The sequence below is a fragment of the Lathyrus oleraceus genome, chromosome 3, assembly GCF_024323335.1.
Source record: "Lathyrus oleraceus cultivar Zhongwan6 chromosome 3, CAAS_Psat_ZW6_1.0, whole genome shotgun sequence".
In the NCBI taxonomy this organism is placed as follows: Eukaryota; Viridiplantae; Streptophyta; class Magnoliopsida; order Fabales; family Fabaceae; genus Lathyrus; species Lathyrus oleraceus.
In genome coordinates, this window is record NC_066581.1 from 51,499,004 (window position 1) to 51,571,092 (window position 72,089).

The following is a 72,089-nucleotide window of genomic DNA, read 5'->3' on the forward strand; positions in this document are numbered from 1 at the left end:
AAATATGGAATGTTATTCTCAATGGTCCAATTCAAATAACCATGACCAATGAGAACAACGAAGTTGTGCCTAAGCCCGAAGCACAATGGACCGATGATGATGAAAAGAAATACAATTATGATTGGAAAGCCAAAAACATCCTAATCTCCTCATTAGGTGTAGATGAATACTATCGTGTATCCCATTGTCCTACTGCTAAGGCCATGTGGGATTCACTACAAATTGCCCATGAGGGGACAAATGATGTTAAATTAGCTAGAATCAATACACTAACACAAGAGTTTGATCTCTTTTTCATGGAGCAAGGGGAAACCATTGCCGACATGCAAAAGAGATTCACTCATCTCATCAATCGATTACATTCACTTGGTAGGCCTGTTTCCAATGATATTGCTACTAATAAGATCTTAAGATGTCTTAACAGGAATGGCAGCCGAAAGTGACCGCCATAAAAGAGGCAAATGATCTTACCACATTGGACTTGACAACATTGTTCGGTAAACTACAAGAGCACGAACAAGTTCTCTTAAGCCTGGAACAACACGAAAAGAAAGACAAGAAAGACAAAGCAAAGGTGAGTGAAAAGAAATCAATAGCTCTAAAGACTTCCTCCTCAAAGTCTCAAGCAAAAGAGCAAAATGATTATTCATCGAGTGACGAAGAAGAAGAGGACAAGAGTGAAGATATGGGGCTGTTCGTCAAACGCTACAACCGTTACGTGAGAAAGAACGGCATCCAACATTCCGAGAAGAACTTGGTAAACTTCCGGAAGCAATCTAGGTTCTCTAAAAATGATGACTCAAAAGGAAAAACAACTAGAGGGTCGTGCTATAAGTGTGGAAAGCCCGGTCACTACAAACCGGACTGTCCGATGAACAAAAAGACAAAAGAAAAAGATTCATACAAATCACACAAGAAACCATCAAAGCCAAGGAGAGCATACATAGCTTGGGAAAGCGATAGCGACTCCTCCGATGATGAAAGCTCTAGTGATGAAGATGAAAATGCAAATCTATGTCTCTCTGCTCATCAAAAGAACAAAAAGAAACAGGTACGACATGCTAAATATGAAAAATCCTCTAGTATGTCTCATCATGAATTGCAAACTGTTTTGAAACTTTACACTGTGAAGCGAAAGAGGCCTTAAAAGGCTTGCCTCAAATAAGAATTTTTTTCTCATTTAGAACAAAAAATTCAAGAATCCGAAAGGAAACTTGAGGCACTTAAGGCTTCTATAGTGGAAAGCACAAAAACAAGTTATGAGGACCTTAAAAGTAGAATGATGAACTTTGGGTGTGATACTTGTTACATTTGGCAAAGTGAAGTAAGAAACCTAAAAGCCAAACTCGACAAGGCTCTTGAGCCCAAGATTACTTTTGCTATCGACAAATCAAATTTTCGAAAAAGTATGGTTAATCCATATCAAAAATATAAATATGTTATAAAAGATGAAGATAGCAAAAACAATCCAAATGCAACTTTCTCTTGTCTCTATTGTTGCAAGAAAGGTCATTCCATTGCCAAATGTAGATTTAGGAGGTTTTTAGTTCCTAAAGGCATTTATCAATGGATGCCCAAATGCAACCATTTTTTTCCTCACCACTCAGGACCCAATAAGCAATTGGGTACCTTCTCTTGTTAATTATCTTGTCACAGGTACAATGCCTCGAGACTACCGAGAGAAGATGGTTTCTCGACAGTGGATGCTCAAGGCACATGTCAGGTGACATATCTCTCTTCATTGACTTTGTGGCTAAGAAGAAGGGATATGTAACTTATGGTGATAACAACCGTGGAGCAATACTTGGTAAAGGTAGTGTAGGTAATCCCTCCTCTACTACTATTTCTGATGTGCTGCTTGTCGAAGGTCTTAAACACAATCTACTTAGCATCAGTCAATTATGTGACAAAGGATACAATGTATCGTTTTCAAAAGATTGTTGCAAAATTGTACATAATGATGATAAGAAGAGTATGTTTAATGGTCTTCGTGTGAACAATGTCTATATGCTTGACTTAAATGAAGTATCGTTAACAAGTGACAAATGCCTCGTAACAATGAGTGAAGATTCATGGTTATGGCATAGGCGTTTAGCACATGTTAACTTTGACTTACTCAACAAAGTAGTCTCAAAAGATCTAGTCCTAGGTCTCCCAAAATTAAGTTCACCAAGGATCACCTTTGTGATGCTTGTCAAAAGGGAAGCAAACGAGGATCTCATTTAAATCCAAAAATATCGTTTCAACAACGAGACCTCTCGAGCTTCTCCATATGGATTTATTTGGGCCATCTAGGATTAAAAGTCTAGGAGGAAACTATTACGGTTTCGTAATAGTGGACGACTTTTCTCGATTTTGTTGGACTATATTCTTAGTAAGTAAGAGTGACACATTCGCCGCCTTTGAACGATTTGCTAAGCTTTCCCAAAATAAACTAAATACAAACATTGTTGCAATTAGAAGCGATCATGGAGGTGAATTTGAAAATCACTTATTTGAAGAATATTGCGGTAACCATGGTATTGATCATAACTTCTCCGCTCCACGTACTCCTCAACAAAATGGGGTGGTGGAGCGTAAAAATCGAATTTTTGAAGAATTGGGAAGAACAATGATCAATGAAAGTGGCTTACCAAAATATTTTTGGGCTGACGCCATTAGTACGGCTTGTTACGTTTTGAATAGGGTGCTCATTCGCCCCATTCTAAACAAAACACCGTATGAAATTTTAAAAGGGCGAAAGCCAAATGTTTCTCACTTACATGTCTTTGGTTGCAAATGTTTTGTATTGAACAATGGAAAGGAAAACTTAGGGAAATTCGATTCCAAGGCCGACGAAGGTATCTTCCTCGGATACTCTCAATCTAGCAAAGCATATAGAATATACAACAAGCGATTACTTACTGTAGAAGAGTCTGTACATGTCACTTTTGATGAATCCAATCCGAGAAATGTCGGAAAGGGTAGTGTTTTACATGGTGCAGGTACATCTACTGAAGACATACTCAAAGGTGGCGAGCCGGGGATTGATCAACCCGACATAGTCAAAATTAAGGAGGACAAAGATGTACACCATGAGGAAACCGAGGTAGTTCATCCGCCTTCAAACGATGATATTCCTCAAGCTTGGAAGTCTTCCAAAGACCATCCAATTGACAACATTCTCGGAGATATCTCAAAGGGTGTAACAACTCGATCTAAGCTAAGTAACTTCTGTTATCACTTCGCTTTCGTTTCGCAAATGGAACCTAAAAACCCTAAAGAAGCCCTACTCGATGAACACTGGTTTTTATCAATGCAGGAGGAACTTAATCAGTTCACCAGAAATGAGGTTTGGGACCTCGTCCCTCCTCCGCGAGATCATCGAGTAATCGGCACCCGATGGGTGTTTAGGAATAAGCTGGACGAAAACGGGGTAATAACCCGTAATAAGGCGCGTTTAGTCGCGCAAGGGTATAACCAAGAGGAAGGCATCGACTATGAGGAAACTTATGCGCCGGTTTCCTGACTCGAGGCTATACGCCTTCTCCTTGCTTTCGCTTGTGCGAAAGACTTTAAGTTATTCCAAATGGATGTCAAGAGTGCATTCCTTAACGGTCACATAAATGAAGAGGTTTATGTCGCACAACCTCCGGGTTTCGAATCCCATGAGTATCCTGATCATGTTTATAAACTAAAAAGGCTTTGTATGGCCTCAAACAAGCTCCTAGAGCTTGGTATGAGCGACTAAGCAAATTTCTACTCGATCAAAGTTACTCAAGAGGAAAGGTTGACACAACCCTCTTCATTAAACGTCAAGGAAAGCACTTGATATTAGTGCAAATTTATGTAGATGATATCATATTTGGATCTACTAACATGAATCTTGTGAGAGAGTTTTCTGACCTTATGCAGGGCGAATTCGAGATGAGTATGATGGGGGAGCTCACATACTTTCTCGGTCTGCAAATCAAACAGCTCAAAGAAGGAACTTTCGTGAGCCAGACAAAGTACTGTTTGGACCTTATCAAGAGATTTGACATGGCAAAAGCTAAGGCCATAGACACCCCCATGCCTACGTGTACAAACTTGAACAAAGATGAAGACGGTAAGGAAGTAGATGTAAAACGGTATAGAGGTATGATTGGTTCACTCCTTTATCTTACTGCTTCTCGTCCCGATATTATGTTTAGCGTATGCATGTGCGCAAGATATCAATCATGTCCCAAGGAATCCCATTTAAAAGCCGTCAAACGAATACTTCGATACCTATCCGGTACTCCGAAGTATGGACTATGGTATTCCAAAGGTAATGATTGTTCATTGGTAGGTTTTTCCGATTCCGACTTTGCCGGTTGCAAATCGGATAGGAAGAGCACCAGTGGCACTTGTCACTTATTTTCAAACTCTTTGGTCAGTTGGCATAGCAAGAAACAGGTTTCTGTTGCTTTGTCAACCGCCGAAGCGGAATACGTTGCCGCCGGTGGTTGTTGTGCCCAAATCCTATGGATTAAGCAACAACTATTGGATTTTAACCTCAAACTTGATCGTATTCCCATTTTTTGTGACAATACAAGTGCCATTAACCTAACCAAGAATCTTGTGCTACATTCTCGCACCAAACATATCGAAATACGACACCACTTTCTTCGGGATCATGTAGAGAAAGGTGACATTGTGTTTGAACATGTCAATACTGAAAATCAACTAGCGGACATTTTCACAAAGCCGCTAGCCACTGAACCTTTCTTTCATATCCGCCGAGAACTTGGCATTCTCGATATTTCGGAACGGGGACTATAATCTGCTGCTTTACCTTATTCCATATAAGACTTTAATCTTGTACCTCTAACCAATCTATGTTGTTGTAAGCACAAGTCTACCGTTCACTAAGTCACTCCGGCATTGAGGTGATACTGTTCCTCTCTCTCTCTCTCTACAAAATCCCATGACTACAATAGCTATATTTCATAATGATGTTGTTTATATATATATATTTATGATCTCTCCCTTTGGATGTTTATTGCTGTATGGTGTGTTAATTATGCATCAAACCTGTCATCGCATGTGGAAAATAGTGAAAAATTGAAATTTGGACTGTATGAGTCGACCGCAGCAGGGCTATGGTCGACGCAAGAAAATAAATTTCTGCATTTTCTCAAAAACCAAACAGTATGCGTCGACGCATACAGGGCTATGGTCGACGCATCGCTCGAAAATTTCGTTTTTCTGCAGAAAAATTCAAATCGTTGTTTTTCATACATTCCCATCCAAAAATCATCATTAATTGTGCATTTACATTCCATCACCTTTCAAACTACCCACTACTTTGTAACTTGCATCTCCTAGTGGCTATTGTTCTTTGATCTTCCATCTTCCCAAAACCCTAACCTTTCCACTATAAATTGGGAGAACCCTCTATCTAGCAGAATCACTCTCAAAACCCTTCTTAAACCTTCTCTCTATACCCAAACACTCCGTTTCAAACTTGCTCAAATGGCTACCACATCACGCAGACCTTCCGGCAAGAGATCCCGAGAATCATCCGCCGCATCTCTACCCATATCTGTTGTATCACTCTTTCCACCCGCTCGCGTCGAAGTCTTCAACAGAGACATCAGCAAAAGAGGCGTTGTGCAACAACATGCGTTCTACAAACTTACCGCTGAACGCATGCATCTTCCTGAAGTCCTGGCTCTGCTGCAGCATCAGGGCTTTATCAACTTCTTGGAATGTAATTCCAAATACAGTGAAGACCTTGTTCGCGTGTTCTATGCCGGCCTTCATGACAACTTTCACGGGCACAAGTTTCACTCTAGAATTGGTCCGACAAAGGTACCGCTTAAATCAAATATCTGGAACCAATATTTTGATATGTCTGTTGATGATGATGGAAACCCTCTACCTGAGGTCACTGACACTCACCACGTTGCTGGCTATGAGTTTAAAAATGCATTGAATGACATGCTGAGACGACCCTATACTGATCAGTTTGTGAACAGTGACGCGTTCCCACGAACTGTCACTGCCGGCAAGCTGAAAGCCGGAGAAAGGATCCTTCAGTGGGTTGTCTCACGAATCCTGCGCCCAAAGAAGGGAGGCCTCTCCAGAGTCGAACCGGCCGAGGTTCATCTGATTTACATTCTGAAAAATAAGATAAAAATCAACTGGCCATACTACATTGCCAGTAGAATGTTTGGGCTACGTGACTCCGGACGAGGAACGGCGCTTGCCTACGGATCTTTCATTCAAGATGTCTTGACTGCAGCTAACGTTCATCATCCGTCTTTCAAGTACACTTCCATCTCATCTGACAAAGAGTTAAGTACAAAAACCATGTCTATGATGGGATATCTCTGGTGCAATGAGCGGAGGATGTATAAGTTTATTCGGAGAGCAAATATTCCTGCAGATGATGATAGTGACGAAAGCGAAGACCAAGAAGATGAAGAAGAAAATGAAGAAGAAGAAGTCAGGCACGATGTAGATCACAATGGTGGAGATGATGATCCTCCACCCGTTGACACTCAAGACTACTCGGACTCCGCTTGGGCTCAGCAGTCGCATTCAAATGAAGAAGATGCTCCACGCTGGGGTGGCTGGGGTGAATGGCAACACAAGGGCTGGTCAACTCAGCGTCAATTTTACCAGCCATATTACCAAGATGAGGAAGAATCTCCTCCGTCCCCTCAACAACAAGCTGATTCTTCAGAACTGTTGGATATGATGCATAATATGCAGATAGCTCAACAGTCCTTCATGCAAGCTCAAGATGAGCGCTATGCTCATATCAACGAGCAAATTCAAGCCCAAAATGCGCGTCTCGACTCCTTCTCTACAAGCATGAATGACCGGTTTGCAACCTTTTCGGCTTCATTTGAACTTCAAGAAAAGTCAATCGACGAGAGTCTCAAGCATCTGAACGGTGTCACCGAATACCTATCATCTCTGGCTGACCCTTACAAAAACCCGGGAATTTGTTATCATCCAGGACACCGCCACTAGGACATAGACATTCACATGCATTATGTAGTTTGACTGTCATTTTGAATGTATCTCTATGTTTTACTTGTTTGCCTTATAAATGACTATTGCTCAGAAATGACATTGGTGTGTTACTATTATCTGTTTATGTTATTTCCTGTGAAATTTCCTTGATATCATGAAAAATCACTCTGTCTCTCTTTTTGATGTTGTCAAAGGGGGAGAAAGGTGCACAAAGCAGGCAGACAAAAATGCCCACAACTAACAGTAGCTTTCTGCAGATAGCCTTAGATTACAAAAGAAAGGGGGAGTGTGGAAAATGTGTCAATATCACATGTTGTTCGTCATGCTGAATTATACAGGTTGTCATCATCAAAAAGGGGGAGTATGTAAAGACAAAGAGTCAGACAACATACGATCGCAAGTTTCGATGATGACAAAAGACCATCATGCACGTCTACAAACAAATGAAACACATCATCCACCATATCCTTTTCTACGTTTGTCTAAATCTATTAAAATGATCAAAAACATATGTGGACAAAGTGTAATCATGACGAAATGCATGAAAATCACAAAACACAGTCTTATGCAGTTTTGAAGGCTTTGAGTCGACCATAGGGGTCAGCTCAAAGCTCACGGGTCAGCGCGAAGCTCAGCCCAACTGAAGATGGTCAGCGCATGATGCCTTGCATCGACCATAAGGGTCGGCGCATACCTCACGGGTCAGCGCAAAACTCCTTTGAGTCGACCATAAGTCAGCGCTTAGCATAATGATGCTATCCTGGCTCAGCGCATGGAACAATGGGTCGACCATAGGGGTCGGCGCATCACTCACGGCTCAGCGCACGCCGACCTATGGTCGACCGTTCGCGCGTAAACTCAGTTTTCTGAGTTATTTTCCATGTTTGAAATTCTGTTATTTTTAATTGGTTTTGTCTGTTACTATATATAGAAGTTAAAACACTTTTATTAACTAACATTTGCTAATTTGAATTCAAGTGTTCAAGGAAACAAGAAAGTGTGAAAAAGGTGTCCAAGACTCATCATCTTCATCTTCAACATTTCACAACTCATCATCTGCAAACAATTACTTTTGATGTGGTTCGTGATCGAGCAAAGGTGATAAGGTTCGAAGCTGTGATCGAAGAATCCAGTTCGGGTTGATTCTTGTGGCAGGTTCTTTCTTGAATAAAACCGTTAGGGTTTTGTCCTCCAATACGGGTTTGTGTTTGGGGGTTTTTGGACGAATCGTTCTTCAATATTCAGCCGAGCGAAGGTGATTGAGAAGAGGAAAGTCTTCATCAGTCTAGTAGCGGATTCGGTGGCATTGAAGTGAAGGATTCTGGTTCGACTCGTTGTGTTTGAGATCAGCCGGGCCGAGGGCTTGAAGAACGGAAGATTCTTCAACAAAGGGGCTGGAATCGGAGGTCTAGCATCAACGATTGAAGGTCTTGATTCATCTTGAATCAAGGAGCAAGGATAGGAAGCATCGTTCAACACATTGGAAGTTTTGTTGTTTACATGCTTTGCAATCCTTGTATAAACGATTAAATTTCACAGGTGATATCTAATTAATCATCTCAATTCTAGTTTTAGAATTGAGGGCAGACGTACCCCGAAGCGAGGACGGCGGGGGAACTGCCTCATCAAATCTCTGTCTTCTTTAATTTTCTGCATAATCTGTTTTTCAGCTTAAAAATTAAGTGATTTTAGTTTAAGCAATTTTACCAAACTTTGATATAAGTTGAGTAAGAAACTAAAACTGCTGTTTGAATACAAAGTACAATAGTTTATTATACTAGATAAAATCGAACTACTTACTCAACTCAAATATCTCTTGGAGTGTATGCACACCAAGTGTTTGTGAATTTGCTTAAGCCAAAGTTGTCTTAAGTTTACATTCTGTTTAATTTGGTATTTTGGATCATTGGAACTAGGCTTGCTAGTTAGTGAAATACATCAATTGAGTGTGCAAATAGTGTAGTGATTTGTATTTCATTTTATCTCTAATCCATTAGCTTAACGCATATCCGGTTTTCCAATAACGGTTCGTTTTAGACTAAAATTTTCCTCGGCCGCTTCCGCACTTAAAACAATTTTTAAAACCAACTTTCTTTTAAATTGATAGCGCCGACTCAAGTTTTTAATTGGGATCTATTCAACCCCCCCCCCCCCCTTCTAGATCCGTGCCATAGTCTAACACTATTGATCAGTGGGGGCGCGTGATAGAGGTCTCGGTCAACAAAGGAAGAACTGGTTTGGGGTTCCAGAAGGGCTCATCAACCGTTAGATCTGAAGAGATGCAACTTAGCCGTAGCGGAGGGTTCATGCATGGGAATGAACAACACTTAGCTGCCGTGCTAGAGGACAATGAAGAGGAAGACTGCACCAACTTTGTGACGTATGGACAGACATGCAACAATTGGATTGTTGTTGATATTCCTATTATTTTGCATCGATCTAAGTAATTCCTTTTTATATTTTTAAAATCCTTCTCCTATGCCTAAGGGAGAAGTGAACATTGTTTGGGAATTTCAAATTGATCATCAATAAAATTAATTATATTCATCCACATCTTTGATGTTTATTTTTTACTTTTTGCCTATTTCTGAAAATGGTAATCATAAAAAAACATAAATAAACAATATAATTATCCATCTGCATAATATTTGGTCACAAATTCACTTCTCTAGAATCAAAATATCAAATCATTATGCAAGTTGGTTCCTAACGCCATTGAATACAATGATCCTTCTCCTTCTCCAAATTTTGAATTCCCTGTGTTTGAGGCCGAGGAGGAGAGTGATGTAGAAGTGAGTGATGTATTGTCTCGTATTCTTGAGCAAGATGAGAAGATTATTCAGCCATTTGAAGAGAAGATTGAGCTAGTCAACTTGGGTTCCGAAGATGATGTGAAGGAAGTCAAGATTTGGTCTCGTTTGTGTCCAGATGCTAAGAAGGGGTTGATTGATCTTCTTCGAGAGTATTCAGATGTGTTTGCTTGGTCCTATCTGTAGCGGGGTATTCGTTACCATTAGAGATATTGACTAAATCCAAGGTAAATCATACAAGTTGAGTCGCTACCGCACTTCTATTTATCCAAAGGAATGGTTAGAAAGCGAACAAAAACCTAAAAGTTTTAACAAAAACTAGTAAAAGAGAAACAGAGATCTGGGCAAGGGGGTTGCTTATGCAATGGGAAGGTGTTAGGCACCCAAAACATCCTAGGTACTCCTAGGGAGCCCTTTTCACACTTGTTGTAAAGGTTGTTGTTTTTGTGAAAAATTTGTTTGTGCAAACATGATTGAAGAGATGAGAAAAGAATATACAAGTTTATTTACATTTTGTGTTTGGATGGATAAACCCATTGCCTACGTACCATCTTAAAAAAGATTAGGATCAAAACCTCGTAGTTCGGGGTAAAAATTTCAAAATGAGTTGGTGAATTGATTGGTCCAAAAGCCTTAAGGTCTTTTGTTATCCAAGGGAGAAAACTCAACCTAAAACCACAAATCCACCATGTGAGGATAGCTTCAACATGCTAGTGAGGGGTTAACCCTATAATAAGCATGGAAGACTCATTGTCCATCACTAAGGATATAGGTGAGTATTACATCTACCTCAAGGATAACTCAAACCTAATAGCTAAAGATTATGGAAAATTTGATTAAGGAAGTGGCCATTGGAACCACAAAAAGACATTTGAATGGGTTATATTTACCAATTAGAAGTATATACAAAATGGTCAAAGTGGACTTAAGGATTCAATTCAAAATAAGTGTTATGAAAAGAAGGTTAAAATCAAAAGCATAAGGCTTAGGTTTCTAATGTTTGAAAAGAAATGTTAAATGTTTGCACAAAAGTTTTGGCTTGGGTTAGAGTAGAGGGAAGAAGAAGAAGGGCTAAGTCCTAAGTAAAGCAAAAAGGTGAGAGATAAGAACAAAACCACAATGGAGTTCCTCTCTTGAGATCATATGGATGATCCAAGTAGCTCCCATCCTTTGGAATAAGCAATCACAATAATAGTAAGCTCAAGCAATCAAACAAGTCTCTTAAGAGGTCCTCAATGTATCTTGTGTCTTTCACTTTGGATGAACATGGCAATGGTCCTTCAAAGAGTTCCATGAAGTAAATCAAGAATGGACAAGAGTGAGTTTAGAGATTTGGTCCTTCTAATCCATCTTCATCATTAAGGTCCTTTTACTCCAATTTTGCATAGGGATTGTCCTAGAAACTAAGTCCATTTGTCCATTTTTGCATTTTTGGTTCACAACAATCAAAACAAAACACAAGCACAATAGTATATACACAATTATGTGCTCAAGTGAGCAAAAGGCAAATGGCATTAACATAAACATGTGCTCAAGTGAGCAAAGAGAAAAGCAAATGGATATATGTGCAAGAATAGTAAATTGCATAAAAGTAAAGAGCAAAAAGTAAATGTTAATGGTTAATGGTTAGTGTTAGTAGTTAGTGTGCCATAAGGAAAATTTAGCGCTATGTTAAGCAATCGTGATTGGACTTATGTAGAAGTCACAACTATCTGAGCCCGGTCAATAATAATGTAGGCAACAACACAAGTTAGAAGTCTTGATTAGTGAACCAAGTTCCAACAACTTTCCATGCCAAAAAGAAAAAGAGAATTGATCTTGTATTGGTTTAAGCCTTTTGCATGATTTAGAAAACAAATTATCCTTAATGCAAAGCCATTCACTTGATCAATTGATCAAGATGAATTAGATTTGAATTAAGGAAGATTAAGTCTTCCTAATCAATGTTAACTTATCAACCTTCAACTCATTGATCAAAAGAAAGAAGAAGAAGAAGAAGAAGATGAAGAAAGGATAAGGAAAATGGAAAGATCAAAAAATGCATAAGGTCAAATAAAATGTACCAATCCATGTGTATTGACCAAATGACAATGAAGGTCAAAGTCAAACAATGAGAAATCAGAAATGAGATGAAGATTGGAGATCAAACAATAAGCAAAATATTTTTGGCATTTTTAATATCAAAATAAACTTGAATTAAAAATAAAAAAAAAGGTCAAACTTCAAAATCACTTCAAATCAACCTTGAAAGGTCCAAGTAATTTATCCCAAGTTCAACAAAGTCAAACAAGATTTGACAAAAAAATTCAGCATATTTAAAAGTCAAAAACTATTTTTAATCAAATAAAAATAAATAAAAATAACCTAATTGAACTAAAATCTCAAATAAATCTCAAATCAATTATAAAATTGATGACAATATTTTTCATAAATTCATCATCATCCAAATAGGTTAGGAAACTATTTTTGTATTTTTTGAATATCAAAAGGTGTTTAAAATGAATTAAAAATAACAAGAAAAGAGAAAATTCACAAAAAATATCAAATGATGAAATAAAAAATATTAAAAATCAAAATTAGAAAATAGAATTTATTTGGAGAAGAATGCAATTGGTCCCATAATTTTTTGACCAATAGTAAAAGAGATATGATTTTTCGAAATAAAATGGAATTAAAGAAAATAAAATCAGAAAATAGAAAATAAGAAAAATCAGGAAGCGTTGGATGTGGTTTCATTAATTGACGTGGCGCATCTAATGGTCCAGAGGCGCGCGCTCACCATGAGTCCAAGTCAACAGCACCACACACAACATTAAAACAAGTCATAACAACTAATGGCCACGATTAGATCTGGAAAATGCATCCAACGATCCAGATTGGATCTGGCAATGGGACGGCCACCGGAGCCACCTTCTTCTCCGGTGAGTAAGAAGATTCCGGCCAGAATTGCAGGTTTTAAAAGCTTAACCAAAATACATGATCTATACACCGTTGGAAAGTTGGGATGATGTACATCATCCCTGTATCACTCAATTCCACTCTAGATCTCTATATTGAGAGAAATCAGAGATGGAAATTCTGTGATGTTCATGAGAACTTGATGGATTTCAACAATTAAGTACTCAGATCAATTGCCTCTATGAAGAGGACTTCAGCCAACACAAGATCCAAGCAAATAGATCAATAGATGATGAGTTTCGAAGAAAAAACCAGTTGAAGAACAACCTTGATTTTTGGAGATTTGAGCTTGATTCCTTTCTTCCTTTGCCAAAACAGAAGATCAATCGAGTAAAGGATGAAGGTCTAGAAGCTTTAGATCCAAAGATTCAACCAGATGTAGCTGAATTTTGGATCTGAAATTTTTGAAGAAAAGTGAAATAGCTTCTTTGGTGAGAGGTTGGGTTTTGATTCCTGCAGCAATTCAGGTTGATTCCAGGGTGAATTTTGAATGGAATAAGGCTTCTATTTATAGAGGGAGTGGCAAGGAGATGGTGATTCAATTCGTGTGCATGAAGTTGGACATTCCTTGCATGGGCTTGCATGATCATGCACAAGGCCCAAAACCAATGCCAAATGCAATTTGAAAGCATACCAAAGTGAAATGGACGTGTAATTTGAAGGGTAATTGCTTGTGCATGGAATATTGAGGTGTTATGCATAATTGAACTAAAAACTTCCCCTCTTCGAAAATACCATTTGCCAAACCCAAACATGAGCATGTGAGTAATGGTTGGAAAGGTTTTGATGTAAGGAACAATTGTTATGTTGGGAAAAAATCCATTTGAAGTGTGGAAATTGGTGAATTTTGAGTTTAAAGTGCAAGGTGTAAAACATGTAAAGGCAAAGTTTCTAAATTTGGCCAATGTTCAAGCCCTTCTATTTTGATGATTCAAGCCTTAAATGAAAAAACCTCCAACATAAAAGTTGTAGATATCTTCAAGACAATCAAAATGGACTTACATTTTGCATCATTTGGATTTTTGATGAAATAGTTATGGGCACTTGAAGTTGGACTTTTTTGCCTTTTAATGCATTTGGCCCAAAATGACCTATAATGTCTTGCATTATAACATGTATTTCCTTTGAGATTTTGAAATTTTGTTCAACATAACATTTGAAGTAGACATCATAAGCTTTCCAATGCATTTGATCCCACCTCAAAATCATAAAAACTGAATGAGTTATGTCCTTGGGAAGTTGACCCAAAATTAGGGTTTCAGTCAAAGTGACCTATAGTGTCTTGGAATGGGAGATGACCTTCCAAGATTCAAATCAATTTTTGATGAACATGAAAGTTGTTCATATTGTCCTTAAGAACATTTTTGATTTTGGGATCATCTCCATTTGACCAACACACAAAACGTTAGGTCTCAGTGCATTTCAAAATAGTCAGATGAATTGATTGATCAACTTCTCAAGTCCATGCCTCATATCTTGATGAATTGATGATTGAGGACAATCAAATAAGTTCAAATATGCATGAAATGAAGAATTAAAGAACTTCCATTGATTATATTTGACCATGGGCTGAGGTTGCTTCAAGAGCAAGGCATTGAGGTGCACAGATGAACTAGTGTTTCTTTGGGGGACAAACCTCAAACCCTTTGACTTGCTTTGGTAAAAATGATGAATTGAAATGCTAGGGAGGCATATTAGATGGAGGAGAGCTTTGGGAACCATTACCATGCTTGCTATCATCTTCTCTTGGCCCTATCTCTGCACCAAGGATCTCTTTGAAGCTCTTGACCTTGTGATTGCTCAAGCTACAAACACAAGATGTTAGTGACATACTTTTGTGCTTTTGGTTAGTAAACAAGATAAGAAAAGCAATGATATAGAAATCAAGCATGCTTGGTGATCTCAAACCACTCACAAGAGGTCCCACCCAAAGGCAAAGGGAACCAAGATGCTAATGATCCTTGAGGCAATGCAAATGCAATGTTATGATGCCATGAGGGATCTTAGGGACAAAATTAGGGTCTTACACTATCAAGACATGCCTGGGTTGGATTATGAGATTGTGGATCATAGATTGCCGTTGAAGCCAGAATGCCCGCCAGTCAAGTAGAAGTTGAGAAGAACACATCCTGATATGGCTGTGAAGATCAAAGAGGAAGTTCAGAAGCAAATTGATGTTGGTTTCCTTGTAACTGCTGAGTATCCGCAATGGGTGGCCAATATTGTGCCTGTGCCAAAGAAAGATGGAAAAGTACGCATGTGTGTTGACTACAAAGATTTGAATAAAGCCTGTCCGAAAGATGATTTCCCTCTGCCACACATTGATATGTTGGTAGACAATACTGCTAAATTCAAAGTCTTTTCGTTTATGGATGGATTTTCCGGATATAATCAGATCAAGATGGCACCCGAGGATATGGAGAAGAACATATTTATTACACCCTGGGGAACATTCTATTATAGAGTGATGCCTTTCGGTCTAAAGAATGTTGGTGCAACTTACTAGAGAGCAATGACTAATCTTTTTCATGATATGATGCATAAAGAGATTGAAGTTTATGTCGATGACATGATTGCTAAATCAATTGATGAAGTGGAACATGTTGAGCATTTGTTGAAGCTATTCCAGCGTTTGAGGAAATATAAACTCCACTTGAATCCCAATAAGTGTACTTTTGGTGTTCGTTCTGGTAAGTTGTTGGGCTTTATTGTCAGCGAGAAGGGTATTGAAGTTGATCCTGCCAAGGATAAAGCAATACAAGAGATGCCTGCGCCCAAAACTGAGAAGCAAGTCAGAGGTTTTCTCGGCCGCTTGAATTATATTTCCAGATTCATTTCCCACATGACTGCCACATGTGCGCCTATATTTAAGCTTCTTTGGAAAGATCAGTCTTGTGATTGGACCGAAGACAGCCAGAAAGAATTTGATAGTATCAAGGAATATCTGCTTGAGCCTCCGATTTTGTCTCCACCTGTGGAAGGAAGACCGTTGATCATGTATTTGACTGTGCTAGAAGATAGTATGGGTTGTGTTCTTGGTCAGCAAGATGAGACTGGGAAGAAAGAATTTGCAATTTAGTACCTCAGTAAGAAGTTCACCGACTGTGAGACTCGATATTCAATGCTTGAGAAGACTTGTTGCGCATTGGCTTGGGCTGCTAAGCGTCTGCGTCAGTATATGTTAAATAATACCACTTGGTTGATATCCAAAATGGATCTGATCAAGTATATATTTGAGAAGCCTACTTTAACTGGGAGAATTGCCCGTTGGCAGATGTTGTTATCAGAGTATGATATTGAATACCGATCTCAGAAAGCGATCAAAGGTAGTATCTTGGCTGACCATTTGGCTCACCAATCAATTGAAGATTATCAGTCAGTGCAGTATGATTTTCCTGATGAAGAGATTTTGTACTTGAAAATGAAAGATTGTGATGAATCATTGCTTGAAGAAGGGCCAGAACCTGGTTCCCGTTGGGGCATGGTATTTGATGGAGCTGTTAATCAATATGGAAATGGCATTGGGGAAGTGATTATTCCTCCTCAAGGCACGCATCTACCATTTACAGCTAGATTGACTTTCAAGTGTACAAATAACATGGCAGAATATGAAGCTTGCATTATGGGGCTTGAAGAGGCCATGAATATCAGAATCAAGTATTTGGACGTCTTCGGTGATTCGGCTTTGGTTGTAAATCAGATCAAAGGAGAGTGGGAGACAAATCAACCCGGTTTGGTACAATATAGAGATTATGCGAGGAGGATTTCAACTTTCTTTACAAAGGTTGAGTTTCATCATATCCCTCGAGATGAGAACCGGATGACAGATGCTCTTGCAACATTGGCATCAATGATTGTAGTGAAGTATTGGAATGAAGTTCCCAATTTATCTATGATGCATCTTGATAAGCCAGCTCATGTGTTTGCTATTGAGGAGATCAAAGACGAGAAGCCATGGTATTACGACATCAAATGTTTCCTCCAAAGTCAGATTTACCCGCCTGGGGCATCTTTGAAAGATAAGAAGATTTTGAGAAGATTAGCCAGTAATTTCTACTTGAATGGTGACATACTATACAAGAGAAACTTCGACATGGTTTTGCTCAGATCCGTGGATAGACACGAAGCAGATTTATTGATGACCGAAGTGCATGAAGGTTCCTTTGGCACTCATTCCAATGGACATGCAATGGCGAAGAAGATGTTGCGAGAAGGTTACTATTCGCTGACAATGGAATCTGACAATTGCAAGTTTGTGAAGAAATGCCACAAGTTTCAAATCTATGCTGATAAGATTCATGTTCCTCCGACACTATTAAATGTTATCTCTTCCCCATGGCCCTTCTCCATGTGGGGAATTGATATGATTGAGCCCAAAGCTTCGAATGGACATCGTTTCATTTTAGTGGCAATTAATTACATCACAAAATGGGTTGAAGCGGCATCGTATGCAAATGTAACCAAGCAAGTTGTTGTAAGGTTTATCAAGAATCAAATTATATGCCGTTATGGTGTGCCAAGTAAGATCATTATCGATAATGGATCGAACTTGAATAACAATATGGTGGAAGCTTTTTGCAAAGACTTCAAGATTGCACATCATAATTCTTCTCCTTATAGACCCAAGATGAATGGGGTTGTTGAAGCTACGAATAAGAACATCAATAAGATTATTCAGAAGATGGTTGTCACGTATAAGGATTGGCATGAGATGCTCCCATTTGCTTTGCATGGGTATCGTACATTCGTCCGCACTTCAACAGGGGCAACCCCTTTCTCTCTTGTTTATGGTATGGAAGCAGTGCTTCCCGTAGAGGTTGAGATTCCTTCATTGCGTGTGCTCATGGAAGCCAAGTTGACTGAAGCTGAATGGTGTCAGACCAGGTTTGACCAGCTGAACTTGATTGAAGAGAAGAGATTAATTGCCTTGTGTCATGGTCAGTTATATTAGCAGAGAATGAAGAAAGCTTTTGATAAGAAGGTCAAACCTCGAGTCTTCAGAGAAGGTGACCTTGTGCTTAAGAAGATTTTATCGTTCAAGCCAGATTCCAGAGGAAAATGGACTCCCAATTATGAAGGCCCATATGTTGTCAAGAGAGCCTTTTCAGGCGGTGCATTGATTCTTACAACTATGGATGGTGAATAGTTCACTCGTCCTGTGAACGCAGATGCAGTCAAGAAATACTTCGCCTAAAAAAAAGAACAGCTCGCTAAGTTGAAAACCTGAAAGGGCGGCTTAGGCAAAAATGAGCGTCTCGGTGGATTGAAAACCCGAAAGGGCGATCCAGGCAAAAATTAGAGACAAAAAACAGAAAAAAAATTCCCGATAAGTTGAGTACCCCACCTTGGGGAAACTTATGCAAAAATTAGGGATTATGGCAAGTAACTGCATTCTGTTGATCTTCAGTAATTTTCGAAGACTTGTTTGAGCATAAGGGTCAACATCAGTTCATCATCCCAGCAGCGGTCAAGAGCACAGTGGATATCAGGATTTAGTAGAAGGATTAAGGATCATTTGTATTCAATGTAACCCTTTTCCATGTAAATTACCATTTTCAACTTTGTAAAATCTATGGAGTCTTGTCATTTACAGACTACCATTCCAATAAATAAAGTTGAGCTTTTATCCAATTGTTTCTACTCTTATTTACTTCAACCAATAGTTTTAAATTTTATTATGATCATTTTGAAATTAAATTTTTAAGTCAAAATCAAGTTTTCTTTAAAATATATAAGCAAAAACTTTTCCAAAGCAAATAAAAAGAATATCAACAGAAGTTTAGTAAGAAGCAAGTTCTTAAGTGCAAAGCATCTGAGGTTCCCCAAGAAGTTAACTTTTCGGGTATCCCTAGACGTTTGTGTTGTTTCAGTTCCTCGGCGGAGTGTTTGACCCCCAGTGGAGCTTATTTCTTTCTTTTCCCCAGCTGAGTGGGTTGCGGCGTGTCCTTGTCCCCAACAGAGTTTCGGCTTTCCCAGCGGAGTTTGTATTTCCTCAGCATGTGGATCATCATCAGGGAATGTTTAATCTTTCCCCAATAGATCATTTTGGTGTCTCCACCAATCATTGTCTCTTTGCTCCCAGTCAGAGTTTCCTCCTGGTTCTTGAGCAGCTTTTGATTCTTCCCGAGTAGGGTTGTCTCCCATTTTTATGGTGTTGACCTAAAATTCCCTACATAGTAGATTGTTTTATCCTCAGCAGATCTCTTTCCCCAGCCAGGTTTGAGCCTTTGGGATGTTGATCTCTCTGTTCTCCAGCAGTTTGTCTCCATGATTTTTGTGGATTGACCGAGGGTTGTACCGGTGGTTCAATTTCTTTGTGACACCTTTGTATCCTTTGCGATCGTTTTGTCAGCATAATCATCATATATACATATACATATACGTTCATATAAACTCATGATTTGCATATCCTGCATCTTCATATTTGATTTGTTTGAGATTTTTATTCTCTGTTATGGCGGTACTTTATCCCCATACCAAATTTGGTGTCTGTCCTCCTTCAATTGTAGAATGTCAGTCCCTAAACAGAAAAAACTTTAACCTTTCTCTGTTTCCCCACTGAGTTTGTTTCTTCGTGGACGATTCTTATTTCAGTTTCCTCTCCAGCAAAATTTTCTGGATGGAATTACTCCCCTTGAGTTATATCCTCATTGGGTTGAGTCTTGATTGATCGTTTTCTTTCTAGCTCTTACCTAGATAGATATTTTGGTCCCCTAAGAGTATATTATCCAGTAACTGGTAATATTCTTCTTAGTTTGCAGTTTGTTACTTCTTGCCCAATACTTGGCAAAAGTACCCTTTTCTCCTTAGCAGTATCTCTAGCGGATCTATTCCTCGAAAAGTATATCCTTGATATGTTCATCCTAACCGGTGACGGGTATATTTTCTTCCCCCGCAGGAGTCTATCCTTGATATGTTCACTTTAACCGGTGATGGATATTCTCTTCTTTGGTATTCTACCCAGTAAAAAAGTAGTTGTAATTCCCATTGTGATTCCTCAGAGATTTAATCCTTGATATGTTCATCTTAACCGGTGACGGGTTTTCTTCTCCTTTTGGTATTCTATCCAGTAACTGATAGATGTAATTCCTGTTTTATCTCCTCAACAGAGTCTATCCTTGATATGTTCATCTTAACCGGTGACGGATTTTCTCTTTGAATGGTCTTTTACCCAGTAACTGGTAGTTGTAAATCCTATTGTTCCCCTTTAGTGGAGTCTATCCTTGATATGTTCACTTTAACCGGTGACAAATTTTCTATTCTTTGGTATTCTATCCAGTAACTGATAGATGTAATCCCTACTTCTATTCCCCTTTCAGAGTCTATCCTTGATATGTTCACTTTAGCTGGTGACGAATTTTCTCTTTGATTGGTCTTCTACCCAGTAACCGGTAGTTGTAAATCCTGCTTTGTCCCCTCGTAGAGTTTAATCCTTGATATGTTCATCCTAACCGATGACGTATTTTTCTCTCTAACGGTTTTCTATCCAGTTTTCGATAGATGTAATTCCCCCTTTTTGTTGTTCAGTTGGTATATCCTTGATATGTTCATCCTAACCGATGACGGGTATCCTCCTTGACATCCCCAGGCAAGTCTATCCTTGATATGTTCATCTTAACCGATGACGAATTTTCTTCCCTGTCGAGTTTATCCTTGATATTTTCATCCTAACCGATGACGGATACTCTCACCCTTGGTCTTCTGCCTAGTAACTGATAGTCGTAAATCCTATTTTCTGCAGTTTTCCCCAGCAAGGTTATTCTTACCCAGTAACCGGTAATGAATATTCCTCCTGGCTTTTCCTAAGCAAGTCATCCTTGATATGTTCATCTTAACCGGTGACGGATGTTCTCTCTGTCAGATCTTTATTATCTAATTACCCAGTAACATGTAGTAGATAATAGATTTCTGCTCCTCCTGTATTGAAGTTTATTTCTTCCCCAGTTGAGTTGAGTGCGCATTTCCTTAGTGAAATCGTTTTGTCTCCAGCACGAGTCGAGTACTTCAGCTTTATCCCGACTTATTTGTATCCCCTACAGATATTGTTTGTTTCCCCGGCTGAGTTTTTCCATTTTGTATGGATTTCCTCGAGTCCCCCAGTAGTTTTAAGTCGTAGCCTGGCCTACGCATAACTCCTTTTATCCCCCAGAGTCTTTGTTTCCCCAGTGAGTTTTCCTTATGGAAAGCATTATGCTCCTGCGGACTTTCGGTCTCTCTAATTTCTTTTTTCTTTTGTAGCAATATCTCCCCACAGAGTATTTACTTTTGCGTTCATATCATATGTATCATGAGGTCTCTTAGGGACCAAAATTTGTTTCTCTATGTTGTTGTTTAAGCCCATTCTACTGAGTTGAGCCGAAGATTTTAACCTTCACCTCCTCAGTTAGAATGTCCTTAAATAGGGGCAGTTGTAAGACCCCAATTTTGACCTTAAGATCCCTCATGCATTTCCATCATAAGCATTAGCATTGGGATCATACCTTGGCATCCTCCTTACCCCTTTTCATTGGGTTTGTTTTAGGAGAGATCACCAAGTACTTTGTGATTATATAATACTTGTAAATACCAAAAATATGTCTTTGTATCTATCTAACTCTTTTTGTAGGTAGGGCATAATCTCATTGATTCATTGATCACATCTAGGGTTTAAGACCCTCGTGAACAAAGAGCATAATCAAGGATTGATTAAAGAATGGTTACAATCATCATATATGAGTCCCAATGTTCTCCACATGTTATATTGATCAAGTTTGCTTCAAGAGTTTGAAGGTGATTTGCCTTGGAAACCCTAGTTTGACTGGGTATCTTGAGTAACTTCTCTAACAAGCTATCTCACCAATTGATCAAATTCTTCAAGGGACACTTCAAATTTCATCATATTATGCATATATGATCTACCATGAGCCAAGAAAGTCAAGAGATTTGGAAATTAACAAGTTGGTTGATGGTGGTTGGCCAAATGAATTCATCTGATCAAAGCTGGGTCTCCCTAGACCCTATCTCCTACACTTTTCACCATATGAAAATGATTCCAAGAGAAAACTTACTCTAAAATACATTATAAACAAATTTCATGTTGATACCTAGAGCTAGTTTTGCTTGGAAAATCATTTTCTATATTGAAACATTATAGGTCATTTTGTCTAAACCCTAATTGGAAAGTCAACTTCCCAAGGCCATAACTTGCTCAATTTTTATGAAATGAAAGATTTACAAGTTGCACAATCAAATTCAATGTGTCTAATTCAACTTTTAAGTTTTAAGTGGGAGCTAATTCAACTTCTTTGAACATGTGATATAAGGCTACATTATAGGTCACTTTTGACCTAGACCATTGATCAAGTGATTTTTCCAAACTTCAAAAATGCATAACTCTATCATTTCAAATCCAAATGACATGAAATTTATAACCATTTTAAAGGTCTTTGAGAGAGCTACGACTTTGATGAAGACACGTTTCTCATTTGAAGCTCCCATAAAAAGTTAAGCAAGGTGGAATATTGAGACATATGGCTTGACACTGAGAAAATTTTTTATATGTCAAATTTTTCCAAACTTCCACCTCAAATATCTCCAAGTTCCAAGCTCCAAAGGAAAAAGTGTTCAACATCAAACTTGTTCCTATTGATCTCACCTTTCCAAATAGCTAAAATTCATGCATTTTGGATGAGAAATGCATAGGCTGCGCATGGCTTAAACATGCTGATATCATTTGGCATGGATCAATCTTCAAGTGACAATGCACATGTACCTTGCAATCCAAACCATCTCCAAAGCATATGATCATTCATTTGGACTTTCAAACCATCATTCCATAGGCCTATACGCGCCCATGCAACATGGCATCATCATTTTACCAAAATTGGAAAGTGGAAAGAGTGTGCAAATATCATTTGATTTCCCTATAAATTGAGGCCCTTATGCTCAGAATTAACACACACATTGCGCTAGCTTTGAATCTCCAATGAGAACCATTCACGCTAAGAGGATAACCCTGATAAATTCATTTGAATTTGAGCTTGAATCTCCACTATTTTGGAGTTCAATTTTCCAGGAGTCCATTGCTTCTAAGCCTTTCCATTCCTCTTCTGCAAGCAATTGAAGTGAAGCCAAGCACGATTCAGATCAAGATCTAGCAAGCTCAGACCTCCATTGAAGGTAATTTCCAGAAATTTTAAACTCTTCGATTCTCTTTGATTCTTGCTCAATTCCATTTATTCTTGTGTTGTTTGAAGTCCTACCAATGTAGGCAAGGTGTTTGAGTTGCTTTGAAACCAAATCGAAGCAACTCAGATCATGGACTTCATTTTTCAATTCCACATATCTCTCAATATAGTTGGAATTGGAAGAAATGGAGGTGATATTCGTGCTCAGTGATGTTTTCTCTTTACAATCATGTCCCTGTTTGGAATTTTGGTGATGGTTCATGTTGACCAGTCCGATGAAGCTCACCGGAGAAGACAACCGGAGCTCTGGCTCCGGTGATGAGGTGTCTTGAGTCTTAACCGTGTGATCCATGTTCCACGTTTTAATCTTAGTCGTGTCTTGCGATTACTCATGTTACAGCGTTGTTGACTAAGGAACACATGGAACGCGTGTTTTGGATCATCAGATTTGCCACCTCAATTAATGAGGGAGATCTGACGGTCCACGTATTTTTGAATTTCTGAAATTTCATTTTAATTCCATTTTCTTCAATAATTCATATTAAGTTTAATATTGATCCAAAAAATATGAGACTTTCACCAAAAAAAATCAAATATTTTTCTCTTTCATATTCTGAATTAAAATTATTTTTTGGATCATTATTAATATTTTCATGAATTAATTGATTTTTCATTTGTTTTAATTATTTAAAAATATTTTTAAGTGTCCAAAAATTATGAAATTTTTTCTCCAAGGTCCTTTGACCTATGATAAATCTCATGGCCATTTATTTGGTGTTTTGATGAGATTTTAGGATTTGGACAAAACATATTTGAATTTAATGCATTATTTTATTATTTTTAATTGAATAAATGTCATTTTAATTGTGTTGACCATTTGTATTGACTTAATTGAGTTTCTCATTTATTGTTGGGCCTTGGTCAAGGTTGATTTGACTTTGTCAAGTTAATATTATTGGATTTAGGGGATTGATGGAATGTACATTCCATCTCCCAAAATGAATGAATAATATTAATTTGGTAAAAGTCCTCCTTTGACCAATTTGTGATCTCATTCATTCCTTTCCCTCTTCATCTAATTCCCCTTCTTCATCCATTCATTTTCAATTGGCCAATGACATCTCAAAGTCCTAATGCTAGTTGATTGAAAGATTTACATGAGTATGGATGAGATTAGGCCACACCTTTGCATATTTTTGTGTGTGGTATATTTAATGAGCATAGTTCTTAATACTATGTCTCCAACATGCATTAACACCAAAAGTTTATTACCCGGCCTCAAATAGTTGTGACTTCTACATAAGTCCAATTACGATTGCTTAACATAGCGCTAAATTTGTGACATAAAAGGCATAAGCATTCTAGTTAGTGAGATTGTAAGTCTCGTCTCTTCCATGGTATTGTTTGGAAACTTGGCCTTCTTTCCTTCCTTTGGAAGATGTTTTGGTTCAGGGATTCATGCTTGTGGCAAGTGGGTTGAGTGTTCTCCAAAGAATATCTTGAAATCAAAAAGTAAAACAAAACTAACTACTAACTTACTAACCATTAACTTTTAATTTCAAGTCTTTACTTTTATGCAATTTACTTTTAGCACTTTATATCATTTGTCATTGTACATATCATTCTAATTGTTTATGTTAATGTAATTTTCACTGTGTCCACTTGGACCATATTGTGTGATATTATTTTGTTTGCCTGTTTGTGTGGTCTTTGACCATTAATGTACATAATAATAACAAAAACCCTAAAAGACTTTTGAGTGGACTGTTGTTTTGATCTCTCCCAATTGGACTTGGAACTTAGGCAACATTCCCTTGCTAATGGGCTTGGCCAATGCCAATTTGTTGAAGAACCAAGTACTTGCAATGTGAAATTCATTTGATACATCATTCTAGATCTCTCCAGATTCCTCTGCAACATTGATCATTGTTAAGCTGTTATGTTGAACCTGTGAGTTGTGGAATTCATCTGTTGTATGGGTTATTCTGAAGAAGATCATTGAAGTGGATAAGCTTGGATGAGGCCATCTTTATTTGATGCCTTTGCTCTTCAAGATTGATATAATTGTGCATTTGTGTGTTGCTTGATTCTAAAAGTCCAAGGGAATTCTGGGTTTCTATTGACATACTTGTCTATTGGATTGCTCCCATTTGGTCAGATCTTTTCAACTTTAAACTTTTAAATTTTGTGCATAGGGTAGTCTCTTCATCTTATCCCCATTTACTTAATTTCAAAATCTCTCCCTCCATTTTTAAAACCTTCTTTGTGTGAACTATTTTATGTTAAACTTTGACCATTTTCAAAAGGATAGAAACTTTGGCCTTATGCCATTGCATTTTCAAACTTATTTTCTTAAATAAAACTTGTAAATAAACTTAATCATACTTGACTTAAATCTTGAAAAAGCCAAAAAGAACTAACCCATTCAAATCATTTTAGGCCTTTGTGCCTTTCAAACTTAAATTTTGTTAAAACCAACACACCCATTTTGAAATTTATAGCACGAACTACGAGGTTTTGATCCCTCATTTTTATGTTGGTACGTAGGCACAAGTCCGAAGGTCTTGTCAAACACAAATGGCTTTTTCTTTTGGTACTTTTCCCCTTTTCCCTTGGAAACAATAAAAGCGCGGTGGCAATTCTTGTTAATTGATCTCTAGCTTGTTAATAGCTTGATGATCATGAATTTCCCGCCACACATAGGTTGCTTCTTCGAACTCCAATAAACTGCTGCCTCAATTAGTAGAAACACATACCATGAAGTACTCTTTCTGTCGTATATATCTCTTGCATAATCACTGTCAGTATATGCCAAAAGCTTCGATGCAATCCTTCTTCTATAAAATAAGCCAAAATCCAAAGTACCTCTTAAGTACCTCAAGGCTCTTTTAGCAATCTGCATGTGTTCCTCCTTTGGATTATCCATGTAACGTGAAATCAAACACACTACGTACATCATATATGTTCGTGTAGTTGTAAGATACATCAGACTATCTACCAATTGCTTGTAAAAAGTTGAATCAACATATTCTGCACCTTCTCTTGACAACACAGTTCTAGGAACTATTAGATTTTTGACAGAGGTACAATTCCATATATTGAATCTTTCCAAAACTTCTCTTCCATATTTCTTTTGACATAAGTTAATTCCATTTGCATTTTAACTTACTTCAACTCCAAGGAAGAACCTCATTGTATCAAGGTTTGTCATCTCAAACTCTTTCATCATGGACTTCTTAAATATTGCACACAGTTCTTCATTATTCCCCGTATATATCAAGTCATCAACATAAATACTTACCATGATTATTTTTCTCTCTCTTCTCTTAATGAATAAAGTATGGTCATGTTTACTCTTTGAAAATCCTTCTCGTCAGAAGTAACTATCGATTCTACTAAACCATGTTTTTGGCACCTGCTTTAGGCCATATAAGGCTATGTTCGACCTATATACCTTTTCTTCCTCTCTGTGTTTAATGAAGCCCTCAGGTTGATCCACATATACCTCTTCCTTCAATTATCCATATAAAAAATCACTTTTCACATCCAACTGGTACACAATCCATCCTTTTTGTGCTGCCATAGCCAATAAAATTTGAATTATGTCCCATCGTGCAACGAGAGCATATACTTCATTATAGTCTACCCCCTCTGTCTATGTATACCCTTTTTTAACAAGTCGAGCTTTGTGTTGGTGTAAGCACTAGATGCCAATACTTTTGGTACTTGTATCGAATTATTTATTAATAATAAAAGGCTTTTTCTTTATTATGTTTGTCTAATAAAGTCCATAGAATAGATAGTCTGTTTAATGTATCAAGTGTGACTTAATCATGAGATCACATTAAACATAAGGACATTATTCTTAAAGTATCCATAGTCGAGCTTTATTGTGAAGTGGGATAACATTAAAGCATTAAGACTATTATGTATATAGACTGATGATCACATCTCATAGATCCTGGATAAGGAGTTATCAAGTCTTAAACATAGGTATGAATATTAAGAGTAATATTTATATTGGATTGACCCGCTATGAGAATACTATATAGAATGTTATGCAAAGTGTCATAAGTTATTCTCATGGTGATAATGGTGTATACCACCCTTCGACCTGAAACCACTATGAACCCTAGATGTAGAGTCGAGTGCCTTATTGCTGATCAAACATTGTCCATAACTAGATGACCATAAAGACAGTTGATGGGTACTCCACGAAGCATGCTAAGGGACATGAGTGACCTAGATGGAGTTTTCCCATCCTGCATAACAGGATAAATGTCTATGGGCCCAATATTGAACTGGACAAGGATGACACGGTCTATGCCTTGTGTTCAGTATAGACATAAGGGCAAAAGGGTAATTATACACATAATTATTATCATAGAAGGATTTGTCAGATCACATGACATTTTCGTGTCTTGGGTAGCAGTGATGTGTTGCTAGATACCGCTTACTGTTTATTATGTTAAATACGTGATTTAATATAATTGCCAATGTCGTGAAAACCTACAGGGTCACACACAAAGGACGGGTTGATGAGAGATAGAGTAACTAAGGAATACCGTAATGTACGATGTCCTTAAATAAATTGTAGAACATCATAAGGTACGGTGTACTTAAGTAGAATACGAAATATGGTAAGGTACCACACGCTTAAGTGATTTTGGCATATTATAAGATATGGGCCATATACACTTGAGTGGGCTTTTTAGCTTGCAGCCCACACAAGTGGTTCTATAAATAGAACCCTTGTGTAGAAGCATAAAGACACTTCCAATTTCGTTTCTCTCTCTCTCTCTCTCTCTCTCTCTCTCTCTCTCTCTCTCTCTCTCTCTCACTCAAAGCCTTCATTCGTAGCAGCTAGCACTGAGATTGAAGGAATCTATTTGTGTGGACTGAGTAGAGGCGTTGTCATCGTTCAACATTCGTGATTGCTCCGTAGATCTGCATCAAAGGTTACAATCGCCAAAAGAGGTAACGATTCTATCACTGATCATGCCCATTCGTAAGGATCATTAAAGGAGAAATTTTAAATTCCGCTGCATTTTGGATCGCCCTTCTCCTTCACTTTGTACTTATCAACCTTTCCTTCTTCATTCAGTTTGGTTTTGTAAATCCATTTCACTCCAATTTTCTTAGCTTGTGTTGGTAGATTCACTAACTCTCATGTTTTGTTCTTCTCGATGACATCTATTTCACGTTTCATGGCTTCTATCCATTTTACATCATTCATATCTTCCTTATAATTTATGGGATCATCATTTGACATGAAAAAAAACATTAACCTCTTGTTCTTCTTTATAGAGACCTTCCCCACTTTCGTAATCTTGCAGCCTACTAGGTGCTCTTCTCTCTCTTATTGGTCGTTCCTTATGTTGTTGCTCTTCATGTTGTCGTTCCTTATTTTGTAATGTATGTTCATGGCTTCCATCATTACTCGCCTCTGTTTCTATATTTGATTCTTCATTAGAATCCTCCATGTCACTACCATTGTTACCCCAATCAAGAGTAATTTCTTTTTCTTCTTCTGAATTTACGTTCCAATTCTATTTTCTCCTTCTTCAAATATGACATCCCTGCTTACTGTGATTTTCTTAAATATTGGATCATACAACCGGTAAGCCTTTAATTCATCACTCACTCCAATTAAGATATATTTATGACTTTTATCATCAAGTTTAGTCTCTTCTGCTCAGGTAATATGTACGTGTGCAATGGATACAAACACCCTAAAGTAGTCAACTCTAGGTTTAAGTCCACTCCATCTTTCTTCTGGTACCATTTCCTTTACTTCTTTGGTAAGGCTTCTGTTAATCACATGATTTGTCCACTTCGCAACTTCTGTCCACAAGGTCTTTGGCATCTCTTTCTTAGTAAGTAAACAACGCACCATATTCATAATTGTTCTATTTCTTCGTTCAGCTACCCATTTTGTTATGGTGTGAAAGCAGTTGTTAATTACCTTTTAATTCCATTCTCTAGGAAAAACTAATTGAACTTGTTTGAGGTGAATTCTCCTTCCCTGTCTTCTCGTAAATAAACATATATGTTTTTGAGCTTCTTTCTCAACCAAATTCTTAAAGCATTTGAATATCTCAAATGTTTCACCTTTTTCCATAAGAAAATAAATCCAAGTTTTGGGAGAGTAGTCATCTACAAACACTAGCAAATATCTCTTACCACTATGAGAGATTGGAGTGATTGGACCATACAGATCTGCATGCACCAATTCAAGTTTTTCTGATGCTCTCTAATTACTTTTCTTTGGAATTTTGTCTTGGTGTTGCTTGCCAATATTACACACTTCACAAACCCCCACAGTTTCCTTGAATATTGGCAGGACTTTCACCATTTATTTCTTCTACATATCAACAATTAACTTATGATTTACATTCCCGTACCTTCTAAGCCATAGATTCTCCAATTTTTCCTCCTCAACCTTTAAGCATTTCCGTGGAAACGATGCTAATGTAGCATGAATCACAAGCATCGGGTTCAGAGTCATGCTGCTGTCTACAATTTTCCCTCTTTGAGGATGATAAATTTTGCATGCACCTTCTTTTATTATTATTATTATCATACATCTTTCTTGAAGTTGGTTAATACTTAACAAATTGTTGGTTAAGTCAGGTAGAAAGTAAACATCACTCACAGTTAGAATGATTCCATCCACTTCAAACCCGACACTTCCTTTTCCCATTACGGACATTCTTGAGTTGTTTCCCAATCTAACAGTACAATTGAAAATTTCATCTAGTTCTACAAAACCACTCTTTATTTCATGACATGTGATTAGAGCAACCAGAATCAAGAAACCATATCCCCTTGTCTTTAATATCTTGAACTTTGACATGATCCATTAGGAGTAACTCCTCTTCCTCATCAAACTCAACATAGTTTTCTTCTTTTTCTAGACTTGGACATTCAAATTGGTAGTGTCATTGTCTTTGACATCGATAAGATATAATAGCACTCCTATTTACAAATGGTTTTACTCTTCCCCGTCCCCTAACATAGTTGTTACCTCCTATTTGAAAATTGCTTCTTCCTCTCTGTCATACCCTGATTTTGGTCCTGAAAATTTTCCCAATCAATTAGTCATTTGCATTTCTCCTCATGACCATTTTAGGTTTAAATTCTTCACTTCATATTAGAAGATTTTTTCATTCATTCATTCATGTTTAAAGACTTCCACGTAATCATTCATATTCCAATCATTCATTCATGACCAATGACCTTCTCACATTCATTCAATCATAGTCATTCATTTGCATGGTATGTGATTAGTTCATAATATTTAAGTATCATCACATGAACGCGTGAGGTTTCTTAGAAATGAAGAGAGATTTTTGTTTTTCTAAAAAAGGGAAAACAATTTTCATTCACATCAAGTGTCACATTCATTATGAATCATAAAATTATACAAAGCATACATAATTTGCAAATTGGAATTTGGACCAAATCCAACCCATCCCCAAAATCCCAAGGATCCTAATCCCTACTTTCTCTCTTTCTATATATATATATATATACATTGAAGCTTAGGATGAAATGTTGAAAAACACATAACATGTTCAAGGTTCATTATTCTTTGTGGGCTTCAAGCTCAATATGTTGTTATTTGTAATACTTGCGACTTCACTTATTGCTCAACATGAAGTTTCTGTTTCATTGATTATAAAGCTACCACGATCAATGGACAAAGAAGGATACTACTTTCTGGCTCCATTCATTACCCCAGAAGTACTCATGAGATGTGGCCAGATCTTATCCAAAAGGCTAAAGAAGGAGGATTGGATGTGATTCAAAATTATGTGTTTCGGAATGGGCATGAACCTTCACTTGGAAAATACTATTTTTTAAGGGGAACTATGTTTTAGTAAAGTTCATAAAGTTGGTGCAGCAAGCAGATCTTTATGTTCACCACGGAATTAGTCCTTATGCTTGAGTTGAATGGAACTTTGGAGGTTTCCAAGTTTGGCTCAAGTACATTCCAGGTAGCAGTTTCAGAACAGACAATGGACCATTTAAGTTTCAAATACAAAGATTTGCTACCAAGGTTATGAATATAATGTAGAAAAAAAAGGCAGTACGGAGGTTGTTACAACAAATGGCAAACCACCACCATCACCGGCGACAGCAGCTAAGCCAAACCCCAGCTCTCTCCGTTGATCATCACCATAACGTTTTGGTTGAAGGAAGTGGATACTCCAAACTCGCCATTCTTAACAAATCCTCCGCTCTCAATACTATTAACACCTACATGGCTAGTAGATTGCATAAACTTTAATGAAATGGGAAGATGTTGACCCTGACATGTTGACAAGCAAATTCATTAGTGATATTGTCATGTCTGTATCATCTTCAATGTCTATGAGAGAGCGACATTCTGAAAGTGCTCATTTTGAGGTTTGAGTGCTCAACACAATGCCATTATTCTGAACAATGAAAATTCTAGCATGCATATTGATGCGGTTCTGGATCCTTTAAGTCCAACCAGCCAAAAGTTGTCTGGGATTCTTCGAGTTTTGTGGAAATACATTCAGCCCAGCATGAGGATTGTGCTGAATCCAATGAGTTCCCTTGTTGATCTTCCTCTGAAGAACTACTACAAATATGTAGTACCGTCAATGGATGACTCTAGCAACACTGATTCTTTGACGAATGGCCCAAAAGTATTTTTGCCAACCTGCCATTATCTAAGATTCTCACCATGAATCTTGATGTTCCAGAACCCTGTCTTGTTGAGCCCGTTCTCACTGTTCATGCCTTGGATAACATTCTGCTTGAGAACCTCGGTGACACAAGAACACTGCAAGCATATTTTAAACTGGAAGCCCTTGTCCTCACAGGTCATTGCTCCGAGAAAGATCATGACCCTCCACAGGGTCTTCAGCTGATTCTTGGAACCAAAACTTCACCCCATTTAGTTGACACCCTTGTGATGGCCAATATTGGTTATTGGCAAATGGAAGTTTGCTCCAGCTTAGGCTATGTCCTGCTAATCATAAGAGAACAACAGCATCTGAGTTGTCTGCCTCAGCATAACTCATCTTAGATGCAACAAGGAGCAGGTCCAACAGGTCACACATGCATACTTAGGTCCCAAACTATTCAAGTTGATGTATCCTCAATGGAAGTGTTATCATGCGATTGGCATTGCAAGAAACACAACCGTGGCCCTGCGAAAATCAAACCAAACCACATAACAGTCAATACCAAAAAACCAAAAATCAAAAGGAGATTCAACTCAAGCCATTGGAAGTAAGGGAAGAAGGGGCGTCAAGCATAGGGTTGATAACTTCTGAAATGATCAGGTATGTGGAGGGAAAGGACCCTGAGTTACAAGCATCTCGATAAGTTGGACTACTCGATTTCATTTCCTCTGCCTTGCTTGCTTCTTACACATCCAAACCGACAGCATATCTGGTTACGTTGCACCTGTTAGAACTTCTGAAGGTCGTACTGTCTATACCTGCAGATAGGATTTATTTTGTTGCACTGAATCTTCCGCCTCCAATCATCCTGTTGCTTTCATCGGCTCTTGAGAACTACATAGAAGGTTGTAGCGACTCTAAGTACTCCTGGCGACCTTAGAAGTAAGACAACTTCAGATGCGTGATGGTTCGTACGAGTCATTGATTTCCTATCAAGTGATTCACTGGTTGAGAGATCTTTTTGCATTTCGTGATAGGCCTCAGGTGAAAGGCCGATGGAAAGCTTCTGATGATCAGATTTGTTTTGCTCATGCTTGAATCATTATCCCTTCTTGGTCACTTTGCCCTGCTTCGTCCTGGAAATCAAGTTGTTCTTCGATGGGGAAAGAGTTCCACACTCACCACCCTCCACAAGATCTTGCATCGGCAAATTAACAGCAATACAAAATCAGTATAATTCCAAAAAGACACACATACTTTATTTCGTCTAAATGAGTTATAGCAGTTTTGTTTGTTACCGACAGTAAAAGAGTAATAAGGAGTGGAGGAGGGACCACGAGTTTGGGTGAGGACAAAAGGCCCCAGAGTGTCCGTACAAACACTCACCTACACTCCCAAAGGTAATGTCGTCCCCAATGTTGAAAAGGAAAGAAGAGAGGGACCACAGAGAGAATTTTTAGAGGCCTCTCACCATCAGGATGGGACTATATAAGGAGAACAAAGAATATGTTAAAAGGGGAGGAAACCCTAAGAATCGTTTTTCGACGGCGAGGAGAATATCAAAACCCTAACGAAATCAAGAAGGAGAAGAAGGAGATAACCTAGACTTTGTGCTTTTCCGCAGAGAAGACGCGAGATTCCATTTGAACGCCGTCGGAGAATCAAACGCGCCGGAGTTTAGAGGACCCAACATCACCGTCAATATCTTCGTGGAAAGGTAAGCCTAAAACTTAATTCTGGTCTGGTCTTTGCTCTCCATTCCTTTTGACTTATGCTTCATCATCGTCTTTCCTTGCTGTACTATCTTTGGGTGTTGCTGTGCGTTTCCCTTCATGTTTCGACTCTTCCATTTTTTTTTCTTCTGTGATCGTTTGCTCCTACTTGAGGAAAGGTCATGTTTTGGTTAGGATATTTTGTTTCACTTTTTAAAACTAATAATAATAATAATAATAATAATAATAATAATAATAATAATATATGTCTTTAATATTGTTTAAAACATTCAGAGACTTGTGTTGGGAATTGATACCCATGCTGCAGCAGTTTTGACCTTTCCTTTCTGTCGGCTTCTCATTGATTTGCTAATTGACAATTAATGCTGGCCGCGTCCCCATGACTACTGCCCAACGGCCACGCAGCTAGGATGTGTTTGATATTCCCGGTGCCACCTCATCTCGGGCCAAGCCGGAGCGGGTCTCATTTGACCCGACCCAAAACAGTCCCAGAGACTGTTGGGTGATCATCAAGCCCAAGTATTTGTTGCCCACCGCCCACCTTTAGTTAGGTTGTTTTCCTTTTTTTTCTTTCTATTTTCTTTCGCCTTTTGCTTATGTGATAGGGTCACTGTCAAAGTAACAGTCGACTGTCTGTGGCCTGGTGGAGGGGAAGTTGTGCCAACTCCCTTTAAGTGGTGGGTTCGATACTTGTGCATTACATATTTGGTTTTATAATATTTTAATTTCTTTTGCGTATTTCTTTTTAATCCTCCCATGTTCATGTTTTATTATAATTTCTCTGATACTCATTATTTTTAATGTTTACTTCTTTTATTTATTTTTAATTGACAAAGCCTCGATTTTAATTTATGGATTCAACTACTCTCATGTTTGTTTATCCATGATTATTTTATCGAGATAACGATAGAATTTCGTCGCGTTTCGGTTGGTCACACATGATCATTCAATGTTGACATGATGCATAAACTGGTTTTGAGTACAGTACTTAGTTGTAATTCCCCCATCTCCACACCCTTGTAAGCCGATTGCTTTTAAGCATCGCCACCAACCTCACATAGCTTACTCTTGGGCTTTCTTACAATGAGACGGTTCGCTTGCACTTACACTCATGCATTGCTCGTTGATTATTATGTTCCATTTTAATTATTCCACTACTTTGAATCCCCATTTGACAAAATGTACCCCCACTCCCATGATGCGTAATAATATTTTACTGTTTTTCTTTCTTTACTTGCTTGACTGTTTAGCTAGCTACTAACACAAGAATAAAATCAATCATTTCCAAAAGATCAAAAATACAAACTCGATCCAACGTCGGGTATTTTTCTCAAATACATCTGTTTCTACCCATTCCATTTCTTTCAAACCACTTCATTCAAATATTTCTCAATCACTCATCAAATGCTTGATCCAACGTCAAGTCATTTTCACAATAGAAAAAAACTCGAAAAAACTTAATTCATATTTAAGACCTTTTTAATAAAGATGGAAATGGAACATGGTGGATACCACGCACTCCCAAGACTAGGGTTCGAGATGGATGTCTCGTCTATCTTAGCTCTTGCCATCATCCAAATCTATTCCATCTCTTTCAAACCATGTCATTCAAATTTTTCTCAATCGCTCATCAAATGCTTGATATAACGTCAAGTCATTTTCACAATAATAAAACTCAAAAATACTTAATTCTTACCAAACACTTTTAAATGAAAATGGAAATGGAACGTGGTGGAGGCCACGAGCTCCTGAGATTAAGATTCGAGGTGGATGCCTCGCCTATCTTAGTTTTCACCATCATCCAAAATTGTCAACACGGTTTCGTCAAACCCTTTCTCAATCAAATTCAAAAAACACTTAATCATTATTAAACACTTTTGCAAATAAGATGGAAATGGAACATGGTGGATACCATGCACTCCTGAGACTAGGATTCGAGATGGATATCTCGCCCATCCAAGTTCTCGCCATTACCCAAAATGCATCAAACCAATCCAATTATTTTCTCGCCGCCATGCGATTGATCCTTAAACCCTTTCTCAAACGAAAGGTACTTTATTTCAAAACAATGCAAGGCAATGTTTCTCCATCTGTTTTGGGTAGTCCAACAATGTTTTCGTCGATTAACACAAAGTAGCTTTCGCTATAATCGACCAATAAACAAGCATTTTCTATCCAGAACTACGTAAGCCTTGAGTTCTCTATTGAGATACGTAGGAGCAGGATTTATAAATCTTGTCAGGCCCACTAATAAAAAAATTAGGTTTAGTCCTCCGTCGAAAATCCAAAAACATTCTTTCTCTTTTCTATTCTTTATTTCCCACCTAATAACTTGAAGCCTTACATTTCAAACCAACACAAACGCGCACAACTAACCTAACGGTTCCCGTTGAGTACAACGGACGTGAGAGGTGCTAATATCTTCCCCTTGCGTAATCGACTTCCGAACCCTAATTTGGTTGCGACGACCATAATCATTGTCATTCTTTCTTGGGTTTTATCGATATTTCCCCTTTCCTTTTTAGGAATAAATAAAGTTCGGTGGCGACTCTGTTCAGTCCATCATTGCGAGCGTAAGATTGGGCTTCACTTAAGTCATGTTATCATTTTTTCGAGGTATGACACTCTCCCACGTCCATAACGCGCTCCATAACGAAGTGGATTCTCCATGATCAAACTCCAATGATTATAATCTCCATCAAACTTGGGCGCACTTTGTGCGGTGAAATTGCTCGATTCAGCCATTTCACGTCTTTCAGTCACTCTAGTGTTTTTCCTCTCAAACACTCTTACTTTCTAACTATATCATGCTCTCCGATGGAGCTCTGATACCAAATAAAGAAATAGTAATAACTTTAACAATATTCATCAAGTGGGATCACTTTTGGTTATTACAATATGAGAATATAATTGTTTTATATAAGCCTTATCATTCGATTAATATTTTTTTTTAAAGTAGATTAAATAATCAGTGGAAGAAATATAATTTTTTACTAATTAATTTATAAAATATAATATAAGGAATTACAGCTTAGTATAAAATAAGTATTCTATACAATAGTAAAAAATATAATATAAAAGTAATTGATAATTATACACAATACTTTTATTATATAAGATTTACAAAAATTAATTTTTATAACATTATTTTTTATGATCCAAATATTTTTATTAGGGCTGAAAATGAGTCGAGTTGAGTCGAAGTCAGCTCAGGTAGGTTAAACTCATTAAGAATTGGTTCAACTCAAATCTCGATTCGACTTCGACATAAACTTTTTTTTAAAACTTAAACTCGATTCGTTTTAGTTCACAAATAATTTGGCTTAACTCGTTAAATTAATCTCATTAGGTTCAGCTCACTTGCTTTACCGATTTGTCTTTTTTACTTTTTTTATTAGACATTTAAAATTAATAGGTTTTAAAAAACAAAACATTGAAGTAAAATAAAAGTTATCATATTGGAGTTTAACTTTGTCTTAAAATTCTACTAATTCAAAAACTACGCAACTTTCAACAGATACATTTGAAAGTCTAATTCAAAAATTACTCAATTGAAGTTTACCTTTGTTTAAAAAATCCACAACTTCGTCTAAATATTTAGGAACCTTACAAATTTAATAAAATGTTAAACCAAAAATCACTAGAAATCAATACATTTCCATCTTATAATATTTACACCACTTGCAACCTTCATTACATAATATAATTCTTCTCATATATAATCGAGTTGACTTTATTTCCATAACTAGTATGAAAGGATAATATAATGAAGTTTTGAGTAAATCTTTAAACCTATTCTTAAAGATAATATAATTCATCTCATATATAATTGAGTTGACTCATGAACCTAACGAATCAAACTATATATAGTTCAAGTTCAGGTCATTTAGTTAACGAATTTAGTTTTTTCGCTCATATTCAGCTCATTTGTTTCATGAATCTAGTTCAACAATTTAATTGTCGAATCGAGTTCCGAACTATTTTTGAGTTGGTTATATTCATCGTCAGCCTTCATTTTTATAAATAGTATTATTGTTGTTATTTGTATATAAGGAAAAGAAATACTGTTGATCCAAATATTCTTATAAATAAAAAATATTTGTATTGTTGATATAAATATTTTTATAAATGAAAAAAAATGTATTGTTGATACAAATATTTGTATAAACGGACAATGTGTATAATTGATATGAAATTTTTCTAAAGGGAGAAAGTCTACTATTTATACAAATATTTCTATAAATGAAAAAAATATATACAAATATTTCTATAAACTCCGATAAACAAAACAATGTTAAAACAAATATAATGTATTTTTCATCCAAATAATTTTATAAATTGAAAAAAAATTATTATTAATTCAAATAGTTTTATATACAATTTAAAAACAAAAATAATGTTTATATATGGAATGTTTGTTAAATTTTCAAATATAATTTTTTTAGTATAATTTCTTTAAAACGATAATTTTTTTATATTAGATAAAATGTGTATCAGATCAGAATTCGTGCGCACACACGGGGTTTTTAATAGTATTTCAAATAAAAATCAATATTAAACAAAAATCATTAATTATAATTTTATGCATGTGCACTAAAAAATGGATAAACCGACATGAGAATGTATATTCCAAATTTTAATACAGTAATAATTTAACTTTAAATAAAAATACCTGATTATATATTAACATATATATGCACTAAAAAATAGAAAAATAATTGGACACTAATATATAATAAATGTGTAACTTTCAATATATAGTAAATGTGTAATTTTTTTTCAATTCAAAAAATGTTCTCTCAGATACTAACATGGATGACTTATTATTAGAAGAACTATAGGGTTGTTTTAGGCTAATATTATATAAAATTGAAATAGTAAAATTAACCATTAGTATCACCTTTATTTATTATTATTAATTTTTTTATTTAAAATTGATTTTTTTTGTTTTAATTATTATCAAAAATAACAACCATAATACTTATTTTGTAAAATAAAAAGCATGTCAAATAGAAATAATATTACTATATTAATGATAGTTTGTTATGTATTCCACTTTCACGTCCGTTATCTCTGGTGATATGTGTTCTTTGGAGGTGCAGCGAGTCTTATCTCTTATCTCTGGTGATATGTGTCCTTTGGAGGTGCAGCGTATCTTATCTCTTATCTCTAGTGATATGTGTCCTTGTGCAGCGTATATTATCTCTGGTGATATGTGGAGAAAATAAAATATGGAGAAAATAAAATAGAAAGAATTAGCTATCGATAAGGTAGAATCACCTATACAAAGAAAATAACCAGAGCTTTTGAATTTCAACTAAAGACTAATAATGTAAAATAATAAAACAATCCTAAAAAATAGTTATTATCAGAAAATATAATAACTATAACAAAATAAAAAATGTGTCATATGAGACAACAATACCATTATTTTCAATAATTCTCCTTTTTTTTTACACTAACTTAAGCGTTATTAATAAATTTATTTAAATCAAATGCATGACACATGTCTAAGTTATTTACTTCATTGTTAATAAAAAAATATTTGTTTATAATAGGTACAATATATTATATTTTTCTATTTAAAAATATAATATTCTATGTAAAATTACAAATAATAAAACATATTAATACATAATTAATGATATTAAATTTATTATAAAAAAACATATAACAATGATTGAACTTTTGTAGGATATTAAAAATATCAAAGATATTAAATGTAATTTATAATAAATGGTAATAAATGTAATTTATATTCAAATTATTATTAAATATATAAGCAATGTAAGAATTAAATAGTACTAAAACTGTAATATAATATAAACAACTCATAATTGACTCATGACTATAAAAATAAAATATTATATAATTATTTATATATTCCTGATATCTTATTAATTATATGAGCTATATAATCATAAACACCTTATTAGTTAAATAAATTAAATAAAGTTTAATACAATGACATAAAATAAGAAGAGTGAGATTTGAAAAAGATATAATAAAAAGATAGATTAAATAATTAGTGGAAGAAATATAATATTTTACTAATTAATTTATAAAATATAATGTAAGGAGTTAAAGTTTTGTATAAAATAAGTATTCTATACGATAGAAAAAATGTAATATAAAAGTAATTGATAATTATACACAATACTTTTATTAAATAAGATTTACAAAAATTAATATTTATAATATTATTTTTTATGATCCAAATACTTTTATTAGGGCTGGAAATGAGTCGAGTCGAAGTCGTCTTAGCTCGACTCAACTCGTTAAGAATTGGTTCAGTTCAAATCTCAGTTCGACTTCGACACGAACTTTTTTACGCTCAAACTCGCCTCGTTATTAGTTCACAAACAATTTGGTTTAACTCGTTAAATTAATCTCGTTAGGTTCAACTCACTTACTTCAGCGACTTAAAAATCATTTTTTAAATGTATATTTTTATATATATTTGATATTTAAAATTATAATTTTTTAAAAAGAAAATATTGAAATAAAATCAAAATTATGAGATTGGAGTTTAACTTTGTCTCAAAAATCTACTGATTCAAAAACTACGCAACTTACCAAAGATACATTTAAAAGTTAAATTCAAAAACTACTCAATTGAAGTTTAAATTTATCTAAAAAAATCACAACTTCATTTAAATATTTAGGAACTTTATAAATTTAATGAAATATTACACAAGTTAACAAATTTAGTTTTTTTCTCATATTCAGGTTATTTGGTTATTCGGGTTATTTGGTTCATGAACCTATACTTGGTTATGTTCATTGATAGGCCTGACTTTTTTGTAAATGGTATTATTGTTTTTATTTATATATACGGAAAAAAATTATTGTTGATCCAAATATTTTTATAAATAATAAAAAGTATATTATTGATACAAAAAAATTTATAAATAAAAAATAATATATTGTTGATACAAATATTTTTATAAACGAAAAAAGTGTATAGTTGATATGAATTTGTTTATAAAGGAAAGAAGTCTATTGTTGATACAAATATTTTTATAAAAGAAAAAAAGTGTATAGTTGATATGAATTTGTTTATAAAGGAAAGAAGTCTATTGTTGATACAAATATTTTTATAAACGAAAAAAGTGTATAGTTGATATGAATTTGTTTATAAAGGAAAGAAGTCTATTGTTGATACAAATATTTTTATAAAAGAAAAAAAATATATACAAATATTTTTATAAACTAAAATAAACAAAATAATGTTAAAATAAAAATAATGTATTTTTCATCCGAATACTTTTTTATAAACAGAAAAAAATTTATTATTAATTCAAATAGTTTTATAAACTATTTAAAAACAAAATAATGTTTATATATAGAATGTCGGTTAAATTTTTTAATATAATTTTTTTGATACAATTTCATTAAAACAACAATTTTTTATATTTATAAAAAATATTATATCATACCAGAATTTGTGCGTATACATGGGGTTTTACTAATATTTTAAATAAAAAACAACATTAAGCAAAAAAAAATATTTATATTTTTATGTGTGTGCACTAAAAAAAATGGATAAACCATGAGAGCGTATATCACCAAAATTATTATATAAATAACTCAAATTAAAATAAAATTAAATAAAAATACTTGTTTATATATTGATGCATGTACGCACTAAAATGGAAAAAATATTTGGACGTTAGTATATAATAAATGTTTAATATTTTGTACAATTTTTAAAATGTTCTCTTGTAACGGATACTATAATAAATAAGGTATATACTATATAATAAATTGTGTATCACTTTTTAAAATTCTATAAGTTTTCTTGTAACAGATACATTAATATAATAATATCTCATTATATGTTATTCTTTAGAAATAAAAAAATCATTAATATTTTGATATTCATTAATATTTTGATATATTTCCTTTTAATAACACATTTTTATATTCATATAAAAAAATTGCTTTGATCGACAATGTTTTTCCGTTTATAAATTTGGATAAGAATGCAAAAGAATTAACTATACACTTTATAAAAATATTTTAAACCTAGTACATTTTATGATGGGGTTTATGATTGTGTATCCATTTTTTTATGATGGGGTTTATAACAGTGTATCCAAATTTTATGATTGTGTATCCAAATTTATAAAAATTGTTATTTAAACCTAGTATATTTTTATAAATATAAAAGTGTTTACACTTCATAAAAATATTTTTATAAATATTTTAAGCCTAGTACATTACGATCCTCAACATCATAACATGTTTTTTAATTGCTTTGGATAAGAAAGAAAAAGAATTAAACTTAGTACATTTGTGAAGTATATATAACACCCCAATCAGAACAAAATGTAACAACACACCAAAACAAATCGAAAACAAGACAAAACAATGATATTGGTATCAGAAGGAATCAAATTGGAATCAGAAGTATATTATGGAGACGAAATTTGTCAAGTGAAATCAAAAGAACTTCTGGAAGATATGTGTCTTCCCAAAGATATGTTACCATTGAAAGACATCATTGAAGTTGGTCACAACAGAGAAACAGGTTTCGTGTGGCTGAAACAGAAGAATAGGATTACACACAAATTTGAAAAGATTGGAAAACTTATTTCTTATGCTACTGAAGTCACTTCTTGTTGAATTGTAATTCCTTGTGTCGAAGCAGGTTTCTCCACAGAGTAAGAAAGTGTTGAACAACCTAGTGTGTTGAGTTATGTTAGTGTGTCGAAGTGTCGAAGCAGGTTGCTTCACATAGGATTTTGACTTAGGCCTATTTTAGTAGTGTTAACTATTTTGGGCTTTTATAGTTTTGGGCTTTGCCTTGAGGTCCAAGTTAAACTAAATCTATAAATAGAGGGAGTAACCCTTATTTGTGTAATGAGGTGAATAGAGTATTCATAACACTTGTAATTCGTAGTATTTTGTAGTTGCAAACTGAATAAAAAGTTTTCCACAGTTTATGGGAAGAGAGAAACTCTGTAGAATTCTAATTCTTCTTCTCCTTCATCGTTCTTTATTTCTTTCTCCATTGTTCTTATTTTTCATTGTCATTGTGTGGGTGATAACAATCTTGTTCATCAAGATTGATTGAAATTCTCCATAGATTTTAGGGGATTTCTAACATCTGGTATCAGAGCTCTGGTTTAATCGATTCGTGGGAAGAAAATCACCATGAAAATGAATCATCCAAACGAGCATTTTCCAGCAAATCTTACGATTCTCAAGAACAACAATTATGAGAATTGGTGCAAGCAGATAAAGGTTGTGTTTTGTTATCAAAATCTTTGGGATCTTGTGAAGGAAGGAGTAACAACGGTTGTAGAAGTCGCGACAGATCAAGAAAAGGTTGCACATAAAGAATTGAAGAAGAAAGATTATAAAGTTCTCTTTATAATCCATCAATGAATTGATATAGATAACTTTGAAAAGGTTAGTGATGCAGAGTCGGCGAAAGAAGCATGGGAAATTTTGGAAAAATCGTTTGGAGGTGCGGAGAAGGTGAAAGAGGTGAGGTTAGAAACTCACAAAAGAACATATGAATTGCTTCATATGGAAGACAATTAAAGCATAACCGATTTCTTCACCAAGCTTACGAAACTGGTGAATCAAATGAAGGTATGTGGAGAAGTGTTGACATCAAGATCTGTTGTTGCAAAGATCTTGAGGTTGTTGGCTCCAAAGTTCGACCACGTGGTAGTAGTCATAGAAGAGTCGAAAGATTTGTCAAAACTGACAAAGGAAGAGCTTCAAGGGACGCTTGAATCTCGTGAACAATGAATGGCTGAAAGAGCTACAGGAAATTTGAAGAATGATATGGCTTTGCAGGCTCAATCAGCAAAAGAAAGAAAAGGCAAAGGAAGCTAGAATGGCAACAAAGGCAGAGGAGGTTACAACAATTCGATCATTCGAAATCAGCAAGAAGGAAACTGGTAAAATCAGAAGAAAAAAACCCTAGAACCAAGGCAACCAAAGAGATGGTGGTCAAAATCCAGAAAAGAGTCACATTCAGAGTTACAATTGTCAGAAGTATGGTCACTATTCTAGTGATTGTCTATAAAAGCAGAAGAATCAAGAAACTTATGCAAAGTTGGCGAAACATGAAGAAGAAGAGACGTTGTTAATGGTTACAACCAGATATGAAGAGAGATTCAAGGACCAATGGTACTTGGACTCAGGATGCTTATCACACATGTCTGGAAGGAAAGATTGGTTTGTCAACATAAAGCCCTCAATGAAGAACATGGTGAAATTTTGCAAATGACAACACTCTAGCAACTGAAGGTGTTGGTGATGTTCTGATTATAAGGAAATATGGCAAGAGGTCAGTAATTTCAAACTTGTTGTACATACCAGGCATGAAGAGAAATTTGCTTAGCATAGGGCCGTTAGTCAAAAATAACTACAAGGTGTCAATCAAAGACAAGATGATGAGAGTTCTCGACTCAAATGGAAGGTTGATCTTGAAAGCTCCACTGTCTCAGAATAGAACCTTCAAGATTGAACTAAATATGATGGAGCATAAGTGCCTTCCAACAACAGCTAGCAGAGATGAATGGATAAGGAATTATAGACTTGGCCATCTCAATTTCAAAGACATCAGAGATTTGAAGAGAAGAAATATGGTTTCAGGATTACTAGAAATCGACATTCCAAATGAAGTGTGTGAAGAATGCATGCAGGCGAAGCATCATAAGAACAACTTCAATAAGGATGCAAGAAGCAGGTCGAAGGCAATTCTTGAAGTCATATACTCTGATGTATGTGGTCCTCTCCGAGTGGATTCAATTGGAGGTAACAAATACTTTGTTACATTCATAGATGATTTCAGTCGAAAACTGCGGTCTTACCTGATCAAGAAGAAAAGTGAAGTGATCGAGGTATTTTCCAAGTTTAAATCTATGGTTGAAAGACAGAGCGGTCGAAAGATCAATATTTTAATGGCTGATGGTGGTGGAGAATATGTGTCGAAATACTTCAATGCATTATGTGTGAAAGAAGGGATTATGCACGAGGTGGTACCACCCTACACTCCACAGCAGAAAGGAATAATAGAACCATCATGAATATGGTTAGAAGTATGTTGAAAGGCAAGCATCTACCCAAAGAATTGTGGGGAGAAGTCATGTCGACTGCGACATATATCTTGAACACATGTCCGAAGAAGAAGCTAGAAGGAATCACGCCAAAAGAATGTTAGTCTGGTGTCAAGCCTAGCTTGAGTAATCTAAGGGTGTTTAGATCTATAGCACATAGACATGTGCCATATCAGTTGAGAAGAAAAATTGATGACAAGTTGAGTCAGATGATCCTGATAGGATATCATTCGACTGGAGGATACAAGTTGTTCGACCCGGTGAATAAGCAAGTGGTGATCAGAAGGGATGTGATCAAAGATGAGCTTAAGGAGTGGGATTGGACTGCGAATGTAAAGAAAGATTCAATGAGAATCTTTAATGATGAACCAGCTAGTGAAGTCGAAAGAGAAGTTTGACAAGAAGAAGTCAGAGGTGAAGCAGGCCCAAGCAGACCTCAAAGAACAAGACACATGCCTACAAGGTTGCAAGAATATGCGATTTCATTAGATGATGTGGTCAATGAAGAAGGTGAGATGGTATATTATTCTTTCTACGCAGATGTCAAACCTGTCAATGCAGTCGAGGCATTGAAAGATTCGAAGTGGATGAAAGCAGTGGACGAAGAGCTGAAGTCAATCGAAGTAAACAACACTTGGTCACTTGTCGAATTGCCCAAGGACAAGAAGGCAATTGATGTGAAGTGGGTATACAAGGTGAAGTTGAATACCAGAGGAGAAGTGACTCGACACAAGGAGAGACTTGTGGCGAAAGGATTTCTTCAAAAAGAAGGAATCGACTTCGATGAGGTTTTTGCACCTGTTTCTAGGACCGAAACAATCAGGTTGGTTGTTGGTCTAGCAAACATGAAAAACTGGTAGATGTGTCAGATGGACGTGAAATGTGCATTCCTTAATGGCCCCTTAGAAGAAGAAGTTTATGTTGCACAACCAGTTGGGTTTGTGAAACATGGCGAAGAAAGAAAGGTGTACAGTCTGCATAAAGCCCTGTACAGACTTAAACAAACTCCAAAAGCTTGGAACAAGAAGATAGATGGATTTCTAAGGGAGAAGAAACTTGTGAAGTGCACAAGTGAACATGGAGTATATGTAATAAGAAGCAAGAGTGAATTTTTTATACTATGTCTCTATGTTGATGACTTGTTGATAATAGGTAGCTGCAAGAAGGAGATCAAAGACTTCAAAGGTGATCTCAACAAGGATTTCAAAATGTCAGATCCAGGTGACATTTCATATTTTCCTGGCATCGAATTCTACAAGAGTGGTAGAGGTTTGATGATGCATCAAAGAAGGTATGTAGGCGAAATACTCAAGAGATTTGAGATGCAAGATTGTAACCCAACTTCAACTCCAGCTGAGCCCATATTACAACTGTCAAAATATTCAGATGAAGATGATGTCGACCCAATCTAATATAGAAGACTTATTGGGTCACTTAGATACCTTTGTCACACAAGGCATGGCTTAGCATATAGTGTAGGTATGGTGAGTAGGTTCATGCTGAAGCCAAAAGTATCACATCTAGCAGTGACGAAGAGGACACTAAGGTATTTGAAAGGAACTCTCGACTATGGAATTTTGTTTCCTGCAGATGATGAAGGAAAAGAATGCAAATTACTGGGATGCACCGACTCAAGTTGGTGTAGTGATGTTGAGGATCAAAAATCCACAGCTGGCTATATGTTTATGCTAGGTGGTGCACCAATTGCTTGGAGTTCGACAAAGGAGCCAGTAGTGGCATTATCGTCATGTGAAGCAGAATACATAACTGCTTCTCTTTGTGCATGTCAAGCAATATGGATGGTGAATCTAGTCGAAGAGATAATAGCGAAAAGTCATGGAGATATTTCCATGAAGATCGACAACATGTCAACTATCAATCTGGAGAAGAATCCGATAACACATGGTCGAAGCAATCACATCGATATGAGGTTCAATTATCTTAGAGAGCAGGTAGAAGATGGGAAGATGAATGTGGAACACTGCAGAACTGAGAATCAGATTGTAGACATCATGACGAAGGGAGTAACCCTTATTTTTGTAATGAGGTGAATAAAGTATTCATAACACTTGTAATTCACAGTATTTTGCAGTTGCAAAGTGAATAAGAAGTTTTCCATAATTTGTGGGCAGAGATAAACTCTGCAGAATTCAAATTCCTCTTCTCCTTCATCGTTCTTTCTTTATTTCTACATTTTTCTTCTTTTTCATTGTCATTGTGTGAGTGATAACAATCTTGTTCATCAAGATTGATTGAAATTCTCCATAGATTTTGGGGGATTTTCGACACTTCTTATGTTGAAAAAGGTAAGATTAATAAAATGAGTGGTGTTAAATCCAAAGAGCTTTTTATATGGGTTACACTAAGTGATATTTATGTTGATGATCCACCAACTGAGAAAATCACTTTTCAAACTCCTGCTGGACTTTCTAGAACTTTCGTTGTTTCTGCTTTTGAACTTGAGGAGAAATCAAGTGGTGTGAAAGAGGTTTAAGTTTCTATGTGATTGGCTTGTGTTGAAATTTCATTTTATAAGTTTACACTACTTTATCTAGAAATTTAAGACAGTTTGGAAGATCAGAAGTGCTTTTGAAGTGGTGTATTAAGCTTTTTTTTTTGTTTTTCAATTACAAATGAAATGAAATGAGTTTCTATTATTTATGTTTTTGAAATTTCACATACTAAAAACATGAAATTTTTACTACTCGTAATTACTAAGTAAAACCTTAGTGTGGGCGTGTAAAGACTAAAGAGAAGTCTCCAAAGAGAGAGGCTTTCTCCTAAAATGTTAACTTATTTTAAGTAAAAAAGATTAAATAATATTAAAGAGGCAAAAGGTACAGAGGAGAGGGGACCAAACTAAAACCCCAAGTAAAACTATGGAGACAGTAATATGGAAGTTCAAACCTATCTTTAAATAAAATGGTAATTTATTTTAATAAAAAAAGATTAAATAATATTAAAGAGGAAAAATGTTAATTCATTTAGAAAAATAGTAATACGGAAGTTCAAACCTATCCCTAAAGAAAACATCTCTAGCAACTAAAATTTTATTCCATCAAGTAAAACTAGATCACGAAATCAAGATTTGCAATTTTATTCGCACAATGGCTACCTCATGTTTTTCATGGTTAGTGGTGTTTGTGTTAGCTTATGCACTTGCAGTAGCTGTTGTGATTTATTTTCGTTTTGTGTTGTTGATTCATGCTGCTACCAGTTCTTTTTTAGTTTCGTTCATCAGTTGTTCATTTCCTTTTTGTTAGCGCGTTGCAGTTTGGATGGAAGTTGTTATGGCTTATAGCTGTTGTGGTTGGTTTGGCTCGTATTGTGTAGCAGCTTTTTGGTGGTGGCAGCGTTTGGCTATTATTTATTGTTGGTTTATGTACGTTTTTGCGCAGTAGCTATTTTCGGTTCACACTGTCGTGGTTTTGCTTTCTTTCAATTTTCTTTTTTATTGGATATGGATTAAATGATTTTGGAAATTAGTCAAATGAATATGGATTTAAATGGATATTGGTTTTTTGGTTAATGGATATGGATTTGGTAAAATGGATTTTGGATTATGGACATTAAATGGATAGTTGTTAAAAAAATGGTTAAATGGATATTAAAATGAAATTGGATTTTGGATGGGATATTTGTTATGGGATTGGTTAATTTGGTTTAAATGAATATCAATTAATTGTTTTTTCTTTATTTAATTGGATATGTGGATACAAATTGGATATTGGTTTTAAGATTTGGCTATGGACAAAAAAAATGGATTTGGATTTAGAAATTGGCCTTAAATGGTTCACTTAATAAAATCAAGAAGTTTTAATAACAAAGGAAATATCAAAATTAATTTGGTAGTTAAAAACAATATTTTTCTAAAGTTTAATCGGCTAAAGAAAATGATGAAATGGTTATGAAATCGAAATAATTCTCAAAAGTCGATTTGAATCTCAAGGATAAAGCTTTGAATTAAAAATAAATTTAAACCTTTAAAATCCACCCAAACTTCCTGAATTAATTCGAAATTGATGGAATGATTACAGATCACATGATTAAAGATTCGGAGATTGATGGTTGACTTTGGTCAACTGGTTGACCAAAAAGTCAACAGTTGATCAAAAATGCGTATTTTCTCATGGACAAACAAATATGGACCACAATATCCTGAACCAATGACTTGTGCCAATGCCATGAATCAAACAAGATGAATATCGACCAATCGACAGTTTATACACAAGATCCTCGAATAGCAAAGCCATGAATCATGATTTCAATCCATATGATGTGCAATGCCACAATCCTCAATCCAACTCCGATTTTATCAACCCCGGATCTGTGACGCCTGTTAGCAGATGTTAATCATGAATGAATGAGTGCACATGAGTGAGTATGAACGGGGTTAGATGGTTGTCAAGTTATAGTTAAATGAAAAGGCGAAAAGGAGGGAAAATTTTGGGGTATGACAGCTGCCCCTATTTAATCTTCTCGGACCTGAAGGTATGAATAACAACTGCTCTCAAACATTCATGGTAGGAGAGGATTAAATACTAAAATAACCAAGAAATTTACCCTCAGGGAATGAATGAAATGAATGAGATGTAGGGTAAATGGGGTTTATGAAAAGTTATTCAGTGATATGTTTTATGAAGTCATGCATGCTATATGTAATATGCTACGTATGCTGATCTCTTTTTTGTGTCTTTCTCTTTGTTTTTTCTTTGTTTTGTCTCCACTAACAAGTTTTGGCTTGAGATTGATAATCGAGGTATTCCCGCAGGATTCCGCGAAGGTGAAAGAAACAAGTGTTTGCAAAAGGAAAGTACCGATGGATATGAAGAATTGGAATGAGATCTTCTACAAAAGGCAGAGAGGCGTCTTGCTAAAGGTAAGTAGCTCAACTGAGAAGCGACCTTCTCTTGCAACAGGCAACAACGACTCCTTAGAAAGAGAAACGCGATCTTAGGATATAGTTAGGAAAAAGTGAACACACTTCTCACACAAAAGGTGATGAGAATTTGTTAACAAAAGGTTAAGAAGGAGAGTTGAGGTCCGCATAGACGAGTGAGGGATACCAATACCAGTGAGTATCAAGAATGGTTTAACAACACGGACGACCGTTGAGATTAACACAAACGGGTACAAGAAACAAGGATAACATAGACGAGTGTTGGGATCTAGATACAAATGAGAATAAGAGATCAGCACGGACGAGTGTTAAGATCAATATAGAAGAGTACCGAAGAAAGAAGGCCAACACGGACGAGTGTCAAGAGATGGAGACTTCACTGGGGATTAATACGAACAAGTATTGAAAAAGAAGACCAACACGAACGAGTCTCAAAGGTCAATATGGACGGGTATCAGAAAAAGGGGATAAAACGGACGAGTGTCGATGCCTAATACGGACGAGCATCGAAAGAAGGTAACAATACGGACGACTGTTGAAGATCAATACAGACAAGTATTGAAAGAAGGTAACAACACAGATGAGTATTGAAGATCAATACGGACGAGTATTGAAGAAAGATAACAATACAGACGAGTCTTGGAGATTAATACGGACGGGTATTGAAAGAAGGTAACAACACGAACGAGTGTTGAAGATCAATACAAACGAGTATTGAAGAAAGATAACAACACGGACGAGTGTTGAAGATCAATACGGACGGGTATTGCAAGAAGGTAACAACACAGACGAGTGTTGAAGATCACTACGGACGAGTATTGAAGAAAGATAATAATACGGACGAGTGTTGGAGATTAATACGGACGAGTATTGAAAGAAGGTAACAATACGGACGAGTGTTGAAGATCAATACAGACGAGTATTGAAGAAAGATAATAACACGGACGAGTGTTGAAGATCAATACGGACGGGTATTAAAATAAGGTAACAACACAGACGAGTGTTGAAGATCAATACGGATGAGTATTGAAGAAAGATAACAACACGGGCGAGTGTTGAAGATCAATACGGACGGGTATTGAAAGATAACAACACGAACGAGTGTTGGAGATCAATACAGACGGGTATTGAAAATGAAATGATCAACACAAACGAGTGTTGGAGATCAATATAGACGAGTATCGAAAGAAGGTAATAACATGGACGAGTGTTGGAGATCAATACAGACGGGTATTGAAAATGAAATGATCAACACATACAAGTTTTGGAGATCAATGCGGACGAGTATCGAAAGAAGGTAACAACACGGACGAGTGTTGGAGATCAATACAGACAGGTATTGAAAATGAAATGATCAACATGGACGAGTGTTGGAGATCAACACGGACGAGTATCGAAATAAGGTAACAACACAGACGAGTGTTAGAGATCAATACATACGAGTATTGAAGAAGGTAACAACACAGACAAATTTTGAAGATCAATACGAACGAGTATTGAAGAAAGATAACAACATGGATGAGGGTTGGAGATCAATACAGAAGGGTATTGAAAATGAAATGATCAACACGAACGAGTGTTGGAGATGAATACGGATGGGTATTGAAAATGAAATAAGGGACCTCCCATGCAAAAGACAGGGGATCGCTTACGAAAGGTAAGTGACTGGTTAAAGACTCCCAGGGTATTTGCAAAAGGCAACACAAAGGAGATATCTCGAAAAACCTACGGGGAATACCATTCCAAGGTTTCATGATAACGTTCTCACTGGGGAGGAAGAATGCCTTAACAAAGGATTCTTGTATGCTTTCTGTAACACCCCGATAAAATATGATAATTATTTAATTTAAGTTTAATAGTATATTATGATGATAATATGAATGAGAGGGTATTATTTTTCAAAATAAAAGATAAACCATTCATATATATTATTATTAGTATATTTATTAATTTAATTAAATAATTGGAATATTATTGGATTATTATTATTGGAATAATAAAGTTGGAATTGGAACGATTTTTGGAAATCAGTAAAGAGTCCCATTTAGAAAAAGGGTTTTTACACGTGAAAACAGAGAACACGTACTAATTGGGAGAAAAGGAGAAGAACTGAGAAAAGGGAGAAGAAGAGGCTAGGGCTCAAGAGGAGAATTCACGATTGTTGAAGGTCAAAGAAGGATTTGCCGGATTAACTCAGGTAAGGGGGGTTTATCGTCGTTTAATGGGTATTATGGGTTAACATGTAATGGGTAGTAATAAGCCATTGAATCGACTCTAATTAGGTTTTGGTAAGTACCTTTGAATTGTGATGAATGAATTGCGTTAAAACTGTGAATGAACCTATATTTGGATGAGTCGTAGTTTTCTGGACGCGTAGCCTTTTACGGAATCGAAATCGGAGGTCCGGAAGTCCTCCAACGGCGAAAAATGCGGGTAATTCTGCATTCTGTTCGTGTTAGCGCAGGCACAGCTTTCTGTCTTGCGTTAACCGGTTAACCCAGGGCGTTAACCGGTTAACACTGTTATGATAATTAAAATAATTAATTTTTGTCTTGCGTTAACCGGTTAACCCAGGGTGTTAACCGGTTAACACTGTTAAAAATTGCCAAGAAGCGCATTCTGTTTTGCGTTAACCGATTAACCCAGGGCGTTAACCGGTTAACACTGTTTGAAAAGTGAAAAATTGACATTTAAATATTGTGTACGTTCTGGAATGGAATTATGTGTACACATTTGATGATTGGCCTATATGGGTGAATGATATACTGCATGTATGATATCGTAGGGATCATTTCCCGTTGTTTTGAGCAGTATAGGTATTAGTAGAGTGTGTTAATACTGTGATTTATTATTTTGGCATGACATGATATGATTATGTGATAAATATGCTGATGATGTGTGATGGTATGTATAATGCTGTGAATATATCTATTATGTATGCAATTGTGGATGGACTGTTTATGGCTTAGAGTGTGAGCATATGTCCATTGTGGATTGTTGTTGATGTTTGCATGCTAGGTGATTTAGCGTGCATAGCATAGCCTTTATGGTGGTAGCTAATTCCCATGGTGAGGAATTAGTGAGTGAGTCACTAGGTCTCAAATGAGTGGGACTAGTGAGCTTGGTAGCCGTATCTGGGTTTGATCGGTGAGGTTGAACTATGTGTTCACGAATAGTCGGTACCGCATGCATGGAGTCTCATTACATAATGTATGTATGGCGTATAATATGAATGGATGTATTCCAATATTATACGTGTGTTTTGTGTTTGTGTTGAGTATGATTATGAGTTGATGTTGCCGTTGATGAATGTGTGATATGATTAGGGTGATGAATGTGGTAATTTACTTAGCATTACATGATATTTTATAATGCTTATTATATCGATTGAGGAACTCACCCTTACAACTATGTTTCAGGTAACGAGCAGTGATTGAGTAGAAGCTAGTGCTTGGAGTCTAGTGTAGTTCCTTAGTGGGTCATGCTCTGGTAGATGTAACATCGGGACAGGATGTTTTACTTTGTTTTCATTGTTGGTTGTTGAACAATTTTACATGTAATATGTTACATGGTTTGCATGTTGTTAGATTTCTATCCGCTGCGAATTGTGCAATGTTTTATTTTGATTAATAAACGAGCATGACAAGTTATTTTGATAAATGGTGTGAAGTGTCAAGTGTGACACCCTGAAATTGCATATCTACTCTGATTCATATTTTGTTGTTTTAATTAATTATTGGGGTATTTTAGAAGGGTGTTACATTAGTGGTATCAGAGCATAGTCGGTCGAGTCGAGTCGTAATTATTCTGTTTCCCTGTATGTGATAGGTGTTGTGTAACCCTATCAGTACTTATTGTTTTAGCTTGTTGGATTAACTCAGAATAGAGATGGTTGGAAGAGGTAGAGACGATGCTGCGATTGCTGAGGCTCTGGGTATGCTAGCTGGAGTACTTGGAGGGAATCCGAATGTTGTGGGATTGGGAGCTGCTCGTCAACTGAGTGAGTTCCAGAAGAACAATCCTCCAATGTTCAAGGGAGCATACGATCCAGATGGTGCTCAGAAGTGGTTGAAGGAGATCGAAAGGATCTTCCGAGTGACTGAGTGTGCCGATAACCAGAAGGTCAGGTTCGGTACGCATATGCTGTCAGAGGAAGCAGATGATTGGTGGGTTGCTGCCCGCACTGAGTTGGAAGCTGCTGGGAGTGCTGAGATCACTTGGGCGGTGTTCAGAGAGAGATTCCTGAGGAAGTACTTTCCAGAGGATGTCAGAGGAAAGAAAGAGATAGAGTTCTTAGAATTGAAGCAGGGCAACCGGTCTGTTACTGAGTATGCTGCTAAGTTCTCAGAGCTGTCGAAGTATTACACTCCCTATGATGAGGCTACGGGGAATTTTCAAAATGTGTGAAGTTTGAGAACGGGTTACGTCCCGAGATCAAGCAGGCTATTGGGTATCAGCGGATTAGAGTGTTTTCTGACTTGGTTGACTGTTGCAGGATTTTTGAACAGGATACCAAGGCCAGAGCGGAGACCTATCAGCAGAGGGTTGATAGAAAAGGCAAGAATCAGAATGATCTTGGGAAACCGTATCCAGCTGGCAAAGGTTTCCAGAGACAGAGTGGGATGAAGAGACCTAGTGGGGGAGACTCCAGTGCCCCTGCTAAGTGTTACAGATGTGGTCAGGCTGGACATTGTATCCATGAGTGTACCAGTACTGAGAAGAAGTGTTTCAAGTGTGGCAAAGGTGGTCACTTGGCTGCAGAGTGCCGGTTGAAGACTATGACTTGTTTCAACTGTGGAGAGGTGGGTCATATCAGTCCACAGTGTCCTAAGCCGAAGAAAGAGAACCAGTCGGGAGGCAAGGTCTTTGCTTTATCGGGTTATGAGACTTCTGCAGATGATCGTTTGATCCGAGGTACGTGTTATATTAATGGCTTTCCTCTTGTAGCTATTATTGACACAGGTGCGACTCATTCCTTTATATCTTGGGATTGTGCTGTGAAACTTAAATTAGAGATATCTGAGATGCATGGGAGTATGGTGATTGATACTCCTGCGAAGGGTTCAGTGACTACTACTTCAGTTTGTTTAAATTGCCCTTTGAGTATTTTTGGTAGAGACTTTGGGATGGACCTCGTGTGTCTTCCACTAGTGCAGATTGATGTTATCCTGGGTATGAACTGGTTGGTGTTTAACCGAGTTTATATCAACTGTTTTGATAAGACTGTGATCTTTCCCGAGATTGAGGAAGGAAAGAGTTTGTTTCTATCAGCAAGGCAGGTGAATGAGGCAGTAGCAGATGGGGCAGAGTTGTTTATGCTGTTAGCGACTTTGGAGGTTAAAGATAAACTGGTGATTTGCGATCTAGCCGTGGTGTGTGATTTTCCTGATGTGTTTCCTGAAGAAGTGAATGAATTACCGCCAGAGCGTGAAGTTGAGTTCTCGATTGATTTGGTACCTGGTACTAGGCCGATATCGATGGCTCCGTACCGTATGTCTGCTGTTGAGTTAACTGAATTGAAGAGTCAGTTGGAAGATCTGTTGGATAAGAAATTTATTCGTCCGAGTGTGTCACCGTGGGGCGCACCAGTGTTATTGGTTAAGAAAAAAGAAGGTACTATGAGGTTGTGTGTGGACTACAGGCAACTGAATAAAGTGACGATCAAGAATCGGTATCCTTTGCCGAGGATTGATGATTTGATGGATCAGTTGGTTGGTGCGAGTGTGTTCAGCAAAATAGATTTGAGATCGGGGTATCATCAGATACGTGTGAAAACTGAGGATATTCAGAAGACTGCTTTCAGAACAAGGTATGGACATTATGAGTATTCTGTAATGCCTTTTGGTGTGACTAATGCGCCTGGGGTATTTATGGAGTATATGAATAGGATTTTCCATCCGTACCTAGACAAGTTTGTTGTGGTGTTTATTGACGATATTTTGGTGTATTCGAAATCTAAAGAAGAGCATGCTGAACATTTGAGAGTGGTTTTAGGAGTTCTACGAGAAAAGAAGTTATTTGCTAAACTGTCTAAGTGTGAATTTTGGTTAGAAGAGGTTAGTTTTCTTGGTCATGTGATTTCAAGAGGTGGTGTTGCTGTTGATCCTTCTAAGATAGAAGCGGTATCTAAGTGGGAAGCTCCGAACTCAGTTTCTGAGATAAGGAGTTTTCTTGGACATGCAGGTTATTATAGGAAATTCATTGAGGGATTTTCTAAGTTGGCGTTACCGTTGACGATGTTGACTAGAAAGGGGCAAGCGTTTGTTTGGGACTCAAAGTGTGAAGAAGGTTTCCAAGAGTTAAAGAGAAGGTTAACTACTGCTCCTATTCTGATATTACCAAGTCCGTCGGAACCATTTGAGGTTTACTGTGATGCTTCATTGTTGGGTTTGGGTGGTGTTTTGATGCAGAATAAGCAGGTTGTAGCTTATGCTTCGAGACAACTGAAGGTTCATGAGAGGAACTATCCGACACACGATTTAGAGTTGGCAGCTGTGGTATTTGTTCTGAAGTTATGGAGGCATTACTTGTACGGGTCAAGATTTGAGGTTTTCAGTGACCATAAAAGTTTAAAGTATTTGTTTGATCAAAAAGAGCTGAATATGAGACAGAGGAGATGGTTAGAGTTTCTGAAGGATTATGACTTTGGTTTGAATTACCATCCGGGTAAAGCAAACGTAGTGGCTGATGCATTGAGTCGGAAATCATTGCATATGTCTATGTTAATGGTTAAGGAATTGGATTTAATTGAGCAGTTTAGAGACTTGAGTTTGGTGTGTGAGAGTACTCACAATAGTGTTAAATTGGGAATGTTGAAGTTAACGAGTGGTATTCTGGATGAGATTAGAGAGGGTCAGAAATCCGATGTGCTTTTGGTTGATAAGTTGACTCTAGTGAATCAAGGTCAAGGTGGTGAATTCAGAGTTGATGAGAATGGTGTTTTGAAATTTGGTAATCGGGTGTGTATTCCGGATGTTACCGAACTTAAGAAGAGTATTCTTGAGGAAGGACATCGTAGTGGCCTGAGTATTCATCCTGGGGCTACGAAGATGTATCATGATTTGAAAAAGTTATTTTGGTGGCCGGGAATGAAAAGAGAAATTGCGAGTTTTGTTTATTCTTGTTTGACTTGTCAGAAGTCAAAGATTGAGCACCAGAAGCCGTCTGGGCTAATGCAACCGTTGGCCATTCCAGAGTGGAAGTGGGATAGTATCAGTATGGATTTTGTTTCTGGTTTACCGAGGACAATTAAGAATTTTGAAGCTATTTGGGTGATTGTTGACAGATTGACAAAATCGGCTCATTTCATTCCGATCAGAATGGATTATTCGTTAGAGAGATTAGCTGAGTTGTATATTGAGAAAATTGTACGTTTGCATGGTATTCCGTCGAGTATTGTTTCGGACAGAGATCCTAGATTTACATCGAAGTTCTGGGAAGGTTTGCAGAGGGCTTTGGGAACTAAGCTGAGATTGAGTTCTGCATATCATCCGCAGACTGATGGTCAGACTGAGAGGACGATTCAGTCACTGGAGGATCTTTTGAGGGCTTGTGTTTTGGAAAAGGGAGGTGTTTGGGATTGTTATTTACCTTTGATTGAGTTTACCTACAACAATAGTTTTCATTCGAGCATTGGTATGGCACCGTTTGAAGCTTTGTATGGTAGGAGATGTCGGACACCTTTATGTTGGTATGAGTCCGGTGAGAGTGCTGTGGTTGGACCGGAGATTGTTCAACAAACTACAGAAAAGATTAAGATGATTCAGGAGAAGATGAGGATTGCTCAGAGTCATCAGAAGAGTTATCACGACAAGAGGAGGAAGTCACTTGAGTTTCAAGAGGGAGATCATGTGTTTCTTCATGTTACTCCGATAACTGGGGTTGGTCGACCTTTGAAGTCGAAGAAGTTGACACCTCGATTTATTGGTCCTTATCAGATTTTGGAGAGGATAGGGGAGGTAGCCTATCGTATCGCTTTACCGCCGTCACTTGCGAATTTGCATGAGGTTTTTCATGTGTCTCAGTTGAGGAGGTACATTCCTGATCCGTCGCATGTGGTCCAAGTAGATGATGTGCAGGTGAGAGATAACCTGACTGTTGAAACATCACCTATGAGGATCGAGGATCGAGAGTTGAAGCAGTTGCGGGGTAAAGAGATTGCTTTGGTAAAGGTAGCTTGGGGAGGACCAGCAGGTGGCAATGTGACTTGGGAACTTGAGAGTCAGATGAAGGAGTCTTATCCAGAGTTATTCGTTTGAGGTATGTTTTCGAGGACGAAAACTCTTTTAGTGGGGGAGAGTTGTAACACCCCGATAAAATATGATAATTATTTAATTTAAGTTTAATAGTATATTATGATGATAATATGAATGAGAGGGTATTATTTTTCAAAATAAAAGATAAACCATTCATATATATATTATTATTAGTATATTTATTAATTTAATTAAATAATTGGAATATTATTGGATTATTATTATTGGAATAATAAAGTTGGAATTGGAACGATTTTTGGAAATCAGTAAAGAGTCCCATTTAGAAAAAGGGTTTTTACACGTGAAAACAGAGAACACATACTAATTGGGAGAAAAGGAGAAGAACTGAGAAAAGGGAGAAGAAGAGGCTAGGGCTCAAGAGGAGAATTCACGATTGTTTAAGGTCAAAGAAGGATTTGCCGGATTAACTCAGGTAAGGGGGGTTTATCGTCGTTTAATGGGTATTATGGGTTAACATGTAATGGGTAGTAATAAGCCATTGAATCGACTCTAATTAGGTTTTGGTAAGTACCTTTGAATTGTGATGAATGAATTGCGTTAAAACTGTGAATGAACCTATATTTGGATGAGTCGTAGTTTTCTGGACGCGTAGCCTTTTTACGGAATCGAAATCGGAGGTCCGGAAGTCCTCCAACGGCAAAAAATGCGGGTAATTCTGCATTCTGTTCGTGTTAGCGCAGGAACAGCTTTCTGTCTTGCGTTAACCGGTTAACCCAGGGCGTTAACCGGTTAACACTGTTATGATAATTAAAATAATTAATTTCTGTCTTGCGTTAACCGGTTAACCCAGGGTGTTAACCGGTTAACACTGTTAAAAATTGCCAAGAAGCGCATTCTGTTTTGCGTTAGCCGATTAACCCAGGGCGTTAACCGGTTAACACTGTTTGAAAAGTGAAAAATTGACATTTAAATATTGTGTACGTTCTGGAATGGAATTATGTGTACACATTTGATGATTGGCCTATATGGGTGAATGATATACTGCATGTATGATATCGTAGGGATCATTTCCCGTTGTTTTGAGCAGTATAGGTATTAGTAGAGTGTGCTAATACTGTGATTTATTATTTTGGCATGACATGATATGATTATGTGATAAATATGCTGATGATGTGTGATGGTATGCATAATGCTGTGAATATATCTATTATGTATGCAATTGTGGATGGACTGTTTATGGCTTAGAGTGTGAGCATATGTCCATTGTGGATTATTGTTGATGTTTGCATGCTAGGTGATTTAGCGTGCATAGCATAGCCTTTATGGTGGTAGATAATTCCCATGGTGAGGAATTAGTGAGTGAGTCACTAGGTCTCAAATGAGTGGGACTAGTGAGCTTGGTAGCCGTATCTGGGTTTGATCGGTGAGGTTGAACTATGTGTTCACGAATAGTCGGTACCGCATGCATGGAGTCTCATTACATAATGTATGTATGGCGTATAATATGAATGGATGTATTCCAATATTATACGTGTGTTTTGTGTTTGTGTTGAGTATGATTATGAGTTGATGTTGCCGTTGATGAATGTGTGATATGATTAGGGTGATGAATGTGGTAATTTACTTAGCATTACATGATATTTTATAATGCTTATTATATCGATTGAGGAACTCACCCTTACAACTATGTTTCAGGTAACGAGCAGTGATTGAGTAGAAGCTAGTGCTTGGAGTCTAGTGTAGTTCCTTAGTGGGTCATGCTCTGGTAGATGTAACATCGGGACGGGATGTTTTACTTTGTTTTCATTGTTGGTTGTTGAACAATTTTGCATGTAATGTGTTACATGGTTTGCATGTTGTTAGATTTCTATCCGCTGCGAATTGTGCAATGTTTTATTTTGATTAATAAACGAGCATGACAAGTTATTTTGATGAATGGTGTGAAGTGTCAAGTGTGACACCCTGAATTTGCATATCTACTCTGATTCATATTTTGTTGTTTTAATTAATTATTGGGGTATTTTAGAAGGGTGTTACACTTTCGAGAAAGACTGAACAGGAAGCTCGTCATCAAAGGGTTGATGAGCCAACAATTGTCATCGCCAAAGGGTTGACGAACAAGAATCTCATCAAAGGGTTGACGCAAAAGGAATGTCTTCATCAAAAGGTTGATGGAAATGGAGTGTAGTCATCAAAGAGTTGATGGGACAATAACTGTCATCGTCAAAGGGTTGACAACGTCATCAAAGAGTTGATGGGAAAGGATTGTCATCATCAAAGAGTTGATGGGAAAGGAATGTCTTCCTCAAAGCGTTGATGAAAAAGGGTTGTGTAAGACCCCAATTTTGACCCTAAGATCCCTCATGCAATTTCATCATATGCATTAGCATTGGGATCACACCTTGGCATCCTCCTTACCCCTCTTTCATTGGGTTTGTTTTGGGAGAGATCACAAAGCACCATGTGATTGTACTATACTTATCTATTGTCATTTTACTAAACCAAATTCCAAAAATATCTCTTTGCATTTGCCTAACTCTTTTGTAGGTAGGGCATGATCCCCTTTTGATCTATCAAGTTCATACCTAGGGTTTAAGACCCTCATGGCTAAGAGCACAATCAAAGATTGATCCATAATGTCTCAAAGCATCATATATGAGTCCCATTGATCTCTATATGTCATATTGATCAAGTATTCTTCAAGAGTTTGGAGGTGATTTGCCTTGGAAACCCTAGTTTGATTGGGTATCTTGAGTAACTTCCTCAACAAGCTATCTCACCAATTGATCAAATTCTTCAAGGGACATGTCAAAATTCATCATATTATGCATATATGATCTACCATGAGCCTAAAAAGTCAAGAGAACTGAAGGTTAGCAAGTTGGTTGATGGTGGTTGGCCAAATGAATTCATCTGATCAAAATTGGGTCTCCCTAGACCATATATCCTTCAATTTTCACCATATTGTCGCATTACGCGAAAAACCGGCGGGAAAACGAAACAACAAAGCCGCCACCGTGCGTTATTTATCCCAAAGGCGGGAAAGGAAACGCTCGAAGTAAACCTGGAAAGGAATGGTCTCGCGACCAGAGATTGATAGGATCGGGAGTCGGTTATGCGAAGGGAAGGTATTAGCACCCCTACGCATCCGTCGTACTCGACGGGATCCACGCTCACAAAGAATAGAAGAAAGGTTGCTAGAGACTGCTCAAACACTACACACAAGCTGGAAACAAACACAGAAAGACGGAAAAAACGGGACTCGGTAGGATATCGCATCCTGGGCCTACGTAGTCTGTCAGACACAGACACCAGAGTCGACGTAGTTCGGGGACAGGGGAACGTGCTCGCTAGGATGTCGCATCCTATGCATACGTATCTTCTCTGACCGGAGAAGAATCAGAGCACTCGTAGCTCGGCTAACGTACGCCAAACAAAACACAAACAGGAAACTGACTGCCAATCGTTGGACTTATGTCAGACTCCGAACCAACAAACACACACACAGGAAACCGACTGCCAATCGCTGGACTTATGTCAGACTCCAACAAGCAAACAAGACACAGGAAACCAACTGCCAATCGCTGGACTTATGTCGGACTCCAACACAACACAAAGGGGTTGAAAAAGAAAAAGGGCGTCCGGAGAGATCTGCTCATCTCCTGCCTACGTACCTCATCTGGTATGAGGATCAGGGTGACGTAGTTCCCCTTAACAGGGAAAGAACTTCTAACCTAACCAGAGACAAGGGAGATAACAAGCTACTAGGGAGACTACGACTCGAGCCTAGAAGTTGTCATGCATGCGATCCCTATGTTGAGGTCTCTATCCTAAATTGCACAGGAAGCAAGCTAGCCTAAACACAACACAATCATCAAACACAAGCACAAGAGCAAGCACACACACTATATGCAAACAATTGGCTCACACAAGGCTAGGCTTTAGTCAAGGGGTCATGTCAACCTCGACAAACAAGCCAACTGGAATGGGGTGTGGTTAGCTCTTAACCCTAACATTGAGAGTTAGGGTGAAGCAGATGAAATGGAGATGAGGGTTATGCCTCATAGCTCTTATCCCTGGCCTGGGAGAGCTTGAATCAAATAGAAAGTGTGGGAGTTCAGAATGTAGGAACTCTTCTCCACATGACTGACACAACAAGATCTTGGGTTCTTATTCAAGATGCATCAACACCTGGTGTGAGCAAAGTGAATGACACAACTGAATAGCAGGGGATGGGTTGCACATCCCTTTTATCTGCCAATTGCCTCTTAAGAGGTCTTTACCTGCTTGGCACAAAATTAAACAACCACAAACATTGCCTCTTAAGGAGGGCTTCAGACAGGTGCCTGCCAAAGTAACATGACAGGTCTTCCAGACTACATGAAGATCAAGGAATTATACCTTAGTGGTATGCCAACCACAAGTAAGCAAAGCAAAGTTCAAATGAACTTAAAGAAACTTAGGTACCTGTGGAAACAGCTAAACCAATCAGTACAAAATCCAGACAATAGTCAACAACAGTCAATATCAGACAGACAACCCAATATGCAACACATGAATCATAAGCACAAGTGAATTATTCTCAAAGCCTACAAAACAAGCAAGTGTTAGCCAACAACAACCAATGATCAAGCTCAAATGAAGGAGCAACATCAACCATGGAGATGTATACTTGAACCTGAAAGTCACAAGTCAAATGTGAGTAACAAACCACTAGGTCAAAGCCTAGGGTCAAAAGAGGATCAAAAATCCAAAACAGAAGCTCAAACTCAACATAAATCATATCTAACCAATCAAGAACAAGTCCTAAAAATAACCAAATCATAATCATCATGCAAGTTCATGTAATAGGCAAGAGAAGTTAATGACCAATTCAAGGCACACATTTGAACATTAAGAATGAAAATTCCCAATCAAAACAGAAATGATTCAAATAATTCTGGAACAATTCATGAACATTCAACACATCTAACATGATTATCACACAAAAAATCAGAAGCATTAGAGGTCATTTGGCATGGAAATCAAATTGCACAAGTAAGAATAACCAAATGTGTGACACAAATTGTCACACCATGTTAACACAAGCATAAAACAGAAATGGTACATGAGAAAAATACCAAACCAAGCCTAAAACATCCAGCATTGTGTCTAGAATCATCATGTAAAATTTCAAGTCCATTAGATTAAAATCAAGAATTTCACAATAGAAAGAGCAAGGCAAGGTCACAAATGGACACATGATCACATATGATAGCACCAAATACAATCCATCAGGGCACAATTTTTGAAATCATCATCATTAAAAACTAGACATATCAAGGATCAATTAGCAAAAAACCAGGTATTTTTTTGATCAATTTTCAATTTGTTATGAATTTAACAAGTTGATGAAAAAATGTGAAATAAAAATGGCATAGCATGGCAAAAGTGAAAAATAAATTCCAAAAAAATGCCTGAAGCAGGAATCGAAGTGAGGACCATGGATTAAATGAGTTCTGAGCGCGCGTTCTTCAGGTAGAACCCTAGTGCACCAGGCTATGAAGATCTTCATCTTCTTCATGAAGATGAAGATGAACACCATGAATGTTCATGCAAGCTTTTTCCAGAATTTCCAGATTTTCTCAGAATTTTACAAATTATATATCATTGGAAAGCTCTTTCAATGTAGAATTCAAATATCATATTATCTAAGCCTAAATCTCCATGGATTTTCTGAATCGAACCAAAGAAGTTTCTAGATCTAAACTTGAAATCATCATATCTCACTCAATTTTCATCCAAATTCCACAAAATTTATATCAGAATTCTCACCACAACAAGATCTACACAATTATGCTCATGGATTGAAGAATTATGAAGATCGAAAATCATGCCTCTTGAAGAGCAGAACCTTGTTTTGCACGTTCCAAGGCTTGTAATGGTCCAGATCAATTCCAGAAGTCTTGTGGAGATGTTTGATGAAGAATTGGAAGCTTAAATACGTGTGAATCCAACTGAATTTGAAAACTCCATTAATGCTTCAAGCTCCAAGCATGCACGAAATTGAGCAGAGAAACACCAATGGCACGTCCAATCTCACTCAAAACCACTTCATGATCAACAATTCAACAAGAGAAATGGAAATTATGTGAGAAATTTGGAAAATCTTTTTGAGAGAAATTTGAGAATGGAACTTGGATCTAGATCTGAAACTTGTGTTATGAATGAAAACAGTTGTGATTAAGCTTTTATATGTCCTCTTAATCATTCTGAAATTAAGCTTAAACCAAAACTAATTAAGATTAGAAAGAAATAAGGTGCATGCACAAATTTGTATTTTCACCTCATGCATGAAATGCATGCGTGAACAGTAACATGTAACTCACTATTTTCACTCAAAATCACATTTCAAACCCAATGGTAATGGTAGAAAGTACATACAATGCACCATTTTTAAATTTCCAAATTTCCCTCCAAAATTGACTTGGATATGCAAATGCTCATGTGATAACATTTCAAGCAATGTGATGGTTGATTTGGAAACCTCATGACATGAGAAGAACAATGCAAAAAGAACCACCAAATTTGGAGTTTTGGTTCAAAAGCTATGGCCATTTAAAGTTTCAACACACTTTGCCATGATTTGATCATAACTCCTTAACCATTCATTAGAAATTCATGATCTTGGACTTTTTGGAAATGGGAGAAAAAGATCTTCAACTTTCATGTTGGACAAAATTCCATTTGAAGCTTCTTTGATGTTGGAAAGTTGAGTTGAAGTTGGTCCAAAAACTTGCCATTTTTGGAAACTTGAAATTACAGGTCACTTTCCATTTTGGGAAACTTTTGATCTGGCTTCAAAATCTTCAAGGTAGATGTTTGACATGTTGAATAACCTTCTTTGGGACATGAATGAAGTGTCTTAAACCACTTCTCCATCTCCTAGCCCTCAGTTGACTTGCAATTGACTTTTATGGGCCTCAGATGAATTGGTCATGCACTGTGGACTTTGAGCCTTCAACACTTGGCCAAATTGCATCAAAATGAACCTTGGGTCATGTAAGCTCTCTAGAACAACCATAGGGCCTTTATCTCATGGAAATGCCCTTGCTCTCTTGCACAGATGGATTCTCCTTATCAGTTTTGACTGATGAAATGCAACATGCTATGCAATGCTAATGACCTAAAAATGAAATGAATGTACAAATGGGAGGTGCAAATTTGAGGTGCTACAGCTGCCCCTATTCAATCAACTGGGAACCTGAACGGATGAGAGCAACGCTTTCAGACCTTCAAGGTAAACAGGGATTGAATACCAAAGAACCGTAGAAATTTGCACTCTGCGGGGATCCAAGAAACGAATGTTCACCAATGGCAACTTCCACTGGGATCTGATATTTATCACTGGACCAGACAAGACGTCTACCAACGACTCCAATGGGGATTTTGATTTTTTATCAATGAAAAGGAACCAGCCAGACGTCAACGGACGAATGGGAAAAACTCAACGTTTACCGAAACCAACGGAGAGGTGACCAGACATCAACGGATGAATGGGAAGACTCGACCAGACGTCAACGGACGAACGGGAGAAGCTCGACGTTTACCGACACCAACAGAGAGGTGACCAGACATCAACGGATGACCTGGGGAAAAAGATATACAACCAGACGTCAACGGACGAATGGGAAAAACTCAACATTTATCGATACCAACGGAGAGGTGACCAGACATCAACGGATGAACTGGGAAGACTCGACCAGACGTCAACGGACGAACGGGAGAAGCTCGACGCTTACCGACACCAACGGAGAGGTGACCAGACATCAACGGATGGCCTGGGGAAAAAGATATACAACCAGACGTCAACAGATGAATGGGAAAAACTCAACATTTATCGATACCAACGGAGAGGTGACCAGACATCAACGGATGAACTGGAAAGACTCGACCAGACGTCAACGGACGAACGGGAGAAGCTCGACGTTTATCGACACCAACGGAGAGGTGACCAGACATCAACGAATGAACTGGGAGAAAGAGATACAACCAAACGTCAATGGACGAATGGGAAAAACTCAACGTTTATCGATACCAACGGAGAGGTGACCAGACATCAACGGATGAACTGGGAAGACTCGACCAGACGTCAACGGACGAACGGGAGAAGCTCGACGTTTATCGACACCAACGGAGAGGTCACCGGACATCAACGGATGAACTGAGAGAAAGAGATACAACCAAACGTCAACGGACGAATGAGAAAAACTCAACGTTTATCGATACCAACGAAGAGGTGACCAGACATCAGCGGATGACTGGGAAAGGAGATACAACCAAACGTCAACGGACGAATGGGAAAAACTCGACGTTTACCAATACCAACGGAGAGGTGACCAGACATCAATGGATGAACTGGGAAAGGATACAACTAGACGTCAACGAACGAATAGGAAAAACTCAACGTTTATCGATACCAACGGAGAGATGACCAGACATTAACGGATGAATGGGAAGACTCGACCAGACGTCAACGGACGAACGGGAGAAGCTCGACGTTTATCGACACCAACGGAGAGGTGACTAGACATCAACGGATGAATGGAAAGAGATACAACCAGACGTCAACGGACAAATGGAAAAAACTCGACGTTTACCAATACCAACAGAGAGGTGACCAGACATCAACAGATGAATGGGAATACTCGACCAGACATCAACAGGCGAACGGGAGAAGCTCGACGTTTACCGACACCAACGGAGAGGTGACCAGACATCAACGGATGAATGGGAAGACTCAAACCATACGTCAACGGACGAACGGGAGAAGCTCGACGTTTACCGACACCAACGGAGAGGTGACCAGACATCAACGGATGAATGGGAAGACTCAAACTATACGTCAACGGACGAACAGGAGAAGCTCGACGTTTATTGACACCAACGGAGAGGTGACCATACATTAACGAATGACTGGGAAGACTCGAAGAAAGGGGTGAGGTGTTACCGATTAGTAGGTAACAAGCTCGGGAAGAAGGGATATCTAGGACCGGTGCACGGGTGAGAGATATCAATCAACCAAAAGCATCTGAGGAAAACCTGAATAGGCATATTTCGACTCAGGAAAATCTGACTCCACAGGGGACCAAGGTCGCAATAGGGAGAAAACAGGAAGGAACGCCAAGGATACCAGGTTGTAGGCATAAAACAGGTGACCGACCAAGGCGTGAATTGGTTTATGTTCCAAAACACTCATCATCCTGAAGAGAGCGAAAGCAATCTTGTTAAAGGATGGACATTCGATTCCACAAGGAATACGAATCTTACTCAGTTGGGGAAACAAACAAAGGGTTCAACCAAAGAGTGCATGAGATATATTATCTATAGCCGTCAAAACGTAGATAATATACTCGCATGGAAGATCATCCATAACCGGGTTGTAGGTTGAAAAAGGATAAATCGACTGAAATCGTGAATTGGTGTGTGTTCCAAAACACTCATCATCCTGAAGAGAGCGAAAGCAAACTTGTTAAAGGATGGACATTCGATTCCACAAGGAATACGAATCTTACTCCACTGGGAAGGACAAAACTTTGACCAAAGAGTGCATGAGATATATTATCTATAGCCGTCAAAACGTAGATAATATACTCGCATGGAAGATTATCCATAACCGGGTTGTAGGTTGTCAAAGGTTAAATCGACCGAAAAGAGAAACAATCGTTACCAACAACAACAGGGTAGACGAGAGATGACTCACTGGGGATAAGATTGCTTAATCAAAGCAAATATCCAAAAGGGAAAAGGACTATCAATACCGAAAACTGGATAATGATAACCGCAAAGAGGGGATTACATCTACCGGTTCGTAGGTAGAAAACCAAGGAAAGGTGACCGTCATCGACTAGGATGAGCACAAAGTTTGACTCCACAACGGGGAGAAAAGAGGATTCACATCTACCGGTTAGTAGGTAGAAGACCACAAAGATAGGACTTACAACTACCGGTTAGTGGGTAGAAGCCAACAACTTCCGCTGAGGATAAGATGAATGAGTGCCGGTTAGTGAGCAACTATTCATTTATACCACAGGGAGGCACAAGAGACAACCAATAGGAAGCCAATTTAGGATCGATCCAAAAAGGCAAACTGAATCAAGACTCATCCTAATGAGGAAAGAACTCAATAGGGAAAACTCATCCCATTATGTGTGTAGGGAGGGAACGGAAACAACCGTCATCCACGAGGATATAACTCAGTGGGGAGTGCAGAAGGAAATGGTAGACACTTTCTGCCTAAGGGGTCGACTCTATATGGAGAGATCAGACACACCCACATCTGCTTGGGGAATTGATCCAAGCTTGTAAGATGCTACCAATTGTGGGGAGTAGCATTGCTCGGGATACCCACTCAACTAAGGAGTCACTTGTTGGGAAAACACCAACCTCTCTACCCTGTTGGGGAACCCAGTTCTGAAATCGATCCAATGACGCGATGTTAAACTCTTCCGACAACCCATTCTCGGATGGTCACCACGGCTTAGGGCTAGTCTATGTTTGCAATGCTAATGCATGAGTTTTTTTTAGCGCAATGCTCCATAATCATGGAAATGCTACGCATTAATGATGCAATATGCTATGCTTATCTAAATGATGAATGCATAAAAACACGTCTCCTTCAGAGACAACACCGGGGAGCTCAAGGAACTCTGCTGAGGATTTCAATACCACGTCAATTTCCACCCTGCTGGGGAAAGATAACCCTTGCTGGGGATGATCTCCATCGAACCCGCTCTGCCTGGGGACTACCCTGCTAGGGGAAGCAACCAATGCTTACCTCTACTGGGGATAACGGCCAACCCCCGGGCAAGATTAACTCTACTGGGACAATTTTCACCAAACCTGATCCGCTTGGGGACTTCGCTGGGGAAAACCTATCAACACGAACCTCCACTAGGAGAACTATCCACTTCAGACTCGTTGGGGAGAATATTCACAACCCTGCTGGGGAAAGGCATTCACGACCATGCTGAGGATTACAATACTTCATACCTGACTGCTGAGGATTGCAGTGCTTCAGACCCGACTGCTGAGGAACAAACTACTCACTGATACCTCCGCTGGGGATACGTCAACCTTCCGGCTCAGTGGGAACCAACAGCTTTCAGACTAGCTGGGGATAGATCAACTTTCAGACTTGCTACTCGACTGCTGAGGGACACACTACCCACAGACGCCTCTGCCGGGGAAAACAGTTTTAATAGCTTTCAGACTTGCTTGGGGAAACAGCCACTTACAAGCTTGCTGGGGAAACATCCTCAACCCTGCTGAGGAATCCCAGATCTTGACTATGCTGGGGATAACACTCCCAAATCCACTGGGGGGATACGGCCTATTTGACACGGAACACCCTTCGATTCGACGAACACTGGCCTTCATCATCCGACCGTAATGTCAACTTTCCACTTTTGAGAGACTCCCAGACTCATCCGGTCTTTTCTGATTCATCACCTAGTATTCTCGTCTTTTCTTTGCTTCGAGACAATTGCTCCTCAGATCCGGGCTACTTTAATCTTCAGACTTTGAAGAGTCTTCTTGATTACCCTCTAGGATCGTCGTCCCTCTTTCACCGTCTTTTCACCGTTCTTCTATCCCTTGCCCCTGATTGGACTATGCAGGGATCTTTTGTCAAAATGTTACCCATCACAAACTGCAAGTGAATGAAGATATCTAACAACACCTGCACAAGAGATCGTTAGATAAAAGCGTGCCCCAGGCATGCCAACATTTCAACACCTAGGTCACTCAAACTTCCGAATAAGATTTCCAGATTCCAATCTTATAAGCATGCATCGGAAGGGACCTCTACGTTTCAAAATGCAAATATTCTTATAAAAAATAAACGGATGTTTTTGCAATCGAAGCGGTAATGAAGACAAAAATAAAATTATTTGACTGAACATGCATTTATTGACTGAAAAAAAAAAGTGGCTCAGAACCGAGCAACACACAGGAAGCAGTCCCTAGAAAGAGGTGATTGCGCACAAAAGGAAAAATCTATCCTAATGGCAATGTGACACCGTGATCTCATCGGGTTTCAACTCGGTTACACCCCATATGTCCTCAAGACTTTCCGCACTTTTTGTCTTCTGAACAAGACGCTTCCGATCGATCTCTGTCGGGGATTATCCAAGTCATATCCAAAGCACAAACGACCATGCTAGACGCAGTTGTTCGTTTCATTCCCTCTTTTGCTTGGACCGCCCTTTCGGGTTTTCGATCCACCGGGATACCCTCTTTTTCCCAAGCCGCCCTTGTGGGGTTTTCGACTTGCCGGGTGTACAGTTTTTTTTTTATCCCTAATTTTTGCCCGAACCTTTTCTCTTTTATCTTGGTTCGTCGGGATGCCCTTTTTTGCCTGGACTATTTTGTTCTTTTCGTCCAGCGGGTCTCTTTTTTACGAAGTATCTTTTAACTGCGTCCGCATTCACAAGGGATGGAAAATTTTCGTCATCCGTGATCGTCAACAACAAGGCTCTGCCAGAGAACGCCTTCTTGATCACGAATGAGCATTCATAATTGTATATCCACTTGCCCCACGATCGTCTTGAGGAGGAAGGATCCTTTTCAATACCAGTTCTCCCACGTGGTACGCACGAGGTCGCCCTTTTCGGTCAACAACACGCTTTATTCACTGGGTACATCTGTCCCATGACAAATAATTGTCAGCCTCTTTTCTTCAATCGGGCTCCCTTCATACCGAGTCCTTATCCACTCGGCCTTTTCTAATTTCTCATCCATCAGGACTCTCCACAATGGGACCTAGACCTCAGCAGGTAATACCACTTCTATCCCATACACGAGCGAGAACGGGGTTGTCCCAGTAGACGTACGCACCGAAGATTGATACCCAGGATACAAGCTTCGTACTCAGCCACCATTGTTGGTGCATTCAAATGTTATCCGGGCAACAAAAGGAATGTGGGATCTTTTCGGCGTAACCAAAGCGACACTAACTCATCCACATTAACCTCCGCCCATCAGACATCAGAATCCGTTCGGATTCAGGGTCAGGCCCCTCCTCCGGGATCGGTTCCTCACAATCTTTCGATTTGAGCACCTCGAGATGTCCTCATCAGGGAACTCAAACTTCCTTGGTTGATAATCCTCAATGGGTTGCGGGGCGATGTAATCAGACAATACACTCCCCTCGATTGCTTTCTGAGAGGTATACTGAATATCGTATTCAGTCAACATCATTTGCCCTCTCGCCACCCGTCCGATCAATGCTGACTTCTCACACGCATACTTGATCGGATCCGTCTTGGACATCCACAAAGTGGTGTGAACCAGCATATACTGTCTCAGTCGGCGAGCAGCCTATGCCAAAGTACAGCAAGTTCTCTCGAGCAGTGAATGTATTGTTTCACACTCGATGATCTTTTTGCTAAGGTAAATTGCATGCTCTTTTCGACCAGACTCGTCATGCTGACCCAGTACACCTCATAGACCCCTTAAGGGCTGTCAAGTACAGAATTACTGACCGTCTCTCCACCGGGAGGCATCAGAATCAGAGGCTCCTGCAACTTATTCTTTTATTTTTCAATGCCCCTTGGCAATCATCATTCTACCTGACCGTTTTCTCTTTTTTGAATGGGTTCCCACGTGGCTGTCAGATGAGATATGAACCGTGAAATGCAATTCAATCTATCTAAGAAACCACGAACCTTCTTTTCTGTTCTCGGTTCAGGCATTTCTTGTATTGCTTTTTCTTCTTTATATCTTTTTTTTAGCAGGATCGACCTCGATTCCTCTTATCCGCTCACAATAAGCCTCAACGTTTTACCGGACAGCACTCCACAAGTGCACTGATTCGGACTCAACCTCAGTCTGAGTTGTCTCGATCCGGTCAAACAACTTGCCCCGGTCTACCGGATGCCCTTTTCTGTTTGGGACTTTGCTATCATGTCATCAACATAGCATTTGGTTTCATGATGAATCATATCACGAAACAAAATCGCCATAGACCTTTGATACGTGGCACCGGCCTTCTTGAGACTGAATGGCAACACCTTATAACAAGAAGGTGCCCCTTGGTATGATGGACGTTGTTTTTGTTGGTGTAAGCCCTAGAGGCCAATACTTTTGGTACTTGTATCGAATTATTTAAGGGCATTTTCTTTATTATGGTTGATTAATAAAGTCCCTAGAATAGATAGTCCGTTTAATGTATTAAGTGTGACTTAATCATGAGAACACATTAAACATAAGGGCACTGTTCTTAAAGTATCCGTAGTCGAGCTTTAATGTGAAGTGGGATAACATTAAAGCATTAAGACTATTATGTTTGTAGACTGATGATCACATCTCATGGATCATGGATAAAGAGTTATCAAGTCTTAAACATAGGTATGAATATTAGGAGTAATATTTATACCGGATTGACCCGCTATGAGAATACTATATAGAAAGTTATGCAAAGTGTCATAAGTTATTCTCATGGTGATAATAGTGTATACCACTCTTCGACCTGAAACCACTATGGATCCTAGATGTAGAGTTGAGTGCCTTATTACTGATCCAACGTTATCCGTAATTG

General features: G+C 37.6%; 1 protein-coding gene and 2 long non-coding RNA genes across 3 annotated transcripts; 2 read left to right on the forward strand and 1 right to left on the reverse strand.

Moving 5' to 3' along the window:
- Nucleotides 1–30,294: 30,294 nt before the first annotated feature.
- LOC127132465 (uncharacterized) lies at nucleotides 30,295–33,610 on the reverse strand. The gene is made up of 2 exons (XR_007806722.1): nucleotides 33,183–33,610; nucleotides 30,295–32,778 (listed from the first exon to the last, which is right to left on the reverse strand). It is a non-coding gene; the product is annotated as an uncharacterized LOC127132465 (long non-coding RNA).
- LOC127132466 (uncharacterized) lies at nucleotides 32,964–34,542 on the forward strand. The gene is made up of 2 exons (XR_007806723.1): nucleotides 32,964–33,298; nucleotides 33,588–34,542. It is a non-coding gene; the product is annotated as an uncharacterized LOC127132466 (long non-coding RNA).
- A 7,003-nt stretch (nucleotides 34,543–41,545) lies between these two features.
- Nucleotides 41,546–47,728, forward strand: LOC127129599 (uncharacterized). The gene is made up of 3 exons (XM_051058754.1): nucleotides 41,546–41,929; nucleotides 46,682–46,883; nucleotides 47,624–47,728. Exons 1-3 carry the CDS (start codon nucleotides 41,688–41,690, stop codon nucleotides 47,726–47,728), a joined length of 549 nt encoding a protein of 182 aa, XP_050914711.1. The 5' UTR covers nucleotides 41,546–41,687.
- The last annotated feature ends 24,361 nt before the right edge of the window (nucleotides 47,729–72,089 follow it).

Excerpts from the sequence above, each read along its gene's own strand:
- LOC127129599 (XM_051058754.1), top strand. The coding sequence starts at position 41,688 with ATGATATTGGTATCAGAAGGAATCAAATTGGAATCAGAAGTATATTAT. Across the intron at positions 41,930-46,681 it reads ATTTCTTATGCTACTGAAGT|CACTTCTTATGTTGAAAAAG; the intron begins CACTTCTTGTTG and ends GGGGATTTTCGA. Across the intron at positions 46,884-47,623 it reads AATCAAGTGGTGTGAAAGAG|TTTCGTTCATCAGTTGTTCA; the intron begins GTTTAAGTTTCT and ends GTTCTTTTTTAG.